The sequence below is a fragment of the Pelophylax lessonae genome (genome assembly GCF_965119305.1).
Source record: "Pelophylax lessonae genome assembly, chromosome: 1".
Lineage (NCBI taxonomy): Eukaryota > Metazoa > Chordata > Amphibia > Anura > Ranidae > Pelophylax > Pelophylax lessonae.
The window spans coordinates 894,198,957-894,271,045 of NC_138768.1; the positions used below are offsets into that span (position 1 = coordinate 894,198,957).

Sequence of the window (72,089 nt, forward strand, 5' to 3'; positions counted from 1 at the left end):
TGCGGGAAGTTCGGATGTTCTGGCCGAACCGAACTTTTCAAAAGTTTGATCATCCTTATTAGTGCAGGAAGACCAGAGTCAAATGGGCTTCTTCTTTGATTTAGGTAGTATTTTGTTACGTGCATAATAACTGGCACAGGAGATAAATAGTTTAGTATACAGTCCCATAGCGGGATCATCAAAAATATTTGGCAATAAGAATTTGGGGTCCAGCTCAAGGCTCGAGTTAGCAACTTGGTTAAGATCATCCGGCACCTGAACCCAAAACATATTAATTGAAGGACAGGACCAGACCATATGTATGAAGGACGCCTCCGGTACTCCACAACGGGGGCGGGATGAAGAGACATTAGGGAATATAGCCTCCAACCTCTGCGGAGTATAGTAAGCCCTATGTAAGAATTTAAGCTGTATAAAGAGTTCCCTGGCTGATATCATAGTGGAGACATAGGTGGACAAACAATCCTCCCAATCCTCCCCAGTCAGGGCAAGAATATCCTGTTGCCATTTAAGGAATTTCTTGGTGATCTTACAGGAATGAGCCAGTGAGAGGCATGGATACAAGGAAGATAGGGGCTTAGTCGGGAATCATTTATTTTTATTGTCAGTCCTTGGAGGATCAATCACTCCTGGTGCCAGAACATTCCACAAATTCTGAGCTTTTCTATCAATGAATCTGGGATTCGGTCTCAGAACTCTATATGTAATATTCTCCAAACTTTTCTGATACATTTCTTGACGTTTTTTTGTATTGTACAATATAATCTAGGAAAATCCTGAACTCGTTATCCAACTCCCTTTCTCTTATGTGCTTTTTATGCCTGTTCTTCTATCTAATTCTTTTACTTTGTAACTTCCTGATTGATCATATCGTATTTATAGCATTTTTAAATTATTTTGGATAACACCCAAGATTACTGTAATAAGTCATTCTCAAAGGTAGACAGATAAATTGTCCTCTGGGTATATTACATAACCAGGACATGTGATGACAGCTGTCTAGTGAGATATAGATGTTGCAAAACGGTGGATTCCAAGTTTGTTTTGGTGACAAACTTACCCTTATCTATAGAGATTTCCAAATAAAAAAAAAACACACATTATATTTGTGGTCCATTTTCCATGTCAAAATGATTTTCTTATCATTATTATCCAGTTTTCTCATAAATTCTAACAAACGAACTTCATATCTTTTCCAAATCATAAAATGATAACCTATAAAACTCTTCTAACAGATAAGCTGTACAGGCGTAGTATTCCCAATTACCATATCTGCGTCAGAGTGTGCCATAAAAATATTGCTTACACTGGAAGCCAAATGGGCTCCTATAGCCGAAAACCATGACCTGCTGAGAATATTGGTGATTGAACCAAAAATAATTATGCTGTAATTAGGGTTGAGCGAACACCTAGATGTCCGTGTTCGACGGGTTCGGCCGAACTTTAAAAAAAAGTCCGGGTCCGTGTCCCGGACTTTTACCGAACTTTTCCCGGACACCGAACCCCATTGAAGTCAATGGGGACCCGAACTTTAAGGCACTAAAATGGCTCTAAAACACCAAAGGAAAGGGCTAGAGTGCTGCAAATGGCAGCAAAACGTAATTAAGAGCATGGCAAGTGCTCTGCAAACAAATGTGGATAGGGAAATAACTTAAAACAACAAAAAAAAAACAGAAAAATAAAACAATGTTCTTCTTCATCTCTGAAGGACGAGGCCCATATGGAGTAGGAGGGAGGTTGAGGTGGTGGTGGATGTGGCGGTGACATAGGCGTGCGCACAGGGTGTGCTGGGTGTGCCTGGGCACACCCTAATCACCTAGGGCACATAGCATTGCCAGTGAGGAGATGGGAAAGATCTCCCTGGGACCTGCTCTGCTCTATTTCTCCTTGCCTACAGGTACATGGCCCCGATACATTACTCTCCCTGCTGGCAAACACATGCATGTGTATTTCAACTTTGGGGTGCACACCTTAATGCAATAGGCTGCGCACACCTATGGGCGGTGTAGGTGGAAGCGGCGGTGGAGGAGGACCAGGGCCGGATTAACAGCATCATGGGCTTGGTGCTGAGGATTTTGAAGGGCCTTAAGGGCCGTGCCTTGCCATGCACCCAGAGGAGGAAGGGTGCAGCCATGCATGCCTAATTCAACATGGGATGCTGTCTCTGAAGCCCATAAACACATCCATGCATCGCCAACTGTCCCTCCTTGTCCGGCCTTCACGCTGTGTGGGGAGGTTCTGAGGGTGCTGCCTGGGGAAGCGAGCATAGAAGCCAGACTTCTGTGTTTACAAGTGACAGAAGAGCGGTAACAGTGAATATGGCCAACCCGGGGCCTATATAAAAGGTAGGGGCCTGGAGCTGCAGCTCCAATAGCCCCTACATTAATCTGGCCCTGAGGAGGAGGACGAGGTAGCCAACACTGCTTCTTTTCAAAAATTTTAAATGAGGGTACACCCCAAAAGAGTGAGAAAGAGCAAAAATGGAACAATGGGTGGGTAAGGTCGGTATCCATTGCTATTCTGCATAAGGTACGGAAAAGTCCCGTGGGATCCATGCCTGGTTCATTTTAATGAACGTGAGCTTGTCCACATTGTCTCTGGACAGGCGGCTGCGCTTGTCTGTTATAACGCCCCCAGCCGTGCTAAATACCCGTTCAGATAATACACTGGCTGCAGGGCACGCCAGCACCTCCAAGGCGTAAAGGGCAAGCTCAGGCCATGTGCCCAATTTGGAGACCCAGAAGTTGAAGGGGGCAGACCCGTCATTCACTACATGTAGGCGTGTGCACACATACTGCTCCACCATGTTGGTAAAATGCTGCCTCCTGCTAAGACGTTCCATCTGAGCTGCTGGTGCTGCTGTTTGTTGTGGCGTGCTGACAAAGCTTTTCCACATTTCGGCCATGCTAACCCTGCCTTCTGAGGTGCTGGCGGTGCCCTGGTTGCGTTGGCGACCTCCTCCTCCTCCTCCTCTGCCTTGTGCTTCCACTGTGGCCCCGCTGTCAGATGGGAATGCCAGCAGCATGGCGTCTACCAGCGTGCGCTTGTACTCGCGCATCTTGCGATCGCGCTCCAGTGAGTGAATTAAGGACGGTACGTTGTCCTTGTAACGGGGATCCAGCAGCGTGGCCACCCAGTAATCAGCACAAGTTAGAATGTGGGCAACTCGGCGGTCGTTGTGGAGACACTGCAGCATGTAATCGCTCATGTGTGCCAGGCTGCCCAGAGGCAACGAAAGGCTGTCCTCTGTGGGAGGTGTATCGTCCGTGTCCTCTGTATCCCCCCAGCCACGCACCAGTGATGGCCATGAGCTGGCCTGGGTGCCACCCTGCTGTGAACATGGTTCCATCTCCTCCTCCAGCTCCTCCTCCTCCTCATCCTCCTCATCCTCCAGAACTGTGCCCCTGCTGGACAATTGCGTCCCTGGCGTTTGCGTGTGCAGGAACCCACCCTCGGAGCCCCTTGCGAATGACTGCCCTGAAAGCCTTGGAAATGTTACCTCTTCATCCTCCTCCTCCTCCTCATCCTGTGCCACATCCTCTTCCATCATCGCCCGAATTGTTTTTTCAAGGAGGCATAGAAGTGGGATAGTTAAGCTGAGAACGGCGTCATTGCCACTGGCCATGTTGGTGGAGTACTCAAAACAGCGCAACAAGGCACACAGGTCTCGCATGGAGGCCCAGTTAAATTAAATAGCGGAATAGAAAATATGATCCAAAAAAAGTGTATGTATATCACACGTACACAACCACACTGGGCCCCAATTACTATTGTTTGTACCCCTAAAAGGCTAGATGAGGAGTAGGGGGAGTATGGAACAGGCAGCACCCTCAAACCTTCAGAAGTATGAGATGAACCCCAACAACTTGGAAAGGTGGATCTCTCTCACACGTACCGACACAGACTATCCCGCAATTCAATTGATCCTCAAAGGTTTTTATTGAATAGCGGAATAGGAAATATGATCAAAAAAAGTGTATGTATCTCGCACGTACACAACCACACTAGGCCCCAATTACTATTGTTTGTACCCCTAAAAGGCTAGATGAGGAGTAGGGGGGGTATGGAACAGGCAGCACCCTCAAACCTTCAGAAGTATGAGATGAACCCCAACAACTTGGAAAGGTGGATCTCTCTCACACGTACCAACACAGACTATCCCCCAATTTAACTGATCCCCAAAGGTTTTTGATTAAATAGCGGAATAGAAAATATGATCCCAAAAAAGTGTATGTATATCACACGTACACAACCACACTGGGCCCCAATTACTATTGTTTGTACCCCTAAAAGGCTAGATGAGGAGTAGGGGGAGTATGGAACAGGCAGCACCCTCAAACCTTCAGAAGTATGAGATGAACCCCAACAACTTGGAAAGGTGGATCTCTCTCACACGTACCAACACAGACTATCCCCCAATTTAACTGATCCCCAAAGGTTTTTGATTAAATAGCGGAATAGAAAATATGATCCCAAAAAAGTGTATGTATATCACACGTACACAACCACACTAGGCCCCAATTACTATTGTTTGTACCCCTAAAAGGCTAGATGAGGAGTAGGGGGAGTATGGAACAGGCAGCACCCTCAAACCTTCAGAAGTATGAGATTGTGTTCACTGTACCCCACAAAGATTGAGTTCACTGCACCCCACAATGATTGTGTTCACTGCACCCCACAAAGATTGTGTTCACTGCACCTCACAAAGATTGTGTTCACTGTACCCCCCAAAGATTGTGTTCACTGCACCCCACAAAGATTCTGTTCACTGTACCCCACAAAGATTGTGTTCACTGCACCCCAAAAAGATTGTGTTCACTGCACCCCAAAAAGGATGTTGTTCACTGCACCCCAAAAAGGATGTTGTTCACTCCACCCCAAAAAGATTGTGTTCACTGCACCCCACAAAGATTGTGTTCACTGCACCCCAAAAAGATTGTGTTCACTGCACCCCAAAAATGATTTTGTTCACTGCACCCCAAAAAGGATTTTGTTCACTGCACCCCAAAAAGGATGTTGTTCACTCCACCCCAAAAAGATTGTGTTCACTGCACCCCAAAAAGATTGTGTTCACTGCACCCCACAAAGGATTTTGTTCACTGCACCCCAAAAAGATTGTGTTCACTGCACCCCAAAAAGGATGTTGTTCACTGCACCCCAAAAAGGATTTTGTTCACTGCACCCCAAAAAGATTGTGTTCACTGCACCCCACAAAGGATTTTGTTCACTGCACCCCACAAAGATTGTGTTCACTGCACACCAAAAAGGATTGTGTTCACTGCACCCCAAAAAGATTTTGTTCACTGCACCCCAAAAAGATTGTGTTCACTGCAGCCCAAAAAGATTGTGTTCACTGCAGCCCAAAAAGATTGTGTTCACTGCAGCCCAAAAAGATTGTGTTCACTGCAGCTCACACACAGAAAAATGGATGTGGATCACTGACACCTGCCTATCTCCAATCCCACACCACACAGCAATATCGATTGTAGTTTGTAGAACACAGTTTCCCTAAAATTCAGCAGACTCTGTCCCTAACAGGATTGAGAAGAGATCGTAGATCAGGATTGAGTGCAGACCCCACCCCCCACACAGCAATATCGATTGTAGTTTGTAGAAGACACTGACCCTATAATTCAGCAGACTCTATCCCTAAAATGCCTACAACTCGCCCTGCCTAAACACTCCGACCTGTCCCTCAATTCTATCCGGACACAAATGGTTTTTTCCTGCCTATCTTTCCCTAATCAGCAGCCAGCACGTTGATGTGTGCTCTGTCCCTGAATCTAAGCAGCATAATGACGCCGCTGCGGCTGCCTCGAACTTATAAAGACTTGGTCACATGCTTCAGACGGCCAATCACAGCTACTGAGACATTTGCAGGCATGGCTGGGATGGCTTAAGGCACACCAGTTAAACGATTGTTGATTGGCTGTTGAAAGCCCGCCATGAAAAGAGCGCCAAAGCATGCAAAACCCGGAAATAAAACGACCGAACACGGATTTTTACCCGAACATACAGTAAAGTGTCCGTGTCCGTGTTCGGGTACAAAAAATCCAATTATTCGGTACGAACACGAATAATACAGTCCGTGTTCGCTCAACACTAGCTGTAATCCAAACTCCAAGCTCTCCACTAAGAGCTTCCTCAGTCTCCGAGGCAAGTCTGATGATCTCAGTGCCAAAGATGATCTGTTTATGGTATAAAAGGAAGGGGAGTGGGACTTTAAATGAGATTGCAAGAAAAATGCATCTCCATCCCTGTATTCGGAGGACAAGAGGAAGGTTTGGGACTTTAAATGAGGTATGTGACCAAGGATGACCATAATGACAAAAAGAGTATAAAAAGTACATCCATAAATAAACAATACACCTAAGATAAAATCAAAATGTGGACTGTTTTAATGTTATGCAAAAGATGGTAAAAAATATTATAAAGACAGTGAAAAATGACCAACACATGTTAGAAAATATACAATAATAAACACAAATGTGAAGACAGAAATTGTTGTAAATCATGATACAAATACATAATTCGTAGAGATTGCATCCATATACGCTCTACGCGTTTCATGTTGAATACACTTCTTTGAGAGCTGGTTCAATCGGTAACCTACAGAAAAGATATATATGAAAGTAACAATGCATATACAAGTATAAATGCCCAAAATATGTCAACCACAATTCATGAATTGGTTGCAAAACAGTCCAAGCTGTTGCCTCATGAAACACGTGACGGGGGTCCTCTAGAACCGTTTGACCCGGGAGGTGAGGAAGCCATGCCGGGCGCACATGAAGTAGAAGAATGAAATACAGTGTGGGAACCATGTCCACTGGCGGGGTAACAGTCCACTCAGTTGCCCGTTCAATGTTGTTTCTAAAATTATATAGGGAGGGGTTTGTATATTAATGTAGAAAAATAAAAAATGTATGAAAGGTTTCTGGGTATTTGTGAGTGAGAAGAGCCGGAGAGTCCACTCACTTCCGGGGTGTTAGTCTATTGTCGATGCTTCCCCCTCGTTGCCTGGCAACCGCATACCGCGTCATCCTCGGCCAGTGTCTATCTTCCATTTAAATAGATGACGTGCAGCTTCCTCCCATACCGTTGACCAAGTCCCGCCCGAGGGATGTAATGCGTGCGGAAGGGAGGGAGGAGAGTCTGACGTCACCCACAGTCCAACTAGGAAGTGCTACAGCGGCGCTTGGACGCCGATCGTATTGTGTTTTTTATGCTGTGAATCAAGTAAGAGGCTTTTATCTACTTAATAAATGTGAAAGTTTGGATGGTATCACACCCATTTTTCATTCCATTTGGGGGGATTGGAGATCATCTGAGTTTACAAGAGGAGACGGAGTGCAGTGCAGAGAGAGGCGGTCTGAGTCCTTACCTTCAGGGCCGGATTAAGAGCATCATGGGCTTGGTGCTGAGGATTTTGAAGGGCCTTAAGGGCCATGCCTTGGCATGCACCCAGAGGAGGAAGGATGCAGCCATGCATGCCTAATTCCACATGGGATGCTGTCTCTGAAGCCCATAAACACATCCATGCATCGGCAACTGTCCCTCCTTGTCAGGCCTTCGCGCTGTGTGGGGAGGTTCTGAGGGTGCTGCCTGGGGAAGCGAGCATAGAAGCCAGACTTCTGTGTTTACAAGTGACAGAAGAGCGGTAACAGTGAATATGGCCAACCTGGGGCCTATATAAAGGTAGCGGCCTGGAGCTGCAGCTCCAATAGCCCCTACGTTAATCTGGCCCTGCTTACCTTCATAGTGACAGCCCATACCCCTGGAGGTTGCCTGGTTGATTATATGCTGTTATTTACAGTTCTCAGGTGAGAGGCTGGCACATCAGGTGGAGGATCGAAGCACTGTGTGTGGGCACCATTATCCTAGGTCAGGGGTGTCCAAACTATGGCCCTCCAGTTGTTCAGGAACTACAATTCCCATCATGCCTAGTTATGTCTGTGAATGTCAGAGATTTATAATGCCTCATGGGAATTGTAGTTCCTGAACAACTGGAGGGCCATAGTTTGGACACCACTGTCCTAGGTGTTATCAGGATTTCTGCACTGAGCACTTTAATACATGAGCTTTTCATGGACGTTCTTCTTCTGTATGGAATTTTATTGAATATCTTGTAGCGCTGCACCAATTATTATTACTATCTCCAGTGAGACAGGGTTCCGAATATTAGAAGCAGGTTGTGTCCATTGTTGAGAACAAAGCACAGCTTGGCAGCTGAGTGGGTAGGATTGAGGCCAAAACTGTAACGACAGTACTATAGAGCATCACATGACCAGAGATGAGACTATGGTAGGCATTGCCCAAAAAGGTAGGCAGTGAGAAGAAATAAAAAAGCAAAACAGAAAAGGCTTAAAAAGGTTTGAAACAAACCAAGTGCAGCTCAAAAGCTGAGAACCAGTAGGGGGAAATGGGTATGGTAAGAGGTGAGCGGTAATACTAGGAAAAAGGGGTCCACACACAGCTGTCGGGAAGAAGTATTAGTGCAGGAAAACGCTAAAGACCAGAGTCAAATGGGCTTCTTCTTTGATGTAAGTAGTATTTCTCTACGTGCATAATAACTGGCACAGGAGATAAATAGTTTAGTATACTGTCCCATAGCGGGATCATCAAAAATATTTGGCAATAAGAATTTGGGGTCCAGCTCGAGGCTCGAGTTAGCAACTTGGTTAAGATCATCCAGCACCTGAACCCAAAACATATTAATTGAAGGACAGGACCAGACCATATGTATGAAGGATGCCTCCGGTACTCCACAACAGGGGCGGGATGAAGAGACATTAGGGAATAAAGCCTCTAACCTCTGCGGAGTATAGTAAGCCCTATGTAAGAATTTAAGCTGTATAAAGAGTTCCCTGGCTGATATCATAGTGGAGACATAGGTGGACAAACAATCCTCCCAATCCTCCCCAGTCAGGGCAAGAATATCCTGTTGCCATTTAAGGAATTTCTTGGTTATCCTACATGAATGAGCCAATGAGAGGCATGGATACAAGGAAGATAGGGGCTTAGTCGGGAATCATTTATTTTTATTGTCAGTCTTTGGAGGATCAATCACTCCTGGTGCCAGAACATTCCACAAATTCTGAGCTTTTATATCAATGAACCTGGGATTCGGTCTCAGAACTCTATATGTAATATTCTCCAAACTTTTCTGATACATTTCTTGACGTTTTTTTGTATTGTACAATATAATCTAGGAAAATCCTGAACTCGTTATCCAACCCCCTTTCTCTTATGTGCTTTTTATGCCTGTTCTTCTATCTAATTCTTTTACTTTGTAACTTCCTGATTGATCATATCGTATTTATAACCTTTTTAAACTATTTTGGATAACACCCAAGATTACTGTAATAAGTCATTCTCAAAGGTAGACAGATAAATTGTCCTCTGGGTATATTACGTAACCAGGACATGTGATGACAGCTGTCTAGTAAGATATAGATGTTGCAAAACGGTGGATTTCAAGTTTGTTTTGGTGACAAACTTACCCTTATCTATAGAGATATCCAAATAAAAAAAAAAAACACATTATATTTGTGGTCCATTTTCCATGTCAAATTGATTTTCTTATCATTATTATCCAGTTTTCTCATAAATTCTAACAAACGAACTTCATATCTTTTCCAAATCATAAAAAGATAACCTATAAAATTCTTCTAACAGATAAGCTGTAGAGGCGTATTCCCAATTACCATATCTGCATCAGAGTGTGCCATAAAAATATTGCTTACACTGGAAGCCAAATGGGCTCCTATAGCCGAAAACCATGACCTGCTGAAAATATTGGTGATTAGGGTTGAGCGAACATGGATTGTAATATTCGGGTCTGTACCGAATAATTGGATTTTTGCTACCTGGACACGGACCAGAATACTTTACTGTATATTCGGGTTTAAAAACCGTGTTCCGTAATTTTATTTCCTGTTTTGTATGTAATGGCGCGGTTTTAATGGCGCGGTTTCAACAGCCAATCAACAAGTGTTTAACTGGTGTGCCATAGAAGCCACACATAACGGTGCTGGCTGCTGCTGATTAGGGACAGAGACAGGAAAAAAAAACATTGTGGCTGAAAAGAATGTAGGGACAGGTCGGAGTGTAGGCAGGGAAAGATAGAAAAGCATTTTAGGGACAGGCTGGAGAGAGTAGGCAGGGACAGATAGGAGACACAGGACAGAAAAATCGTCCGTTAGCGATCTACATCGATTTTGCTGTGTGGGGGGTGGTGCAGTGAACGATATTTTTGCCCTCACTTGAGCCCACTGAGGAGGAGGAGGAGGAGGGAGAAAAAAATATATTTTTATCAGTCTGTTGTGTGCAGCGTTCAGCTATATTTTACTACAGAGTGCTGTTCTAATCTGCTATTTAAAAATTACAATTTTTTTTTTTCCCCTTCATAGCCTGCTGCTGACCGTGACATAAACATAAGACACTGCTGTGTTCACATGTGCTATTTAAAAATCACCAATTAAAGTGAAAAATAATTATTCATTTTTTTCATTCATACGTTACTGTGACATACAGCCTTTACACACAGTGCTGTTCTAATCTGCTATTTAAAAATTACAAATTAAAAGGGGAGTCTGTGTTTGTACGTGTGAGATACACCGTTTTATATACTTTTTTTCTATTCAGCTATTCAATATACACCCTTTTGTGGTGAAAAAAATTAAATTGCGGCATAGTCTGTATCGGTACGTGTGAGATACACCTTTTAAATTTGTTTGGCGCATCTCATTCCACCGCCGAGGATTGCAGGGCGCTTCAGTTTGCCTCCTGTTCCGAAGTCCTCCTACTCCTCTTCCTCATCCTCCCTTTAGGTTACAAAAAAGTGTAATCGGGGCCTAGTCTGTGTTTGTACGTGTGAGATACACCGTTTTGTATACTTTTTTCTATTCCGCTATTCAATATACACCGTTTTGGGGTGAAAAAAATTAAATTGCGGCATACTTTGCATATTTGACTGTGAGATACACCCGTTGTATTTGTATACTGTTTTTCTATTCCGCTATTTAATAAACACCCTTTTGGGGTAAAAAAAATTAAATTGCGGCATAGTTTGCATATTTGACTGTGAGATACACCCGTGGGATACTGTTGTTGTTTTGTTCCGCTATTCAATAAATAGCTTTCTAGGGCAAGATCATAAATTACAGAAATATGAGGAGACCGTCAAATAGGGGCCGTGGCCTGGGTCGTGGTGCTGCTGGTAGAGCTCCTGTTGCAAGGAGAGGACGTGGTCGATCTGTGCCAGCTACACGCACAAGTGAAACACCTTCCTCAAGTGTTAGTAGGCGACAGAACCTGCAGCAGTATTTGGTAGGGCATCATGCGCCTCTACAAGTGTTGAGGCAAGAACAAGTACAGGCGATAGTAGATTGGGTTGCTGACAGTGCCTCCAGTTCCTTCACATTGTCTCCCACCCAGTCTACTGCAGAAAGGTCACAGTTGGCACCTGCAGCCGATGTCCAACCGTCTTTCACCTCACCCCCTTGGAAATCAGGCAAGCAGTCTGAGCCCCAAGTCATGCAGCAGTCTCTTCTTCTTTTTGATGACTCTGTCAGCAGGGTTTCCCAGGGCCATCCACCTAGCCCTGCCCCAGAAGTGGAAGAGATTGAGTGCAGCGATGCCCAACCACTTATTTCTCAAGATGAGTACATGGAAGGACCATCGCAGCATGTCTCCGATGATGACGAAATGCAGCTGCCAACTGCTGCGGCACTCAGAATTGTGGAGACCGACAAGGAGGGCAGGGGTGAAGACTGGGTGGAAGATGATGTGGAGGACGATGAGGTCCTCGACCCCACATGGAATGAAGGTCATGCAGGTGACCTGAGTAGTTTGGAGGAAGAGGCGGTGGGCGCACAGAGCCACCAGCACAGCAGAAGAGGGAACAGGGTGCAGAAGTGGAGCGGCCGTGCCCTAGACACTACGCCTGCTACTGCCCAATGCAGCAAGGGACCGAGCGCACCAAAGTCAGGTCAAAGGAGTTCTCTAGCATGGAAGTTCTTCAGACAATGTGCTGATGACAGGACACGAGTGGTTTGCACGCTGTGCAATCAGAGCCTGTAGCGAGGCATAAACCTTCTCAACCTGAGCACAACCTGCATGATCAGGCATCTAAGTGCAAAGCACGAGCTGCAGTGGAGTAGACACCTTCAAAACCAAGAAAGGTCTCTGGCTCCTCCTGCTTCCTCTTCTGCTGCAGTCTCGGCCTCTTCATCCACCTCTGTAGTGATACCGGCACCTGCCACCCCGCAAACAGAGGATCTGTCAGCAACACCACCACCTGGGTCACCGACCATCTCCACAATGTCCTGTGGAAGCGTTCAGCTTCCCATCTCCCAAACACTTCAGAGGAAGAGGAAGTACCCCCCTACCCACCCGCGATCCCTGGCCCTTAATGCCAGCATTTCAAAATTCTTGGCCTTTGAAATGCTGTCATTCCGTCTGGTGGAGACGCACAGTTTTAAAAGCCTTATGTCGGTGGCTGTCCCACAGTATGTCGTGCCAAGCCGCCACTACTTTTCCAGGCAAGCCATCCCATCCCTGCACAACCAATTGGGGGAAAAAAATCAGATGTGCACTGCGCAACGCCATCTGTGGCAAGGTCCACCTAACTACCGATATGTGGACTAGTAAGCACGGTCAGGGGCGTTATATCTCCCTAATGGCACACTGGGTTAATGCAGTGGAGGCTGGGCCTGAGGCGGAGAGCAATTTGGCGCATGTCCTTCCACCACTGAGGATTGCAGGGCGCTTCAGTTTGCCTCCTGTTCCTAACTCCTCCTACTCCGCTTCCTCATCCTCTACCGCCTCCTCATCCGGTCAGCGTAACACCTTCACCACCAACTTCAGCACAGCCAGGGGTAAACGACAGCAGGCAGTTTTAAAACTTGCCTGTTTGGGGGAAAAACCACACACCGCGCAGGAGTTGTGGAGGAGCATGGAACAGCAGACAAATGAGTGGTTGCTGCCAGCGAGCCTCAAGCTCGGCCTGGTGGTGTGCGATAACGGGCGAAATCTCATAGCAGCTCTGGGCCTAGCCGGTTTGACGCACATCCCTTGCCTGGGGCATGTGCTGAATTTGGTGGTGCAGAGGTTCCTTAAAAATTACCCCAATATGTCAGAGCTGCTACAGAAAGTGCGGGCCGTCTGTGCGCACTTTCGGCGTTCTCTGCTGCTGCTCGCCTGTCAGTGCTGCAGCGTAACTTCGGCCTTCCCGCTCACCGCCTCATATGTGACGTGCCCACAAGGTGGAACTCCACCTTGCACATGCTGGAAAGACTGTGCGAGCAGCAGCAGGCCATAGTGGAGTTTCAGCTGCAGCATGCACGTGTGAGTCGCTCTGCGGAACGGCACCACTTCACCACCAATAACTGGGCCTCCATGCGAGACCTGTGTGCCTTGTTGCACTGTTTTGAGTACTCCACCAACATGGCCAGTGCCGATGACGCCGTTGTCAGCTTAACTACCCCACTTCTATGCCTCCTTCAAAAAATGATTTGGGCGATGATGGAAGAGGATGTGGCACAGGAGGAGGAGGAGGAGGAGGAGGAAGAGGGATCATTTCCAAGGCTTTCAGGGCAGTCATTCACAAGTGGCTCCGAGCGTGGGTTCCTGTACCCACAAACGCCAGGTACACAATTGTCCAGCAGGGGCACAGTTCTGTAGGATGAGGAGGAGGAGATGGAGGAGGAGATGGAACCATGTTCACAGCAGGGTGGTACCCAGGCCAGCTCATGGCCATCACTGGTGCGTGGCTGGGGGGATACAGAGGACACAGACGATACACCTCCCACAGAGGACAGCCTTTCGTTGCCTCTGGGCAGGCTGGCACACATGAGCGATTACATGCTGCAGTGTCTCCACCACGACAGCCGAGTTGCCCACATTCTAACTTGTGCTGATTACTGGGTGGCCACGCTGCTGGATCCCCGTTACAAGGACAACGTACCGTCCTTAATTCACTCACTGGAGCGTGATCGCAAGATGCGCGAGTACAAGCGCACACTGGTAGACGCGATGCTGCTGGCATTCCCACCTGACAGCGGGGCCACAGTGGAAGCACAAGGCCAAGTCAGAGGAGGAAGAGGTCGTCAACACAACCAGGGCACCGCCAGCACCTCAGAAGGCAGGGTTAGCATGGCCGAAATGTGGAAAAGCTTTGTCAGCACGCCACAACAAACAGCAGCACCAGCAGCTCATATGGAGGCAGGAGGCAGCATTTCACCAACATGGTGGAGCAGTATGTGTGCACACGCCTACATGTAGTGAATGACAGGTCTGCCCCCTTCAACTTCTGGGTCTCCAAATTGGGCTCATGGCCTGAGCTTGCCCTTTACGCCCTGGAGGTGCTGGCGTGCCCTGCAGCCAGTGTATTATCTGAACGGGTATTTAGCACGGCTGGGGGCGTTATCACAGACAAGCGCAGCCGCCTGTCCAGAGACAATGTGGACAAGCTCACATTCATTAAAATTAACCAGGCATGGATCCCACAGAACTTGTCCGTACCTTGTGCAGAATAGAGATGGATACCGACCTTACCCAGCCATTGTTATATTTTTGATCTTTCTCACTCTTTTGGGGTGTACCCTCATTTAAAATGACTAAAAAAAAGCAGTGTTGGCTACCTCGTCCTCCTCCACTGCCGCTTCCACCTACACCGCCACATCCACCGCCACCTCAACCTCCCTCCTACTCCATATGGGCCTCGTTCTTCACAGATGAAGAAAATTGTTTTATTTTCCTGTTTTTTTCTTGTTTTAAGTTATTTCCCTATCCACATTTGTTTGCAGAGCACTTGCCATGCTCTTAACTACGTTTTGCTGCCATTTGCAGCACTCTAGCCCTTTCCATTGGTTTTTTTAGAGCCATTTTAGTGCCTGAAAGTTCGGGTCCCCATTGACTTCAATGGGGTTCGGTGTCCGGGTCAAGTTCGGAAAAAGTCCTGGTCACGGACCCGGACTTTTTTTTCAAGTTTGGCCGGACCCACCGAACACGGACATCCAGGTGTCCGCTCAACTCTATTGGTGATTGAACCAAAAATAATTATGCTGTAATCCAAACTCCAAGCTCTCCACTAAGAGCTTCCTCTGTCTCCTAGGCAAGTTTGATGATCTCAGTGCCAAAGATGATCTGTTTATGGTATAAAAGGAAGGGGAGTGGGACTTTAAATGAGATTGCAAGTAAAATGCATCTCCATCCCTGTATTCGGAGGCAAGAGGAAGGTTTGGGACTTTAAATGAGGTATGTGACCAAGAATGACCATAATGACAAAAAGAGTATATAAAGTACGCCCATAAATAAACAATACACCTAAGATAAAATCAAAATGTGGACTGTTTTAATGTTATGCAAAAGATGGTAAAAAATATTATAAAGACAGTGAAAAATGACCAACACATGTTAGAAGATATACAATAATAAACACAAATGTGAAGACAGAAATTGTTGTAAAACATGATACAAATACATAATTCGTAGAGATTGCATCCATATACGCTCTACGCGTTTCGTGTTGAATACACTTCTTCGAGAGCTGGTTCAATCGGTAATCTACAGAAAAGATATATATGAAAGTAACAAAGCATATACAAGTATAAATGCCCAAAATGGGCAATGTCAACCACAATTCATGAATTGCTTACAAAACAGTCCAAGCTGTTGCCTCATGAAACACGTGACTGGGGTCCTCTAGAACCGTCTGACCCGGGAGCTGAGGAAGCCATGCCGGGCACACATGAAGTAGAAGAATGAAAATATAGTGCGGGAACCATGTCCGCTGGCGGGGTAACAGTCCACTCAGTTGCCCGTCCAATGTTGTTTCTAAAATTATATAGGGTAGGGTTTGTATATTAATGTAGAAAAATAAAAAATGTTTGATATAATATAGTAACCAGGTGACGGGTATTGAGAGACTGTGGTAAAATCCCAAAGCCAGGAAGAGAACAAAGGAACAAGACAGTGAGTACTGTATGGTCAGTGCGTGCATGAAATTAATGATGAAGGATAACACTTGGAGAGTGAATGAAGGTGAACAATACTGGGTAAAAATGCCAAGGGGTATGTAGAAAAGTAAAGGAAAAAAAGATGCCCAAATCGGTAAAAGTGGAAAAAAAAGAAAAATATAAAAAATATATATAAATATATATATAAAGTATGTGGCCTGCAAGGAAAGCAAGCCACTAGATCAAAAAGTGAAATACATGAAATGTGTCAGGAATTAGATGAGGAGGATAAAGTGACTGAAAGTCATAAGGTAGTATACAAGTGTAGGTAGATGGAACTGGAGAACCATGTGGCCAAAAGAATGCAGAGTGCCAGTAACCGAGTGGGGAAAGAGAGGAATTACCTTCAGAGGTGCACCGGGATGACTCCCAGCGTCACGCAGCCGTTCTGGAGGGAGGGCGTGCAACTCCTGCCGGCTGGAGCCAAACAGGCATTTGGTGCCAAATCCTCCCTCGTGTGCGAACGCAGATGGCTAAACAACGTGCTGGTGAGACCGCCCCACCATAGTGGTGTCATATCCAGCACGGAAGGGGTGTGGCGCCGATGGGACGGGGCCGGCCCACCCCCACCTCCGCATCAGAGGACGAGGGAGGAAGGGGAGGGCGGCAGGAGCGCATCGCAGCTCCCGGGGTGAAGGGAGAGCAGCCCAACCCTCACATAAGTCCATAAAGGCAAAACAATGTTGAAACACATATGCTAGCAACAACAACACTGCCAAAAAGGTTGATATTGAACAATAAAAAATATAAAATTATATAAACATATTGCTGACCCAAAAAGTAGATAGGGCCAGCCCCCTGGATGTCACGAGACATCAAGCCAGTCAGAGGGTATGGTCAAAAATGGTCAACCACCTCCATCCCTGATTATGGTATAAAACAGAGGTCTTCAAACTATGGCCCTCCAGTTGTTCAGGAGCTACAATTCTCATCAGTTTTTCAATGCCTTATGGGATGTGTAGTTCCACAACAGCTGGAGGGCCAAAGTTTGAGGATCCCTGGTATAAAAGGAAGGGGAGTGGGACTTTAAATGAGATTGCAAGAAAAATGCATCTCCATCCCTGTATTCGGAAGACAAGAGGAAGGTTTGGGACTTTAAATGAGGTATGTGAAGATGATCTGTTTATGAACTCCTGGTAGCTCCAGGGGGAAAAGTGAACACAATGGCTATGGTATTGAATGTCTCTGCTTGCTCAAACTCAGAGGGGTCAAATGCCAACCTGATAAGCTGATACAAATCCTAAGGCAACTTCTTGGCTTCAAAAACCCAAATTTCCAATTTTCTGACTTCTGCATGGGTAAACGCTTTAGTTGTCTCTTGCAGAAGTCCCAGTACAGCAGAGTCACCTGTGCTTCGGAATTCAGAAGGACCTAGGTGTAGATACCTTCCACTTGGGACTGACACGATGGAAGAAGGGCCTATCAGCTTGTCTGGAATCATCCCTGAAAAAGCTGGGCCCATTGCCACATCTTTTGAGGTAATATATCTAGTGTATCCATCTATCATCATCTCCATCCACTGCCATTTGCTTCCCTATTGTATCTAGTGGGCCCAACTGTCATCACCTCCATCCACTGTCATCTCCTTCCCTATTGTATCTAGCAGAGGCATAACTAGAACCTTCAGGGCCCCAGTGCCTTTCCCTTCAAGCCTGGGGCTCTTCCCACTGATCCTGGGGCCCTTTACTCTCGTTGTGGGGCCCTTTATTATGGTCCTGCAGTGGGACCCTTTCACAAGTTCTGCAGTAGGCCCCCTTCCTGCCATCTTGGGGACTCCCCACAGTGGTGGAATGCCAGGGCCCTGTCGCAAGTGTGACCTTTGCGATCCTGGAAGTTCACCCACTGGTGTCAGTAGTTTTTATTTTTTGGTATTTTAATTGTATTTTTTATTATTTTATTTCATTTTTTTTACAATGTCACTGACTATGACTCTATGAATTCAGAAAAGGAAAGAGCTGGTAAATTACATATTTATCGACCCCTTCCTGGTTCTATATTGTAACACATCCCCTCAGCAGCCGGCAGAAGAGGGAAGGGAGCACAGTGGGTGGGGGGGGGAAGCACAGTAGGGGGGCCCAGGGGAGCACACAGGAGCCCAGAGACAGCAGAACAGAAGTGAACTGAATAGGAGGAGTGGCGGGGGCAGCATACAGAGGAACCAATCTCCTCCATTTTCCTCCTGCAGCTACAGGAGGAAAACGGAGGACAGTGATTTCTCTACATGCTGCTCCACTGCCCCTCCTATCCAGGTGTACAGGGGAGCTGCACAGGCCCCCTGGGTATTGGGGCCTGGTTGCAATTGCAACCCCTGCAACACTTGTAGTTACGCCCCTGATATCTAGTGTGTGACGAATGCCCATTTGGTGGGACGTTCATCACGGGTTACTGGAGGAGTGTGGAGGCCAGCCTCCTGCCCATGGACTACAGCCCTGGCTTGTAGGGGAGCGCGGCTCTGTGTGGGGGTGTATGCTGGGGGTGGGGGTGTACCCAAATGTCATCACCTTCATCCACTGCCATCTCCTTCCCTATTATATCTAGTGTACCTAACTGTCATCACCTCCATCCACTGCCATCTCCTTCCCTATTGTATCTAGTGTACCCAACTGTCATCACCTCCATCCACTGTCATCTCCTTCCATATTGTATCTAGTGTACCCAACTGTCATCACCTCCATTCACTGTCATCTCCTTCCCTATTATATCTAGTGTACCCAACTGTCATCACCTCCATCCACTGTCATCTCCTTCCATATTGTATCTAGTGTACCCAACTGTCATCACCTCCATTCACTGTCATCTCCTTCCCTATTATATCTAGTGCACCCAACTGTCATCACCTCCATCCACTGCCATCTCCTTCCCTATTGTATCTAGTGTACCCAACTGTCATCACCTCCATCCTCTGCCATCTCCTTCCCTATTATATCTAGTGCACCCAACTGTCATCACCTCCATCCTCTGCCATCTCCTTCCCTATTATATCTAGTGCACCCAACTGTCATCACCTCCATCCACTGCCATCTCCTTCCCTATTGTATCTAGTGTACCCAACTGTCATCACCTCCATCCTCTGCCATCTCCTTCCCTATTGTATCTAGTGTACCTAACTATCATCACCTCCATCCACTGCCATCTCCTTCCCTATTGTATCTAGTGTACCCAACTGTCATCACCTCCATCCTCTGCCATCTCCTTCCCTATTATATCTAGTGTACCTAACTGTCATCACCTCCATCCACTGCCATCTCCTTCCCTATTGTATCTAGTGTACCCAACTGTCATCACCTCCATCCTCTGCCATCTCCTTCCCTATTGTATCTAGTGTACCCAACTGTCATCACCTCCATCTACTGCCATCTCCTTCCCTATTATATCTAGTGTACCCAACTGTCATCACCTCCATCCTTTGCCATCTCCTTCCCTATTGTATCTAGTGTACTCAACTGTCATCACCTCCATCTACTGCCATCTCTTTCCCTATTATATCTAGTGTACCTAACTGTCATCACCTCCATCTACTGCATCTCCTTCCATATTGCATCTAGTGTACCTAACTGTCATCACCTCCTTTCACTGTTACTTCATTCTCTATTGTATCTAGTGTATCAAATTGTCATCACCTCCATCCACTGCCATCTCCTTCCCTATTGTATCTAGTGTACCCAACTGTTATCACCTCCATCCACTGCCATCTCCATCCCTATTGTATCTAGTGTATCCAACTGTCATCACCTCCATCCACTGCCATCTCCTTCCCTATTGTATCTAGAGTACCCAACTGTCATCACCTCCATCCACTGCCATCTCCTTCCCTATTGTATCTAGTGTACCCAACTGTCATCACCTCCATCCAATGCCATCTCCTTCCCTATATTATCTAGTGTACCCAACTGTCATCACCTCCATCCACTGCCATCTCCTTCCCTATTGTATCTAGTGTACCCAACTGTCATCACCTCCAACCACTTCCATCTCCTTCCCTATTGTATCTTGTGTACCCAACTGTCATCACCTCCAACGACTGCCATCTCCTTCCCTATTGTATCTAGAGTACCCAACTGTCATCACAAGGGATGGGTGAATGGTTTGGTCCAAGCATGGGTTTGGGCCGAATATTGGCTGTTCGACGAACACCTTGATTATCGGGCATTCAACCGTTTGTTTGGCCCGCGGAACGCCCACAGTGCACTGCTCCTCTGCACAGTGAATTGGAAGCCCTGATTGGCTGAAGCAATGAAAGCTTTGCTCAATCAGGGCACATAGAACTGTCAGAGCCATGATTTTATGCTGTCATAATGTCTCTATCCAATCATGACTCATTCCTCTTAGTCCCACCCCACACTATTAAAGTATTCTTTCAATAGTGGCCATTTTTAGTGTGATATCGGTGTGGAGAGAGATAGAACAGGGCTCTGTTCAGTGGTACTATAGTGTGCTATAGGAATTCTATTGTCAGGGTAGAATATCAGTTTAGTGTGAATCCAGTGATAGTTCAGTCAGTGTGAGTGTAGTGACCCTTCATTTTTACTTTAGTGTCAGATTGTTTTGCAGGTGTACTGCAAATATAGTGCAGCGCGTTACTGCACATATAACGCAGTATTTATTTTCGTACATCACGGGACACAGAGCCATAAATGCTAACATATGGGTTATATAGCCACCTACAGGTGAAGGACACTGGCAACCAATCAGAAAGGATGCCCCCCAACATAACTCCTTCCACACAGGAAGTACCTCCATTTTTTTCGCCGGTGTCTGAAGGTGATGGTCACTGTGGAGAGTCTCTCCACATTTCTCTTCAAAGAAGAAAGAATATATGCTACATACCCCAATCAAAGATCTCTGAATCTAAGGGGTTAGCTATCAGAGCCATCTAAAACAGTCAATGGACTAAAAAGATGGTACCTGAGTCTCGGGAAGCAGATACAAGGTTTTGCCTGTAATGCTGTCCTTTTTAGGCGTTGGACCCTGAATCCGGACCCTTGGAATACCAAACCCCAGAGGCACTTTGTGCAGGGTGCTCTACAGGTCCAAGGCCGTAAAACAAGGGGGTCCAGTCCTTGAAGGTCACCAAGACAAAGCTCACCGTGATGGGTGAAGGTTGGATTCCTGTACAAAACAGAATCCTGCGGCAGGACTGGTGAGTCCAATTTAAAATATTTACACATACAGCAAACCTTGAAGGTAAGAGTCGGTTCACACTGGGGTGGCAAGACTCTGTACTACTTCGGGGGCGACTTGTGCATTCCCATGCACCACGACTTCGGAGCGACTTGCATGGACTTCACATAATGGAAGTCTATGCAAGTCGCTCAGAGGTCGCCGAAGTAGTACAGGACCCTTTTTCTAAGTCGGAGCGACTTGTGTCGCTCCTATTAGAACGGGTCCTGTAGCAGTCAATGGACCGCGAGGGAGCGCGATTTGTCAGGCTGACAAGTCGCCTGACAAGTCGCGCTAGTGTGAATCGAGTCTAAAAGTTGCTGGCTTAATTGCAAATTGTAAATATTTTATGCACTGTTCCCTTTAAAAAGATACCAGAGACCGAGTGCCATGTGGGTCTCAGCATGAGACTATGAATGGTAAGCCTAGGCAAAATACATCCTGTTAAGCATTATTTCTTTGCTTAATTTTTTCTGATACACTGCGTTCACCCTGTGCTGATCACCTGATAGGTATCAGCTGTGACAAAACAATGAGTGCATGAGACTGTGGATGTTCAGCTATGCAAAATACATCTTGTTGAAAGCTCTGGCTTTTCCCCAGGGATTAAATGTGTCATTTATATCAATTGTGATTATATGAGCTTGTGCAATTGTGGAATGATGCAAAGTTTGTGTAAAACATTATGTCTTTGTCTATTGTTATCACACTGTTTTCTAGCCCTGGGCTGATCCTGAAAGGTATCAGCTGTGACAAACAAAATTCAGCCTAAGCTGCTCTCACCCCTTGTGGTTGCTGTTTTCACCTTGGCACATAAGCGCCTGCATGTTCGTCTCCTGCCTTGATAGCATGTCTGTGGCCCATTCGCACGCATGAGAATCTTCGCTTTTAAAACAGACGTATGCCGCATGGAGGGCGCATTTGAACAAAATTGGCGTGCACGTGGATGCCACGTACCATACGCTATACAGCATAAATGGGCACGATTTAGAAGGAACTGCTTCCAACATGCTAGGCTCTGTCAGAGGCTGAAGCGGACACAGAGCAGCAGCAGTTGGGTTGCATGAGTCAATATGGGTGTATGGTACTGGCACAAACAGGTCCTGTATCTTGGGATAATCAGTGCTGTGTTGCGATAAGCTGTATAAGCTTGGCACAAGCCTTGAGTACACTTAAGTTAGTACCTCAAGTTTGTCTTGCTATAAAGCAATGTCTGCCCGAAAAAGGGATGGGGGGGGGGGGGGCACAGTTGGAAGAGGCACTATGATGCCACCCTCAGGCCTTGAAGGTCCTAGCCATGCTTCCACTGTCTATTCCTTCTGAAGAGCCAGAGGCGACTAGCCAATCTGAGCCATTGCATTGTAGCTACTCCAAGTACTTCTGCCGCAACCTATGTCACTAAGGATGATTTGGCATCGGCATTAGCCAGCCTTGAGGGGAGGATTGCTGGCATGATTGCAGCATCACAAGGAGGGAGGAAACGTGATAGATCCCCCTTACCTGAGCCACCCCCTCAATCACTTCGGGATTGGGCAGAGGATGTGGAAGAAGTAGCTGATGGTGACCCTATGGAAGGTCAAGCTGAGGTTTCCACTTCTGGGGAGTCAGGATCAGAGGAGTATTTATCAGCCTCTCAAGCCCAGAGATTGTTAATTCAGTCTCTTACTGAAATGTTCCGGTCTGGATTCCAATTTCCTCCCTTAGAGATGGCTAAAGTCTCTTTTTCCTCTCTAGGCTCATTGTGCCATCCTCATAATCCTCGGACATTTCCCATACATCCGCTTTTGAAGCAAGAAATGTATAATGATTGGGATCATCCTGATAGGATTTTTGTTCCTCCTAAAAGGTTTTCACTATTGTATCCTATGGAGGAAAAATGTACTAAGAAATGGAATATACCCACTGTGGATGCTGCCATTTCTTCGGTAACAAGAGTTTAATCTGCCCTGTGGATAATAACCAGGTTTTTAAAGATCCTGCAGAATATTTATTGAAAGCCTCCTTTTGTGGTTGCAGGTTCTGCGCTACAGCCAGCAGCATCGGCCATAGGAGTGTGACAGTCTTTAAAAGACCGGATAAAGCGAGTGTCCAAGACAGTTCCTTCTCAAGGAGAGTCTGTGGAAGATCTGTCAGATCTACCTTGCACTTTATGTTTCGCAGTGAATGCTCTTAGGGACTCCATAAGGCAAATATCACGAAATGCTCTGACGACAGTGCATATGCGCAGAATCCTTTGGTTAAAGAGCTGGTCTGCGGAATTACCATGTAAAAATTGACTGGCTAGCTTCCGGGAGAATGCCTTTTTGTGATGATCTGGATAAGTATATCCAAAAGATCTTGGGGGGGAAAGAGTACGTTGTTACCTGTGAAAAGGAGGAGCAAGCGTCCTTCTTTTAAGATCCCCAGCACTCATACTACCAGTGCTTCTAATTCCAGATGATGGCGATGGCCTCAATCATCTGGGTCCGGAACCAAGCTTTGAGGGCACGGTCAGAAAAAGCCCTAGGCCCAGAGATCAGCCAAATCTTTCTCTAAGCCTACTCTGTGAAGGGGCACCCCCACTCACTTGGGCGGGGGGAAGGTTGCTGCAGTTCTCAAAGGTTTGGTTGGAATCGATCGAAGACAACTGGGTTATTGCCACCATTTCGCATGGCTACAAACTGGGATTTCAGGTGTTCCTGTATCCTCAGTTTATCAGGTCAAGCATACTGACAAAACCCCTAAAAAGAAGGTCTCTCTTTCTGGCATTGGACCAGCTGAGGGCTCAAAGAGTGATAATGGAGGTTCCGGAGAACGAACGGTTCAGGGGTTTTTACTCAAACCTGTTCATAATCCCCAAACCAAGCGGGGATGTGAGACCTATTCTAGATCTCAAAACTCTAAACCAGTTTCTGAATGTTCATACTTTCTGTATGGAGTCAGTTCATTCAGTCATGTCCTTCCTGCAAGGAGAGGAATTTCTAGAATCCATAGACATCGAGGATGGATATCTTCACGTGCTTATATTCCAGGCTCAAAGGTTTCTACGCTTTGCAATAGGAAACCATCATTTTCAGTTTGTGGGCCTGCCCTTCAGGTTAGCCACAGCTCTAAGAGTGTTCACAAGGATCCTAGTAGAGATGGCCTTGCGGTTTGCCCGGCGGTCGGTTTGCAGCGAACTTTGCTCGTTCGCGATTCGCCGAAAATGCGAACATATGGGGATGTTCGCAGCCGCCATATTAGTTTACATTGTGAAGAACTTTGACCCATGACACATCCATCAGGTGGTACAGGACAGCCAATTGAGACATTTAAGCACATGGACATACCCCCTACCTTATAAATAGACCTGACCTGGCTGCCATTTTACATTCTGTCTTTTGTCAGTGTAGGGAGAGGTTGCTGTGTGGAGCAGGGACAGACTTGTAGTGACTCAAATTGCTAGGTAATAGGTCCACAAAAGTCCTATTAAGGACTGGTATAGGTGTACCATTCTTTGGTGTGCACTATATAGGGGTGTAATACACTTAGAATATACTTTCTAATATAGAAAGCATATTATAGTGGATTTGTATTGTGCAGCATTGTGACTGGTGTGGTGAGCATTTCTGCAGTGATACTACAACTACAAAGAGTGACAAAAGCACTTTTAAAAAAGTATTATAACTGGTGTGATATACCAGTGGCCCCCCTAAATGACAGCTCCTCCAGCTGAGGAGCGCTTCTGGAGGAAGCCACTGTCCAGGGGAATTGGTCTTGGGTAGAGAGACGTCTCCCTATCAACATTATGAAAATCCCAGCAGTCAGTCAGGCCTTGAAATACTGGACACCCTCCAGTATTCTCTCCCTGTACAGGGGGCAATCCGACAATACCACGGCTGTGGCATATATCAACTATCAAAAGAGTCAGTCAGCCCAGAAAGAGGTGGATATCATCCTCTCCTGGGCAGAGAAGTTTGTGCCACGCCTGACAGCAGTTTTTATTCCAGGAATAGAGAACTGGCAGGCAGATTTTTTGAGCCGTCAACAGATGTTTCCAGGGGTATGATCCTTACATCCCGAGATTTTTCAATCAATCTGCCTATGCTGGGGGTCCCTGACGTAGATCTGTTGGCATCCAAGTTCAACAACAAGTTGAAGAGATTTCTGTCTAGGACCAGGGATCCACTCGCAGTTGGAGTGGATGCTTTGGTGACTCCTTAGGAGTATTCCCTGATTTATGCCTTTCTTACGGTGCAGCTGATACCCCGTCTGTTGCACAGGATCCAGCTAGAGGGGAAACCAGTAATTCTTGTAGCTCCAGCATGGCCGAGGAGGGTTTGGTATGCACAAATCCGGAGGTTAGCAGTGACGAGGCCTTGGGCTCTTCCTCTGCGCCCAGACCTACTCTCTCAAGGTCCGATATTCCACCCTGCTGTACAGTCTCTAAATGTGATGGCTTGGCTATTGAAGCCTTAATCTTGAAGGAACAGGGTGTATCTGGCCCTACAGTTCATACGCTGATAAACGATAGGAAACATATACAATATATCATCGGGAGAATTTTAGCTTTCCTTCAAGCAGGGGTAGATATGAAATTAGCCTTGAGCACTATTAAAGGGTAAATTTCAGCCTTATGGGTTTTCTTCCAGGAACTGATCGCTTTCCATTCGTTAGTTCAGACCTTCGCCTGGGAAATGTTACATTTGCTTCCACCTGTGAAGCCACCATTGTGTCCTTGAGACTTAAATTTGGTGTTGGCAGTTTTACAAAAACAGCCTTTTGAACCTCTGGGGCAGGTTCCCCTGGTTCTTTTGACTAGAAAACTGGTCTTTTTGATTGCGATAAATTCAGCTAGAAGGATATTGAAACTAGCAGCTCTTTCTTGTAAAGAGCCATTCTCGATTTTTCATCAAGATAGGGTGATTCTACGTCCACACCCAGGTTTTTTTGCCCAAGGTAGTGGCCGTCTTTCATTTGAATCAGGATATTATACTACCTTCATTTTTTCCAGATCCTCACTCAGAGGAGGAAAAGTTATTGCATTCTCTTGGTTTTAATGCGTGCACTTAAGTTTTACTTAGAGAAATCAGCTTGGATTTGTAAGACCGGGAGCTTGTTTGTGCTGCCAAAAGGGCCCAGGAAGGGGTTGGCAGCATCTAAGTCTACGATTTCTCATTGGATTTGCCAGGTTATTACCCAAGCTTATGGTTTAGTAGGGAAGGTTCCACTTACTAGAGGAGTAGATGCCTCTTGGGCACATCGCCATCAAGCCCCTATGGCTCAGATTTGCAAGGCCGTGACCAGGTCATTGGTGCATATGTTCACTCATTTCTATCGAGTGGATATTTGGACCCAGGAGGAATCTGCATTTGGCCGCAGTGTTCTGCAGGCAGCAATGTAATCCTTTTTGTGGTCGGATGGCGGTATTTTTTGGTGTCCCCCTACCCTCAGATGCTTTGGGACATCCCATATGATTGATGGCTCTGTGTCCCGTAATGTATGAAAAGATTGGAAATTGATTTTTTAATACAGAAAATCAATTTCTTGAAGTAAAATCAATTTCTTGAAGTACATCATGGGACACATAGGTCCCTCCCCTCTTCTATGGGGTCTTTATTGCTTGCTACAAGACTGAGGTACTTCCTGTGTGGGGGGGGGGTTATATAGAGGGGCATCCTTTCTGATTGGTTTCCAGTGTCCTTTACCTGTAGATGGCTATATAACCCATATGTTATGAATTATGGCTCTGCATCCTTGACCAAGGGGAAAAGTTGTTACAAGGGGAAAGTCTCAGAACTCGTCCCGTCCCTACAGAGAGAGCAGAAGATGCAAACTCTTGAGGACACCTTAAACAGGAGTTTATGTAATGCCTTTCCCAACTCTGGTAGGTTACAGTGTCGTTGAAAAGGTAGTTTCGAGGCTTCTGTTGGTCAAGAGAGGAGCGGTGGAAAAGGGGGCTGCCTAAGTGATGCATTTCACAGTTTTTTTATTCCATGGCACCCAGGGCTGTTAGCTTCAACATCCCCCGAGCAGCGTCCTCATCATATGGTGGACGCTTATCTAGGGGCAAAAACAGAGATGGAGAGCTTTCTAGTTGATGGTCCACTGGGTTACTGGGTCAGGGGAATAGACCACTGACCAGAACTTGCCCAATATGCAATTGAGCTGCTGGGCTGCCCTGCATCCAGCGTGCCAGAGGTTTTGTTACTGAAAATAGAGCCCGTCTGTCCACAGACTCAGTGGATCGGCTGACATTTATCAAAATGAATCAGTCCTGGATTAGCAGAAGCTATGAAACCCCTGATTCCGATGTCGCTGATTAAGTGTTTTTAGGATGTGAAATCTCTGCAAGACTTCTAGGCTGCCTAGCTCGGTGGGTGTTTTCATCTGGAAGAAATGTTTTGGTGTAGGTTTCATGGGCACAATTAACACCCAAAGACCAATTTTTCCACACCTGTTTGAGGTGCATATCATTAAAATTTTTGACAGCAAGGCCAATTCTTGCTTTCATCAAGAATACCTCTATAGGGTTGCAGTGTGAAGGCACCTGTTACTTCTATCCAAAGTCTGCGGAAGAAACATCAGAATTTATCCAAAAAATCTGTAATCCTGTTCCCAGTGGACTACATTGTGGCCTCATCATACAGACCCCCCCCCCCCCCCAAGCCATTGCTATTAAAATAGCTTGCAGGGAAAATTTCATTTTTTTGGCTTTATAAATGTCATTTTTGCTGCAGCAGGTTCTATACACACTACAGACGTGCCACTTTACAGGCAGACTAAGGGACCCCCCCCCCTTGGTACTACATTTAAAGGAAATTTTCCTTCTTTATGCTTTCACTTTAAGCATCAGTAAATCACTGCTCATTAAAAAATGAAGTTTTTTCAATTTTTTTTCATTGACACATGTCCCCCAGGGCAGTACCCAGACCCCCATAACCACTGTATGCCCAATTACTTGCATATAAGCCTTCAAAATGGGCACTTTTGATTTGTCCAGTTTCTGTCCTATAGACTTCAATGGGGTTTGTTATTCGGTTCTGAACTTTTGCGTTGTTCTGAAGTTCTGGTGCAAACCGAACAGGGGGTCATTCGACCCATCCCAAGTCATCACCTCCATCCACTGCCATCTTCTTCCCTATTGTATCTAGTGTAACCAACTGTTATCACCTCCATCCACTGCCATCTTCTTCCCTATTGTATCTAGTGTAACCAACTGTTATCACCTGCATCCATTGCCATCTCCTTCCCTATTGTATCTAGTGCATCCAACTGTTATCACCTCCATCCATTGCCATCTCCTTCCCTATTGTATCTAGTGTATCCAACTGTCATCACCACCTTCACTATTTGTATATAGGGTTTTTGCCCACTACTGTGGTTATAAACCTGCTCAGGTAGGGCCATCTCTCTTTCTATGTCATATTTAGTATTTGTTTATTGTCAGGATTTGCAATTCTTAGGATTTAATATTCAGTGCACACTGCCATGGACAATGTTTTAGATAAAATAATAGTTATAGATTTATGTTCTGTGAGAACTCCAGCAGCAGATACATTTTTTGTCAGTTAATCCTCAGCTGAGAAATCTAGGATAACAAGTCAGACTTGTAATAATTGATGAATTGGGTGTATAATCAATGTGTACACGGTGTTCTATTACTAGTCATCACTGGAGGATCTGCCCTAGGTCAGGCTGGGAGGACACCCTAGGTGGTGTATAAATATCTCCAAAGGATGGATGGAGAAAATTATCATCTCCGGAGAGAACTTCAGACTGAGGGACCATTTCTTCACATCTCTCCATTCTTCCTTCAAAGGTTCTGGTGTTGGGTCCACAGACTGAATTTTACAATGAAGCTTTGTGTCGCCGCTCTTCTCCTTCTGCTGGGTCTGGTGAATGCCACTGACGTTCCCTGCACACTGGACAAGGCAATCAAAAATTCAGGTAGGTGATGGTCTTCTCTGAGCCTTCCATAAACATATACAACCTCCCTGTCCTCTCTATGGTCCATGGATCTCCTTGTGTAAATTCTTCCAGTTATTGCCGGTCAACTCCACCATGCTGGGCCTCTCTTCATTATACTGTAATGTACTCCTCATTATAATGTACTCTTCTCCTCAGTACAAGCTTTTTGCTCTTCTCTGTAAAGCCTTCTAATCACGGACTTTCAACTCATTCTGTTCTTCCCTTCCTTAAGACTCACACCACTTACCATGAAAATTATGTTGTATCCCAAAACTTTACTACCCATTAGGAATGATCGAATGGTTCGGGTCGACCATCGGTTCGACCCGAACATTGGGTGTTTGAAATTTGGCCAAATTCCGAACTTTTTGCGGTAAAAGATCGGAATTCGGTCAGCAGAACTGCCCAAAATGCAATGGGACAGGAACTGGGCTTTAAAAGCCCGTGATTGGCCCAGAAACGTCAGTAAAAGCCAATGAGGGGGCAGGAGTCTGCTAGGAACGTGATTGGAGTGACTATGGGGACCAGAAGCCAATCAGGAGTGAATACGCGCCCCCAGTATAGAACATAGCCCCGCCTAACCTCTAGCACTGTAATACAGAGGCGTTGGAAGAGAGTGGAAGCATTTGTGTTTCTCCTGCTGTGTTAAACAACATTGCTGCATAGCCGATTGCTTGTAAAGCTCCAGATCAGCAGAAGTGCAGTCAGCTTACAGAAAGATTGTCAGTGTAGTTAGTTTGAGTTAGAAAAGGAAAAAAAAATTAAAGGGACAGTGTCAGTTAGAAATTATCTTCTGCTGTATGGAGCTGTTCTTTTAGTGTGAGGAAAGGGATATGCATTGTAGTTAGGGTACTATATACCACTATAGTTAGATTCAATAATCTAGTTTTTGTAGGGATAGTTTTAAGTGTCAGTGTTCTGTCTAGTGAGCACGTTGCACTGCTGATATAGCTACAGCAGGTATACGTGCTTGCTAGTCAGCTATTGTGCAAAATACATTTCAGCGATACACACATCTGCTGTATTTAGCGTCAACTTTGTGTCGCATAGCAGTGTGCGTTTTGCAGGTGAATTTCACCGCGCAGAGTTGCCAAAGCCCCAGTGACAACTTAACGGCTGTTCTTGTTGTAAGCTTAAGTCCACTGCAAAAGGCTTTGCTACTCTGTGTCACACACATCTGCTGTATTTAGCGACAACTTTGTGTCGCATAGCAGTGTGCGTCTTGCACTGATCATTTTATTGTCACATATATATTGGTTTAATTTATAATGAACACAATACCACCATAAGCACCTTAATATATATTATGTATATCAGTTTATCTATATACTTTTATATATTTATTGATTATTTTTATTGAATATTGTACATTATTAGACATATTTGAGCACTTTAATATTTATTGGTACACGGAATGAATTTTACAGTTTTTTAGAAGATATATATCACATATCATAAGTTTATCCAATCCATGCTTTGATACAACACATTGAAGATTTATTTATTTATGTATTAGCACATTTTTTACTGATTTATATTCATTACACATTTTTTAACATAATTTGTATTATCACTGTTCATCACATAGACATCCCTTGAAGCGCGGTACTTAATTTCTATCTTTTTTAACTGTGTGGTTAACAGTAAATGAGTACAAGCTGCATTAAGGGTATTCACACCTACATCTCTTAGGACAGCACAAGATTCACACCCATACATATATAATTACTCTGTTTTGCTACTGCACTCCCCCCCCAGTCACTATAGTCCTCCTCCCGGTCCTTAAGGTTTTCCTTCCGGTCCCTGAGGTATTCCTCCCGGTCGCTAAGGTATCTCTCCCAGCCGCTAAAGTACTTTTCCCCGGTTGCTAAGGTATTTTTTCCCAGTTGCTAAGGTGTTTTTCCCCGGTTGCTAAGGTGTTTTTCCTCGGTTACTAAGGTTTTTCCCCAGTTGCTAAGGTATTTTTTTGGTGACTAAGGTATTTCTCCCGGTTCCTAAGGTATTTCACCCGGTTTCTAAGGTAATTTTCACAGTTGCTAAGGTGTTTTTACCCCGGTTGCTAAGGTAATTTTTCCCCAGTTGCTAGGGTATTTTTCCCCGGTTGCTAAGATATTATTATTTTTTTGGTTACTAAGGTATTCCTTCCGGTTGCTAAGGTATTTCACCCGGTTGCTAAGGTAATCCTCCCAGTTGCTAAGGTATTTTTCCCAGTTGCTAATGTAATTTTTTCCCGGTTGCTAAGGTACTACTCCCAGTACCAAGGTACTTGCAGGTACTAAGGTACTCTCAGATTGACTGCTTGTCTGCCCTGGTCTGTCCTTGCCTGATGGAAGATCCTGCAACCTCCCCCTATCAGTCTCTCTACACCCTGTTTGTGTGATCCCCCTCTCCCCTCCCCTCACTCACGGTTCTGCTGTCTCCTCTCCTGTCAGTCAGTCCCCGCACCTCCGGTACTGTTCCCGCCGCCTGGTGTCTGTCACGCCCCCCCCCCCTCAGCGTCAGTAGTCCCCCTTCAGTCGCTGGTCTCCCTCAGTGGTTTCCCGAGCATCTGCTCCCCTGCACAGCACTCAATCACTCTCCTCTCTCTCTTCTGCCGAAGAAGTGGCAACCGAAAGCACAACACCCAGTTAAAGGCAGTCGTTTTTATTTTTTGGTAATTTAATTGTATTATTTTTTTATCATTTTATTTTATTTTTTACAATGCCACTGACTATGACTCTGTCCATTCAGAAAAAGAAGGAGCTGGTAAATTACATATTTACTGACCCCTTCCTTTTTCTCTATTGTGACACATCCCCTGCAGCAGTCGGGGGGGGACCAGGGGAGCACACAGGGGCCCAGAGACAGCAGAACACACATGAACTGGATAGGAGAGGCGGCGGGGGCAGCATACAGAGGAACCAATCTCCTCCATTTTCCTCCTGCAGCTACAGGAGGAAAAAGGAGGACAGTGATTTCTCTATATGCTGTCTCCGCCGCCCCTCCTATCCAGGTGTACAGGGGAGCCTCACAGGCCCCCAGGAGCATGGGGCCCGGGTGCAATTGCAACCCCTGTAGTTATGCCCCGGACCCTGTCCAATCTGAGGATGCCTTTTATTAACTGAATAACGGAAAGCATGGCATTGTGATAATGGTGGCAGTAGCAGGTGAGTGACCCCTGGTGGTGAGTGTGTAGAGGGGACCTGGAAGATGACAGCGATTGCTTTACAGCCCCACACCTATGGAATATACCTATACACATGTTCCAGGCTGGACCAATAGTAATTATGTCATACAGATCACACCCAGAGTTCTGCTTTAATTGTTTTTATTATTCTTTTTTGTGGCGCCTAAAATGTAGAAAACCAAAAATACAAATCATACAAATCATACAAATCCTATAAATCATACAAATCATACAAATCATATAAATTATACAAATTATACAGATTATTCAAATCATACAAATCATACAAATTATACAAATCATACAAATCATACAAATTATACAAATCATTCAAATCATATAAATCATATAAATCATACAAATCATACAAATCATACAAATTATACAAATCATTCAAATTATACAAATCATACAAATTATACAAATTATACAAATCATTCAAATTATACAAATCATACAAATTATACAAATTATACAAATCATTCAAATTATTCAAATCATACAAATCATATAAATTATACAAATCATACAAATCATACAAATTATACAAATTATACAAATCATACAAATCATACAAATTATTCAAATCATACAAATCATACAAATTATACAAATTATACAAATCATACAAATCATACAAATTATTCAAATCATACAAATCATACAAATCATACAAATCATACAAATCATACAAATCATACAAATCATACAAATTATACAAATTATACAAATCATACAAATCATACAAATTATACAAATTATACAAATCATACAAATCATACAAATTATTCAAATCATACAAATCATACAAATCATACAAATCATACAAATCATACAAATCATACAAATCATACAAATTATACAAATTATACAAATCATACAAATCATACAAATTATACAAATCATTCAAATTATACAAATCATACAAATTATACAAATTATACAAATCATTCAAATTATACAAATTATACAAATCATTCAAATTATACAAATCATTCAAATTATTCAAATCATACAAATCATATAAATTATACAAATCATACAAATTATACAAATTATACAAATTATTCAAATCATACAAATCATACAAATCATACAAATTATTCAAATCATACAAATTATACAAATCATACAAATTATTCAAATCATACAAATCATACAAATTATTCAAATTATACAAATCATACAAATCATACAAATCATACAAATTATACAAATCATACAAATCATACAAATTATACAAATCATATAAATCATACATTGTATAAATTGTTTTATTGTTCTGTCATTTCAGTGACTCAGTACTCCAAGTGTCCCACTCTGGATTGTAAATTTGTGTCTTCACCGGGGAGTGAGGTCTCCTGTCCTTCCGGTAAGATCCTGTGACAGCAAAACAGACTACAATGAACTACTCCAACCTAACTACCCCAACCTAACTACTCCAACCTAACTACCCCAACCTAACTGCCCCAACCTAACTACTCCAACCTAACTACTCCAACCTAACTACTCCAACCTAACTACCCCATCCTAACTACCCCAACCTAACTACTCCAACCTAACTACTCCAACCTAACTACCCCAACCTAACTGCCCCAACCTAACTACTCCAACCTAACTACTCCAACCTAACTACTCCAACCTAACTACCCCATCCTAACTACCCCAACCTAACTACTCCAACCTAACTACCCCAACCTAACTGCCCCAACCTAACTACTCCAACCTAACTACCCCAACCAAACTACCCCAACCTAACTACTCCAACCTAACTACCCCAACCTAACTACCCCAACCTAACTACCCCAACCTAACTACCCCAACCAAACAACTCCAATCTAACTACCCCAACCAAACTATCCCCAATCTAACTACTCCAACCTAACTACCCCAACCTAACTACTCCAACCTAACTACCACAACCTAACTGCCCCAACCTAACTACTCCAACCTAACTACTCCAACCTAACTACCCCATCCTAACTACCCCAACCTAACTACTCCATCCTAACTACCCCAACCTAACTGCCCCAACCTAACTACTCCAACCTAACTACCCGAACCTAACTACTCCAACCTAACTACCCCCCTTTTCTACAAGTGGTTATGAATTGTTTTCTGGAGACGGGTTTTCATTTCTTTGTCTCTTAGCGGTGTATTTATAAAGCATTCATTGTTTGAAACATTGGTGCAAACTAATCTAATTACTGTAATTTTTCTAATAGGCAACACCTGTATCATCAGCTCCAACTAGTGGCTAAAATGTGGAATATTTTCTCATTGATGTATTTCATGAAACTATGCCACATTTTGGCCACTAGATGGAGCTGATGATATATAGAGGCTAATCTATTGGAAACCATACAGTGACATTTAGTTCCGCTTACACAATTTGTCCTGACATTCGTAGAGGGAGTGTTTTATTCATAGACCTCTTACAGCCAATCTAAACCTGTGCATCAATCCAAGATTTCCTCATCCACAGGGTGACAACTCTGCTGTGTGATTTACCGGCACAATGAACAGCTTTGTCACCCTTTTACAGAAAGCTGAAAAATATGAGCTGGGCCATCACATAATAAAATGTTCTGGGAGGACTCCGAAGGGGGACTCAAAACACGAAAACTGCCAAGTTATTGCCACTGATGGCCTCCAGAATAAATGTCACTTCAAGTCTGCCCTGGGGATCACTTCATGTACATTACACCAATGGAAATCAGTGTTATGAGCACTAGATGTGTGAAAGCTGTCTGTCTGAGGTAGCACCCAAAGGCTATGTTCCCCTCAAATTTGGCACCCTGGGGCTATGTCTGCCTCAGAGTTGTGACCCCCAGGCTATGTCTCTCTCAGGGCTATGTCCCCTCAGAGGTGGCACCCCAAGGCAATGTCTCCCTCAGAGGTGTCACCACTGGGCTATGTCCCACTCAGAGGTAGTACCCCGAGGCTATGTCCCACAGAGAGGTGGCACCCCAGGGCAGTGGCGTAGCGTGGGGGGTGCAGGGGGGGCCGGCCGCACCGGGCGCAATATTTAGGGGGGCGCAATCCCACGCCCGTGTGTCACTCCTGCCTGTTCTCTTAATTTTATTACAGTGTCCCCAGACAGCCATGTTCCGCTGCGCCCTGTTATTGGGCGAATAGGGTCACGTGCAGCAGGGGGGGGGGGGGCGGGGCTGGCTTGTCTGTGATCAGATGTCAGATGCGCACGGGAGTCCCGCCTCGGCACCTCCAGCATCTTCTCCTCTCCTCGCCTCCGGGTGGCACATCATGTGGCGCGCATGGGAGTCCCGCCTCCGGACTGTGAACTTCCACCACACAATCTTCTCCTCCTCCTCTGCTGGATCTCAGGTACATCCTTTTACAGTCTAGCAGTGTGTCAGAGGCAGCCGCAGCAGCCAGAAAGATAGACAGAGTGAGTTAGGGTCAGAGTTAAGGTGAGTTAGGACAGAGCAGTTAGGGTCACGCTGTGTAGTGATCAGTATAGGAATACTGTAGGTAGGACAGTGTAGTGTAGTTGTCAGTGTACTGGACAATGTAGTGGATAGTGTAGTATAGTGTATTGGGTAGTGTAGTGGGTAGTATAATGTAGTGGTCAGTGTAGTGCAGTGGGTAGTGTAGTGTAGAGGACAGTATAGTGTAGTGGGTAGTGTAGTGGACAGGGTAGTGTAGTGTAGTGGACAGTATAGTGTAGTGGGTAGTGTAGTGTAGTGGGTAGTGTAGTGGACAGTATAGCGTAGTGGATAGTGTAGTGGGTAGTGTAGTGTAGTGTAGTGCAGTGGGTAGTGTAGTGTAGTGGGTAGTGTAGAGGACAGTATAGTGTAGTGGGTAGGGTAGTGTAGTGGGTAGTGTAGTGTAGTGGACAGTATAGTGTAGTGGGTAGTGTAGTGGGTAGTGTAGTGTAGAGGACAGTATAGTGTAGTGGGTAGTGTAGTGGACAGGGTAGTGTAGTGTAGTGGGTAGTGTAGTGTAGTGGACAGTATAGCGTAGTGGGTAGTGTAGTGTAGTGTAGTGCAGTGGACAGTGTAGTGCAGTGGGTAGTGTAGTGTAGTGGGTAGTGTAGTGTAGAGGACAGTATAGTGTAGTGGGTAGTGTAGTGTAGTGTAGTGGGTAGTGTAGTGGGTAGTGTAGTGTAGTGGACAGTATAGTGTAGTGGGTAGTGTAGTGTAGTGTAGTGGGTAGTGTAGTGGGTAGTGTAGTGTAGAGGACAGTATAGTGTAGTGGGTAGGGTAGTGTAGTGTAGTGGGTAGTGTAGTGGGTAGTGTAGTGTAGTGGACAGTATAGTGTAGTGGGTAGTGTAGTGTAGTGGGTAGTGTAGTGGGTAGTGTAGTGTAGAGGACAGTATAGTGTAGTGGGTAGTGTAGTGGACAGGGTAGTGTAGTGTAGTGGGTAGTGTAGTGTAGTGGACAGTGTAGCGTAGTGGGTAGTGTAGTGTAGTGTAGTGTAGTGGGTAGTGTAGTGTAGTGGGTAGTGTAGTGTAGTGTAGTGGACAGTGTAGTGCAGTGGGTAGTGTAGTGTAGTGGGTAGTGTAGTGTAGAGGACAGTATAGTGTAGTGGGTAGGGTAGTGTAGTGGGTAGTGTAGTGTAGTGGACAGTATAGTGTAGTGGGTAGTGTAGTGTAGTGGGTAGTGTAGTGTAGTGTAGTGGGTAGTGTAGTGTAGAGGACAGTATAGTGTAGTGGGTAGTGTAGTGGACAGGGTAGTGTAGTGGGTAGTGTAGTGTAGTGGACAGTATAGTGTAGTGGGTAGTGTAGTGTAGTGGACAGGGTAGTGTAGTGTAGTGGGTAGTGTAGTGTAGTGGACAGTGTAGTGTAGTGTAGTGGGTAGTGTAGTGGACAGTATAGCGTAGTGGGTAGTGTAGTGTAGTGTAGTGCAGTGGGTAGTGTAGTGTAGTGGGTAGTGTAGTGTAGAGGACAGTATAGTGTAGTGGGTAGGGTAGTGTAGTGTAGTGGGTAGTGTAGTGGGTAGTGTAGTGTAGTGGACAGTATAGTGTAGTGGGTAGTGTAGTGGGTAGTGTAGTGTAGAGGACAGTATAGTGTAGTGGGTAGTGTAGTGGACAGGGTAGTGTAGTGTAGTGTAGTGGGTAGTGTAGTGTAGTGGACAGTATAGCGTAGTGTAGTGTAGTGGGTAGTGTAGTGTAGTGCAGTGGGTAGTGTAGTGTAGTGTAGTGTAGTGCAATGGACAGTGTAGTGCAGTGGGTAGTGTAGTGTAGTGGGTAGTGTAGTGTAGAGGACAGTATAGTGTAGTGGGTAGGGTAGTGTAGTGTAGTGGGTAGTGTAGTGTAGTGGACAGTATAGTGTAGTGGGTAGTGTAGTGTAGTGGGTAGTGTAGTGTAGTGGGTAGTGTAGTGTAGTGGACAGTGTAGCGTAGTGGGTAGTGCAGTGGGTAGTGTAGTGTAGTGGGTAGTGTAGTGTAGTGTAGTGGACAGTGTAGTGCAGTGGGTAGTGTAGTGTAGTGGGTAGTGTAGTGTAGAGGACAGTATAGTGTAGTGGGTAGTGTAGTGTAGAGGACAGTATAGTGTAGTGGGTAGGGTAGTGTAGTGGGTAGTGTAGTGTAGTGGACAGTATAGTGTAGTGGGTAGTGTAGTGTAGTGGGTAGTGTAGTGTAGTGTAGTGGGTAGTGTAGTGTAGAGGACAGTATAGTGTAGTGGGTAGTGTAGTGGACAGGGTAGTGTAGTGGGTAGTGTAGTGTAGTGGACAGTATAGTGTAGTGGGTAGTGTAGTGTAGTGGACAGGGTAGTGTAGTGTAGTGGGTAGTGTAGTGTAGTGGACAGTGTAGTGTAGTGGGTAGTGTAGTGTAGTGGACAGTATAGTGCAGTGGGTAGTGTAGTGTAGTGGACAGTGTAGTGTAGTGTAGTGGGTAGTGTAGTGTAGTGGACAGTGTAGTGTAGTGGGTAGTGTAGTGTAGTGGACAGTATAGTGCAGTGGGTAGTGTAGTGGACAGTGTAGTGTAGTGTAGTGGGTAGTGTAGAGAAGTGGACAGTATAGTGTAGTGGGTAGTGTAGTGTAGTGGACAGTATAGTGCAGTGGGTAGTGTAGTGGACAGTGTAGTGTAGTGGACAGTATAGTGTAGTGTAGTGGACAGTATAGTGTAGTGGGTAGTGTAGTGGACAGTATAGTGTAGTGGGTAGTGTAGTGGACAGTGTAGTGTAGAGGGGAAAGGGGAGTGTAGTGGTCAGTTTAGTGTAGTGGACAGTATAGTGTAGTGATCAGTGTAGTGTAGTGGACAGTATAGTGTAGTGGACAGTGTTATGTAGTGGTCAGTATAGTGTAGTGGTCAGTGTAGTGTAGTGGGCAGTGTAGTGTAGTGGACAGTGTAGTGGTCAGTGTAGTGACCACTACACTACACTACACTGACCACTACACTACACTGACCACTACACTGACCATTGCACTACACTGACCATTGCACTACACTGAGCATTGCACTACACTGAGCATTACACTACACTGACCACTGCACTACACTGACCACTGCACTACACTGACCACTACACTACACTGACCAGCCTGGACAGTGTAGTGTAGTGGACAGGTAGGTCAGTTTAGTGGTCAGTTTAGGTATCAGGTAGGTTCCTGTTGTGGTCAGTTTAGGAATCAGGTAGGTCAGTGCAGTGGTCAGTGTAGTGGACAGTGTAGAGGTCAGTCCAGTTGCCAGTATAGGAATCCGGTAGGTTAGTGAAGTGGACAGGTAGGTCAGTGTAGGAATCAGGTAGGTTAGTGTAGTGGTCAGTGTAGGAATCAGGCTGGTCAGTACTATTGTAGGAAGAGACTCAGGGAGTACTAAAAGTCTGCAGGTTAGGGGGCGCAAATTGCTTGCCTTGCCCCGGGCGCTGACAACCCACGCTACGCCACTGCCCCAGGGTTATGTCCCCCTCAGAGGTGGAACCCCAGGGTTATGTCCCCCTCAGAGGTAGCACCTCAGGTCTATGTCCCCCTCAGAGTTGTCACTTAGAGGCTATGTCCCCCTCAGAGGTGTCACTCCTGAGGCTATGCCCCCTCCAAGGTGTCAACCCAATGCTATGTCCCTCTCAGAGGTGTCACTCTGGGGCTATGTCCACCTCAGAGGTGGCACCCTCAGGCTATATCTCTCTCAGAGGTGGCACCTTGAGGCTATGTGCCCCTCAGAGGTTGCGCCCTTAGGCAATGTGCCACATAGAGGTGGCACCCCAAGGCTATGTTCCACTCAGAGTCATCACCCCAAGACTATGTACCCCTCAATGGTGACACCTGGGGGCTACGTCATCACCCCAGGGCTATGTCCCCTCAGAGGTGGCTCCCCAAGGCAATGTCTCCCTCAGAGGTGTCACAACTGGGCTATGTCCCACTCAGAGGTAGTACCCCGAGGCTATGTCCCACAGAGTGGTGGCACCCCAGGGTTATGTCCCCCTCAGAGGTGGAACCCCAGGGTTATGTCCCCCTCAGAGGTAGCACCTCAGGGCTATGTCCCCCTCAGAGGAGGCATTCTGGGGCTTTGACCCCCTCAGAGGTAGCACCCGGTGCTATGTCTCCCTCAGAGATTGTACCCTGGGGCTATGTGTCCCTCAGAGGTGGCACCCGGAGGCTATGTCTCGCTCAGAGGTGGCACCCGGGGGCAATGTCTCGCTCAGAGGTGGCACCCCGGGGGCTATGTCTCCCTCAGAGGTGGCACCCTGGGGGCTATGTCTCCCTCAGAGATGGCACCCCAGGGGCTACATCCCCCTCAGAGGTGGCACCCCAGGGCTATGTCCCCTCAGAGGTGGCACCCCAATGCAATGTCTCCCTCAGAGGTGTCACCACGGGGCTATGTCCCCCTCAGAGGTAGTATCCCGAGGCTATGTGCCACAGAGAGGTGGCACCCAGAGTTATGTCCCCCTCAGAGGTGAAACCCCAGGGTTATGTCCTCCTCAGAGGTAGCACCTCAGGGCTATGTCCCCCTCTGGGATAGCACCCTAGGGCAATGTCCCATTCAGAGGTGGCACCCTGGGGCTATGTCCCTCTCAGAGGAGGCATTTTGGGGCTTTGACCCCCTCAGAGGTGGCACCCAGTGCTATGTCTCCCTCAGAGGTGGCACCCCAAGGCTATGTCCCCCTCAGAGGTGGAACCCTGAGGCTATGTCTCCCTTAGAGATTGTACCCTGGGGCTATGTCTCCCTCAGAGGTGGCACCCGGAGGCTATGTCTCCCTCAGAGGTGGTACCCGGGGGCTATGTCTCCCTCAGATGTGGCACCTGGGGGCTATGTCTCCCTCAGAGGTGGCACCCGGGGTCTATGTCTTGCTCAGAGGTGGCACCCCGGGGGCTATGTCTCGCTCAGAGGTGGCACCCCAGGGGCTATGTCTCCCTCAGAGGTGGCACCCCGGGGGCTATGTCCCACTCAGAGTTGTCAGAGACTATGTGCCCCTTAGAGGTGTCACCCCCAAGGCTATATCCCCCTTCAAGGTGTCACCCCCATTGCTATGTCCCTCTCAGAAGTGTCACCATGGGGCAATGTGCCCCTCAGAGGTTGCACCCCAAGACTATGTCTCTAGAAGTGATTGGTTACATTGTGTTCTCTCCATAGAAGTGATTGGTTACATTGTGTTCTCTCCATAGAAGTGATTGGATACATTGTGTCCTCTTCAAAGAAGTGACTGGATACATTGTGTTCTCTCCATAGAAGTGATTGGATACATTGTTTTCTCTCCATAAAAGTGATTGGATACATTGTGTTCTCTCCATAGAAGTGATTGGATACATTGTTTTCTCTCCATAAAAGTGATTGGATACATTGTGTTCTCTCCATAGAAGTGATTGGATACATTGTGTTCTCTCCATAGAAGTGATTGGATACATTGTGTTCTCTCCATAGAAGTGATTGGATACATTGTGTTCCCTCCATAGAAGTGATTGGATACATTGTGTTCTCTCCATAGAAGTGATTGGATACATTGTGTTCTCTCCATAGAAGTGATTGGATACATTGTGTTCTCTCCATAGAAGTGATTGGATACATTGTGTTCTCCCCATAGAAGTGATTGGTTACATTGTGTTCTCTCCATAGAAGTGATTGGATACATTGTGTTCTCTCCATAGAAGTGATTGGATACATTGTGTTCTCTCCATAGAAGTGATTGGATACATTGTGTTCCCTCCATAGAAGTGATTGGATACATTGTGTTCTCTCCATAGAAGTGATTGGATACATTGTGTTCTCCCCATAGAAGTTATTGGATACATTGTTTTCTCTCTATAAAAGTGATTGAATACATTGTGTTCCCTCCATAGAAGTGATTGGATACATTGTGTTCTCTCCATAGAAGTGATTGGATACTTTGTGTTCTCTCCATAAAAGTGATTGGATACATTGTGTTCTCTCCATAGAAGTGATTGAATACATTGTGTTCTCTCCATAGAAGTGATTGGATACTTTGTGTTCTCTCCATAAAAGTGATTGGATACATTGTGTTCTCTCCATAGAAGTGATTGGATACATTGTGTTCCCTCCATAGAAGTGATTGGATACATTGTGTTCTCTCCATAGAAGTGATTGGATACATTGTGTTCTCCCCATAGAAGTGATTGGATACATTGTGTTCTCTCCATAGAAGTGATTGGATACATTGTGTTCCCTCCATAGAAGTGATTGGATACATTGTGTTCTCTCCATAGAAGTGATTGGATACATTGTGTTCTCCCCATAGAAGTGATTGGATACATTGTGTTCTCTCCATAGAAGTGATTGGATACTTTGTGTTCTCTCCATAGAAGTGATTGGATACATTGTGTTCTCCCCATAGAAGTTATTGGATACATTGTGTTCCCTCCATAGAAGTGATTGGATACATTGTGTTCTCTCCATAGAAGTGATTGGATACATTGTGTTCCCTCCATAGAAGTGATTGGATACATTGTTTTCTCTCCATATAAGTTGTTGGATACATTGTGTTTCCTCCATAGAAGTGATTGGATACATTGTTTTCTCTCCATAGAAGTGATTGGATACATTGTGTTCCCTCCATAGAAGTGATTGGATACATTGTGTTCTCTCCATAGAAGTGATTGGATACATTGTGTTCTCTCCATAGAAGTGATTGGATACATTGTGTTCTCCCCATAGAAGTGACTGGATACATTGTTTTCTCTCCATATAAGTTGTTGGATACATTGTGTTTCCTCCATAGAAGTGATTGGATACATTGTTTTCTCTCCATAGAAGTGATTGGATACATTGTGTTCTCCCCATAGAAGTTATTGGATACATTGTGTTCTCTCCATAGAAGTGATTGGATACATTGTGTTCTCTCCATAGAAGTGATTGGATACATTGTGTTTCCTCCATAGAAGTGACTGGATACATTGTGTTCTCTCCATAGAAGTGATTGGATACATTGTGTTCTCTCCATAGAAGTGATTGGATACATTGTGTTCTCTCCATAGAAGTGATTGGATACATTGTGTTCTCCCCATAGAAGTTATTGGATACATTGTGTTCCCTCCATAGAAGTGATTGGATACATTGTGTTCTCTCCATAGAAGTGATTGGATACATTGTGTTCCCTCCATAGAAGTGATTGGATACATTGTTTTCTCTCCATATAAGTTGTTGGATACATTGTGTTTCCTCCATAGAAGTGATTGGATACATTGTTTTCTCTCCATAGAAGTGATTGGATACATTGTGTTCTCCCCATAGAAGTTATTGGATACATTGTGTTCTCTCCATAGAAGTGATTGGATACATTGTGTTCTCTCCATAGAAGTGATTGGATACATTGTGTTCTCTCCATAGAAGTGATTGGATACATTGTGTTCCCTCCATAGAAGTGATTGGATACATTGTTTTCTCTCCATATAAGTTGTTGGATACATTGTGTTTCCTCCATAGAAGTGATTGGATACATTGTTTTCTCTCCATAGAAGTGATTGGATACATTGTGTTCTCCCCATAGAAGTTATTGGATACATTGTTTTCTCTCCATAGAAGTGATTGGATACATTGTGTTCTCTCCATAGAAGTGATTGGATACATTGTGTTCTCTCCATAGAAGTGATTGGATACATTGTGTTCTCCCCATAGAAGTTATTGGATACATTGTGTTCTCTCCATAGAAGTGATTGGATACATTGTGTTCTCTCCATAGAAGTGATTGGATACATTGTGTTCTCCCCATAGAAGTGACTGGATACATTGTTTTCTCTCCATATAAGTTGTTGGATACATTGTGTTTCCTCCATAGAAGTGATTGGATACATTGTTTTCTCTCCATAGAAGTGATTGGATACATTGTGTTCTCCCCATAGAAGTTATTGGATACATTGTGTTCTCTCCATAGAAGTGATTGGATACATTGTGTTCTCTCCATAGAAGTTATTGGATACATTGTGTTTCCTCCATAGAAGTGACTGGATACATTGTGTTCTCTCCATAGAAGTGATTGGATACATTGTTTTCTCTCCATAGAAGTGATTGGATACATTGTGTTCTCCCCATAGAAGTTATTGGATACATTGTGTTCTCTCCATAGAAGTGATTGGATACATTGTGTTCTCTCCATAGAAGTGATTGGATACATTGTGTTTCCTCCATAGAAGTGACTGGATACATTGTGTTCTCTCCATAGAAGTGATTGGATACATTGTGTTCTCTCCATAGAAGTGATTGGATACATTGTGTTCTCCCCATAGAAGTGATTGGATACATTGTTTTCTCTCCATAGAAGTGATTGGATACATTGTGTTCTCCCCATAGAAGTTATTGGATACATTGTGTTCTCTCCATAGAAGTGATTGGATACATTGTGTTCTCTCCATAGAAGTGATTGGATACATTGTGTTTCCTCCATAGAAGTGACTGGATACATTGTGTTCTCTCCATAGAAGTGATTGGATACATTGTGTTCTCTCCATAGAAGTGATTGGATACATTGTGTTCCCTCCATAGAAGTGATTGGTTACATTGTGTTCTCCCCATAGAAGTGATTGGATACATTGTGTTCTCTCCATAGAAGTTATTGGATGCATTGTGTTCTCTCCATAGAAGTTTTTGGTTACATTGTTTTCTATCTCCTCAGGTTATGTGCCTACCGGCTGTTCCTGTGGGATGGCCTGTGGATCCTGGGACATCAGGGGTTCATCTAAATGCCACTGCCAGTGCGCCAACATCGACTGGACTGCTGCGGTCTGCTGCAGGAATAAATGCTAGTAATGTGCGCACCACGCCGCCCTCTTACCAGGCATCAAATATGATTTACAATTAGAGATTACCTGAAATAAACGTGTTCCGTCACATGAGAGGCTCCGGTGTTTTTTTTGCTCTACATCCCAGTTCTGATACATGAAATACGACACTGTCAAAGATACCTGGTGGAAATGTCTGCAGATAGTGTCTTGTGTTACACCACCAGATCTCCACCTTTATTCTCACCACAGACACTCTCACCATCTTCCTGATCTGAAGTTTCAGTTGGTGTGCAGGGGACGGTGACGGACTCTCTGACACCCCACTGGGTATCTCCTCCATGAAGCTGTTTCCCAGGCTCTGGAATACGAGGCCAGTGACTACAGTGGTAGCTATCCCAAGGAACTAGACAACACCAGTTTTTGGAGAGAACCAGAAGAACTCCATTATTAGAGAAACACACTGAATGTATGTAGAGCCAATCACATTATCACAGACAATGCCCACCTCAGACAGGAGAGCCAATCACATCATCACAGACAATTCCCACCTCAGACAGCCGAGCCAATCATGTTATCACAGACAATGCCCACCTCAGACAGGAGAGCCAATCACATTATCACAGATAATGCCCACCTCAGACAGGAGAGCCAATCACATTATCACAGATAATGCCCACCTCAGACAGGAGAGCCAATCACATTATCACAGATAATGCCCACCTCAGACAGCAGAGCCAATCACATTATCACAGACAATGCCAACCTCAGACAGCAGAGCCAATCACATAATCACAGACAATGCCCACCTCAGACAACAGAGCCAATCACATTATCACAGACAATGCCCACCTCAGACAGGAGAGCCAATCACATTATCACAGACAATGCCCACCTCAGACAGCTGATCCAATCACATTATCACAGACAATGCCCACCTCAGACAGTAGAGCCAATCACATTATCACAGACAATGCCCACCTCAGACAGAAGAGCCAATCACATAATCACAGATAATGCCCACCTCAGACAGCAGAGCCAATCCCATTATCACAGATAGTGCCCACCTCAGACAGCAGAGCCAATCACATAATCACAGACAATGCCCACCTCAGACAGCAGAGCCAATCACATAATCACAGACAATGCCCACCTCAGACAGGACAGCCAATCACATTATCACAGATAATGCCCACCTCAGACAGCAGAGCCAATCACATAATCACAGATAATGCCCACCTCAGACAGGACAGCCAATCACATTATCACAGATAATGCCCACCTCAGACAGGAGAGCCAATCACATAATCACAGACAATGCCCACCTCAGACAGGAGAGCCAATCACATAATCACAGATAATGCCCATCTCAGACAGCAGAGCCAATCACATAATCACAGATAATGCTCACCTCAGACAGGAGAGCCAATCACGTTATCACAGACAATTCCCACCTCAGACAGCAGAGCCAATCACATAATCACAGACAATGGCCACCTCAGACAGGAGAGCCAATCACATAATCACAGACAATGGCCATCTCAGACAGCAGAGCCAATCACATAATCACAGACAATGGCCACCTCAGACAGGAGAGCCAATCACATAATCACAGACAATGCCCACCTCAGACAGGAGAGCCAATCACATAATCACAGACAATGGCCATCTCAGACAGCAGAGCCAATCACATAATCACAGACAATGGCCACCTCAGACAGGAGAGCCAATCACATTATCACAGACAATGCCCACCTCAGACAGAAAAGCCAATCACATTATCACAGACAATGGCCATCTCAGACAGTAGACCCAATCACATAATTACAGACAATGGCCATCTCAGACAGGAGAGACAATCACATTATCAGACACAATGCCCACCTCAGACAGGAGAGCTACTCACATAATTACAGACAATGCCCACCTCAGAGGATTTGGGAAACTCAGGTTAAACTCTGTGTTTTTGATAATGTGGTGCGGCACATCCCATCCTCCGCTTTCATAGGAAGGGACAGGATCGTTGTCTTTTATCCTGGGCAGCCTAAAGTGTGCCATCGCTGCGGTGACAAGGGTCACTTCTCCTCCTCCTGCCCAGTCCAGAAGCGTTCTCTATGCCAGAGTACCGAACACCAGGCAAGAGCGTGTAGCACAATCAGGTGCAATTTATGCAATGAACTAGGACACCCCTATAGTCAGTACCCAGAGGCATTACACAATCAGGCTGAGATTCTAGAGGAATTTTTCAAAATAAACATGGAGGTAGGGGGTTCTGTCCAAGTGTCATCTGAGGTTCCTCCTGCAGACCCGGTCCCAGCAATGACCTCAGCCTCTGTGTCTCTAATACCTGTTCTGAATCCTTTATTAGTGCCCAAGTCTGTGCTACCCTCTGTATCCGAGTCAACCATGTTAGTGTCACCCAATGTGTCTGTCCCAGTGTCCAAGTCGGTGGTATCCGTAAAGTCTTTGATACTTCCATTGTCTGTGTCACCTTCTGTGTCTAGTCAAAAATCCATCATTATGTATACCCCTCCAATTGTGTCAAAGTTGGTTTGCCGTGTATGTATTGTCCCCCTAGCTAGGTCCAAACTGACCAAGGAAGCTCATGGAGCTGAGTTAGTGAGAGGTAATGGTACTGTACCAGTCCCTGCTTCCTGGCAGGCTAAAGTTCCTGCTTAAGACCATGGATTATTAGGAAGGAGGAAGAATGGCAAGAGAAAAGAGAATGATAGCAAGGCTGAGGATCCAGTTCCTTTGAGTGATATGCCAACCTCTTCAGGGGACAGAAGAGGGCTGGAAGGTGGTTGAGAGGTCTAGGAAAAAGGTGAAGAACAGGGTGGTTTCTGTCCTCAGCATCGTCAGATGCCTTGGATTCCTCTCTGGATATGGACACCATATCCCTGGCGAATAAGTTTGGGACTGATAATGAAGCAGATTTATCTGAGGCATTATCTCAGATGGAGGAGGATGATAGGAATGTGGAGGAGCCCCATGAGAGGCCGGGGTCTCCAGGAGATAAAGGAGAGAATCAGGCTAAGAAATGCCCATCTCAATCATCCTGATGGCAGTTCCCGCCCCAATAAATGTGATAACCATTAAAGTTTGCTAGTTTAAAGTACTCGTAGTGTGTCCTTATCTTATTATCTCAGGAAAACTGATGCTGATTAGCGATGAGAAGAACACCCCCCGGTTTGGTTCGCACCAGAACACACCGAACAAACGAACCCCATTGAAGTATATGGGACTCGAACCTCGAAAATTAAACAGCCTCATTTTGAAGGCTTAACTGCAAGTTATTGCCCCAAAAAAGTGTATGGGGGTCAGGGTCCTGACCTGGGGAACAATGAGCAATGAAAAAAAAAGTTTTTAAAAGCGATCGTTTTTAAAGGAGTACCGATTTACTGATTTTAATGAGGCTTAAAGTAAAACTACGAAAATGAAAAATTCCTTCAAATATCGTGCCTGGGGGGCCCCCTGAATGTGCCTGTAAAGTAGCACATCTGTACGATGTATGTAGCCTGCTGCAGCTATACTGACATTTCTAAAGCAAAAAATGCCATATACAAATATACATACAAATTTCAAATCACATGTACTTGTCATACAGGTACAGAAAAAATGGGCCTTGCTTGTTGATGGTACCTGAACACCGTAAACCCTTGCAGTTATTCTTGCTGGGTGCATGAACAGGCCCTGCTTCTAAAAAATCCATACAAATATGAAATCACATGTACTTGTCATACAAGTGCCAAAAGTTTGGCCTTTGTGGAAGGTGGTGCCTGAACACCGTAACCAAGGCCTCGCAGTTACTCTTAATTGGTGCAGGAATGGGACCTGCTGGTTAGAATTCAATGCAAATTTGAAATCGCATGTGCTACACAAGTACCAAAAATTGGGCCTTTGGTGTTGGTGATGCCTGAACACTGTAACCCCTCACAGTTAGCAGGGCACAGGGACAGGGCCTACTGTTAAAAATGACATACGACATGTAAATTGTATGCACCTGTCATACAAGTGCAGAAAAATTAGGCCTTGGGGGTTGGTAGTGACCTAAATCAAAAACATTGTTGGAAGCTAGCAGAATCAAGGTAGAGGAATAGGATAGGCAGCATATGCAGGCTTCAAGGGATGGCAGACCCCTAGCAAATTCAATCTGTTACATCAGCATCAGGGGCCTGATAGCTCTTGTTGATCCAGGACTGGTTCATTTTGATGAAAGTCAGCTGATCAACAGAGTCTGTGGACAGACGCACTCTTTTGTCCGTCACAAAACCACCAGCAGCACTGAACGTCTGTTCGGAAAGCACGCTGGAAGCAGGACAGGCCAGTAGCTCCATTGCATATTGAGCATGTTCTGGCCAGTGGTCCATCCTCAAGACCCAGTAAGCCAGTGGATGCTCAGTTGGAAAGGTCTCCAAGTCTGCTCTTGCGCCTATATAATCATGCACCATATGATGGAGACGCTGGCAATGGTTGCTTAAATCTAACAGCCCTGGGTGCAGCTTAGGACAGAAGAACTGTTTAGAAAATCATCTGGAGAATGTTGACCTCCCAGTGTCTGGAAAGGCGGCACACAATTTTTTTTCCAAGGCCTCCTCAAGATATTTCATCCTCTGCTCCCTCTGCGAAGGCAGGATGAGCTCTGCAGCTTTACCCTTGTAACATGGATCAAGAAGGGTTGCCAACCAGTAATTATCCCTCTCCTTGATAGCACAAATCCTCAGGTCCTTTCGCAGGCTTTGCAGAATCAGGGAGCCGATGCAACGTAAGTTGGAGGAGGCATGAGCTTTTGAGTTCTCTGGGTCACTAAGGATGACATTGTCAGCAGGAGCAACCTCTCCCCAACCACGTAAAAGTCCTGGGGTTTCTGGGGAATCAAAACCATCCCTTGAAGACTGCTGTATCCTATCCTCTTCCTCTACATCCATGCTGCCGAAATCCTCCTCCTCCTCTTCCTCCTGTGTGTTTTGTGGCCCTGCAGGAATGATATCTGCATAAAGGGGGACTTGTGAGGAAAGGAAGTCCTCCTCTTCCTGCCGCTGTTCTGCCTCAAGTGCCCTGTCCATGATTCCACGCAGTGTGTGCTCAAGCAGGTAGACTAGCAGGATAGTGTCACTGATGCATGCATCATCCCGGCTCACCATCCGAGTGGCCTCCTCAAATGGTGACAGGACTGTGCATGCATCCTTAATCAAAAGCCACTGGCGTGGCGAAAAAAAAGCCAAGCTCCCCTGACCCTGTCCTTGTGCCATACTCAAAAAGGTACTCATTGATGGCCCTCTGCTGCGTGTGCAGCCACTGCAGCATTGCCAACGTTGAGATCCACCTGGTGGGCATGTCACAAATGAGGCGGTTGGTGGGCAGGTTGAATTCCCATTGAATGTCAGATAAGCAAGCACTGGCATTGAACGAATGGCGGAAATGGTCACAGACTTTCCTGGCCTGCCTCAGGAGATCTTGGAAGCCTGGGTATCTGCTCAAGAAACGCTGCACCGAGGCGGGGCCTGGACGGCAATGGTGTAGGACACACATGAGCTGAGCTCTGCTCCTGCTATATCCTGTTCTACTATCCTGGGTGCCTCAAACTGCTTATACATCGGCATTAATTGTTGGGGAGACCGCCGCCACTCCGAGGGATATGTCCCCGCCGAAAAAGACCGCGGTGGCTGTACAAGAGCTCAATAAATTCCACCTTCTGGATCGGGATACAGAGGCCCAAGATGGTGCTGTTCCGTCGGAAACTCCTGCTGCAGACACCACCCGTGTCCTGGAGGCCATAGCTACCTGTCAAAACATACTCACAACTAAGATTGAGGAGGTAAAAACAGATGTATTACTTATCCAGCAAGACATGGCTAAATTGAGAGACAGGGTGACTGAGACGGAGACCAGAATTAGCAGAGCTGAGGATGTTTTACACCCTGTCAGATCCCTTCTTGGTAGAGGCCGAAATGCTGAGAGGGCTTCCCTTGCAGCTCGGTGCGAATCACCCCTGGAAGTGGGACAGGAGGTGACGCGTCCCAAGGAGCACTGGATGCTTGTGGAGTGCAGGTAGAGGTTCACAAGGGTATCCGGAACAACTCTCAGGAACTCCAGGGAATCAAGCAATGTGCAGGTAAAAGCCAGGCCGAGGGTCATACACAGGTATCAGTCCAAACAGGCGCCAAGACAAGGGGATTTGAGCAGAAGCAAGTCCGTTGAGCAAGCCGGGATCGGTACACTAGAAGTCAGGCAGAGGGCAAAAGAGCAGGGATGGTCACACAAGCCGAGGGTCAAACACTGGAGCAGGATCGAAGGGTCAGATGAAGCCGAGGGTCAAAGCCAGGAGAGAGAGCAGACAGGTCAGGAACAAGCCGGGTCAAACTGGAATCCAGGAAGTAACAATACACAGGAAACAGGAAGAGCTGAAGACAATCCAGCAATCAGATGGGCTGAGCAGAGTCCTTTTATAGGCCAGTGAATTAGTCTATGGCCTGAGTCCATTGCAGCCATGGGAAGTACTGGCAAAGTTGCCAGTTGCAGCACAGCCATTTCACTTACAATGAGTCTATGGCCTGAGTCCATTGCGGCCATTGGAAGTACTGGCGGAGTTGCCAGTTGCAGCATGGCCGTTTCTCTGACAGTGCCCCCCCTCCAAGGGGCAGCCTCCGGATGCCCAACCGGGCCAATCTTTCCGGGAATCTCCTGGGGAATTCCTGTACCAGCCTGGGGGCATGCAGGTTACTAGCGGGTTCCCAGGAATTGTCTTCAGGGGGGTAACCTTTCCATTTAATAAGATACTGTATGAGCTCACCCCTTCTTCGACAATCCAGAATGGTTTCCACTTCATATTCAGGTTCACCCTCCACTGAAACTGGAGGTGGAGGCAATTCTTCCCTCCCTGGGAAGGGGCTAGAAATTGCAGGCTTAAGCAGGGAAACATGGAATACAGGGTGGACCTTGTATGAATTAGGTAAAGTTAGTTCGAAAGCCACAGGGTTTATCATCCTTTTGATTCTAAAAGGCCCAATAAACCTTGGTCCCAATTTTTTAGAAGGACAATATAGTCGTAGATTGTTAGAGGAGAGCCACACCTTATCCCCGACCTTATACATAGGATTTTCCTTTTTCTTGCGGTCATAAAATTTCTTGTACTCCTGTTGGGCTTTGGATATGGAGTCCTGTAGGACCCGGTAGTTATCCCTGATAGCCATTATCTTGCACTGCAGGAACTGATGTTTCTGAGAAAGCACTGGGCAAAAAAGAAGGATGGAACCCGTAATTCACCCAGAACGGGTCTGGTTGGTTGCAGAATGCAGGGCGTTATTATACGCAAATTCTGCGCACGGAAGTAAAGAGACCCAGTTATCCTGGGAGCAAGTGCATAAGCAACGTAGGTATTGTTCAAGGGTCTGGTTGGTCCTTTCCGTTTGACCATTACTCTGCGGGTGGTAGGCTGATGATAGGCATATCTCAATGGACAAGGATTTGCAAAGCTCTTTCCAGAATTTGGAGGTGAACTGGACGCCTCTGTCCGATACTATACTGTCCGGGAGACCGTGTAGCCTGACCACTTCTTTAATAAACATGTTAGCTGTTTCCACGGCAGAAGGTGTGCCAATCATAGGCAAAAAGTGCGCCATCTTCGAGAAACGGTCCACCACCACCAGGACAGTAGTGAAACCTTCTGAAGGTGGTAATTCCACTATAAAATCCATGGATAGTTGCTTCCAGGGCTGTTCCGGGATGGGCAATGGCCTTAACAGGCCCCAGGACTTGGTCTTAGCCCCCTTGTTATGCTGACACGTAATACAAGAACCCACATAGGATTTACAGTCCTGAACTAAATTGGGCCACCAAAAGTGGCGCTGAATGAGTTCACATGTCTTCCTGACCCCAAAGTGCCCGGCAAGCTTGTGATCATGCAAAGTCTTTAGGACCTGTAGTCTGATTTGTGAAGGAACAAAAATCCTTTTTTGGAACCACAAGAATTCCCCGCGTTTTTCCAAGGAAGAGGTCCCAGGCTCGAGACATTGAACTGAGGCTTGCTTAATTGCTGATTGCAGATCCGTTTGAATAAGCAAAAAATTTTGAGCCGAGAGGATGGTGTTAGGTTCAGCTGTGTTTGGGGTATCTGGAAACATTCTGGACAAGGCGTCTGCTTTCCCGTTCTTGGACCCTGGCCTGTAAGTCAAATGAAAGTTAAACCGGGAAAAGAACAAGGCCCATCGAGCTTGACGGGGTCTCAGGCGTCTTGCTGCCCTGAGATATTCCAGGTTTTTGTGGTCTGTGAATATCAAAATGGGATGAGTAGCCCCTTCAAGCAAGTATCTCCACTCTTCCAAGGCACATTTGATGGCCAAGAGTTCCCGATCCCCTACGTCATAGTTTCTCTCCGGAGGTGTCATCTTCCGGGAAAAGAAAGCCACAGGGTGCAGAAGGGTCTTTGGTCCCTGTCTTTGAGATAAGATTGCTCCAGTGGCTATTTCTGAAGCATCCACTTCAAGCACATAAGGTAGGGTTGGATCAGGATGCTGGAGAATAGGTGCTGAGGTGAACAACGTCTTCAGTTTGTCAAAGGCCGTTTGAGCTTCCTGTGACCAATGGAAACGGACATGTTGGCGGGTCAATTGGGTAATGGGGGAGATAATCATAGAGAACCCCTTCACGAACCTCCGATAGAAGTTAGCAAACCCCACGAAGCGTTGAACTCCTTTCTTATCACAGGGGGCTGGCCAATTGAGAATTGACTGCACTTTCTGTGGATCCATGGAAATGCCGCTTGTTGAGATAATGAGACCCAGGAACTGAATGGAGTCCTTCTCGAATTCGCATTTCTCTGGTTTCACATAAAGTCCGTGGTTCCTTAAAGTAAATAGTACCTTTTTAACATGGGTCCGGTGGAGTTCCAGAGTGGAGGAAAAAAATTAGTATGTCATCTAGGTAGACAATCAGAAAGAGATCCAGGAATTCCCGAAAAATGTCATTAACTAGATGTTGGAAGGTAGCAGGGGCGTTACAGACCCCGAAAGGCATGACCAGGTATTCAAAATGGCCAAACCGCGTTCTGAACGCCGTCTTCCACTCATCTCCTTTCCTAATGCGAACAAGGTTGTAAGCTCCACGGAGATCCAATTTGGTAAAGATCTGAGCTGCCCGGAAACGTTGAAACAGTTCTGGGATAAGAGGTAGAGGATACCGGTTTTTAATAGTAATTTTATTAAGCTCCCGGTAATCTACACAAGGTCTTAGTGTGCCATCCTTTTTTTCGACAAAGAATATCCCGGCCCCTGCTGGTTAGGAGGAGGGGCAGATAAAACCCTTTTCCAAATTTTCGTTAATATAAATCCGGAGGGTTTCTAGCTCCTTCTCAGATAACGGGAATATCCTTCCGAAAGGAATCTCGGCTCCGGGCAGAAGTTCTACAGGGCAATCATAAGGCCTGTGAGGAGGCAGAGCTTCGGCCTTTTTTTTATCAAATACGTCCATGAATTCCTCATAAACTGCGGGGACATTTTAAGGGAGATCATGTACTGGTTGGACGGCCAGGCAAGCAGCAGAAGTATCAGATCCGGGTGGGAAACAATGGTTCAGGCAGTAATTAGACGTGAAGGAGATCCTTCTCTTAACCCAGTCAATCTGTGGGTTGTGGGCCTGTAGCCAGGGAAGTCCTAAAATAATGGGAAACATTGGAGAGGAAAGGACGTCGAATCGGAGGAATTCCTGGTGAAGGGAATCTGTCGTGGTGAAGATGGGGCACGTTTCTTCAGTAACAGGCCCGGAACTGGGCAAAGAACCATCAGCCAGAAGAATATGGAGTCGCTGTTCCTTAGCTTGCATGGGGACACCCAGTCTTTGAGCTAAAGAACGGTCCAGAAAGCAACTACATGCCCCGGAATCCACGATCGCCAGAAGCCGAATCTTCTTTTCTGCTACCTGTAGGGAGACAGGGAGAATAAGATGAGTAGGGGATGACCCGGCGACTTGACAGTAGTGATGTCGCGAACCTAAAATTCGCCGTTCGCGAACGGCGAACGCGAACATCGGCAAATGTTCGCGAACCGGCGAACCGGGCGAACCGCCATAGACTTCAATAGGCAGGCGAATTTTAAAACACACAGGGACTCTTTCTGGCCACAATAGTGATGGAAAAGTTGTTTCAAGGTGACTAACACCTGGACTGTGGCATGCCGGAGAGGGATCACGCAAAAAAAAGTTCTTAAAAATTATAATTTTTTGATAGAGAGCCAATTATTGGAAAAATTAAAAAAAAAATAAAAATAAAAAAATTCTTTGGATTTAGCATCTGGGGGGTCTAAAAAGTGTACCTGTGAAGTTTCAGGTCTGTAGCATGTCCAGAACCCCTAAAAAACAGCATTTGTCTTATATTTTCAGGAATATGGCTTCTCTGCGGCTGGCTTTTTCTCTTGCAGGCATTTATCGGGCATTTTTTTAGGCAGGCATGTCATTTTTTGTATTTAGTGTCTGGGGGGTCTAAAAAGTGTACCTGTCAAGTTTCAGCTCTGTAGCATGTCCAGAACCCCTAAAAAACAGCATTTTTCTTATATTTTCAGGAATATGGCTTCTCTGCGGCTGGCTTTTTCTCTTGCAGGCATTTAGCGGGCATTTTTTTAGGCAGGCATGTAATTTTTTGTATTCAGTGTCTGGGGGGTCTAAAAAGTGTACCTGTCAAGTTTCAGCTCTGTAGCATGTCCAGAACCCCTAAAAAACAGCATTTTTATTATATTTTCAGTAATACGGCTTCTCTGCGGCTGGCTTTTTCTCTTGCAGGCATTTATCGGGCATTTTTTTAGGCAGGCATGTCATTTTTTGTATTCAGTGTCTGGGGGGTCTAAAAAGTGTACCTGTCAAGTTTCAGCTCTGTAGCATGTCCAGAACCCCTAAAAAACAGCATTTTTATTATATTTTCAGGAATACGGCTTCTCTGCGGCTGGCTTTTTCTCTTGCAGGCATTTATCGGGCATTTTTTTAGGCAGGCATGTCATTTTTTGTATTTAGTGTCTGGGGGGTCTAAAAAGTGTACCTGTCAAGTTTCAGCTCTGTAGCATGTCCAGAACACCTAAAAAACAGCATTTTTCTTATATTTTCAGGAATACGGCTTCTCTGCGGCTGGCTTTTTCTCTTGCAGGCATTTAGCGGGCATTTTTTTAGGCAGGCATGTCATTTTTTGTATTTAGTGTCTGGGGGGTCTAAAAAGTGTACCTGTCAAGTTTCAGCTCTGTAGCATGTCCAGAACCCCTAAAAAACAGCATTTTTCTTATATTTTCAGGAATACGGCTTCTCTGCGGCTGGCTTTTTCTCTTGCAGGCATTTAGCGGGCATTTTTTTAGGCAGGCATGTCATTTTTTGTATTTAGTGTCTGGGGGGTCTAAAAAGTGTACCTGTCAAGTTTCAGCTCTGTAGCATGTCCAGAACCCCTAAAAAACAGCATTTTTCTTATATTTTCAGGAATATGGCTTCTCTGCGGCTGGCTTTTTTTCTTGCAGGCATTTAGCGGGCATTTTTTTAGGCAGGCGTGTCATTTTTTGTATTCAGTGTCTGGGGGGTCTAAAAAGTGTACCTGTCAAGTTTCAGCTCTGTAGCATGTCCAGAACCCCTAAAAAACAGCATTATTCTTATATTTTCAGGAATATGGCTTCTCTGCGGCTGGCTTTTTTTCTTGCAGGCATTTAGCGGGCATTTTTTTAGGCAGGCATGTCATTTTTTGTATTCAGTGTCTGGGAGGTCTAAAAAGTGTACCTGTCAAGTTTCAGCTCTGTAGCATGTCCAGAACCCCTAAAAAACAGCATTTTTCTTATATTTTCAGGAATACGGCTTCTCTGCGGCTGGCTTTTTCTCTTGCAGGCATATATATCAGTGGTGGGTGGGCAGTGGCACAGTACACTCTCTGTGGACCTGACAGCAGTCACTGGCACCCAGGCAACTGCAATTTTAAAAAATATATATTTTATTTTACTTTGCAAGCTGCTGTGCCACCTTATATATCAGTGGTGGGTGGGCACACAGTGGCACTGCAGTGGGCACAGTATACTCTGTGGACCTGACAGTAACTGGCAGCCCAGGCAACTGCAATAATAAAAAATATTTTTTTTTTCAATTTATTGCAACAAGATGCTGTGCCACCGTATATATATCAGTGGTGGGCAGTGCACTGCAGTGGGTACAGTGCACTCTGTGGACCTGACACAGCACTCACTGCAATTATGACAGAGGAAAAAAAAATATTTTTTAAAATGCCAGGTACTGTGCCTGTGCCACCCCGAAATGAGTGTGGTGTGCACACAGTACAGTCTGTGGTAGGTCTGTGGCCTCTCACACACAGCGGGCAGGCAACTGCAGTGTACAATAGATATATATAGATATATATATATAAAGAAAAAACTCTATTACCTTACCAGCCCTTAAAAGGGCTTTTGGGGACACTATATATATATATATATATATATATGTATATATATAAATAAAAAAAATCCTCAATTACCAGCCCTTAAAAGGGCTTTTGGGGACACTAGATAGATATAGATATATATATATATATATAAGAAGAAACAACTCAATTACCAGCCCTTAAAAGGGCTTTTGGGGACGCTAGGTATATATATATATATATATAAAAAAAAAAAAAAAACACAAATACCAGCCCTTAGAAGGGCTTTTTGGGGTGCTGATATTACAGCAGTAGTGGACCAAGAACACTGCAAGACCAGGAACACTGACTAACTGTCCCTAGCTTAACAGCAGCAGCAGCAGCAGCAGCTCTCTCCCTACTCTCACTACACACACTGCTTCAGAATGATCTAAGATGGATGCTGCCCTTGCTTATTTATAGGAGGTGGGAGGGTGTGGGAGGGAGGTATGCTGATTGGCTGGAAATGTGTCTGCTGACTGTAAAGTTCAGGGTCAAAGTTTGCCTCAATGATGTCTTATGGGGGGCGGACCGAACATCGCATATGTTCGCCGGCAGCGGCGAACGCGAACATGCTAAGTTCGCCGGGAACTGTTCGCCGGCGAACAGTTCTATACATCTCTACTTGACAGTTCAGCAGAGGTCGTGAATAGGACTTACTGGGTCTCACAGGACAATTGCGTAGGAAGTGGCCAGATTCCCCACAATAAAGGCAGAGGTTCGCTTGACGGCGACGTTGTCTTTCCTCGGGGGTCAAGGCAGAACGGATTAGACCAATCTGCATGGGTTCTCCTTCTGATCCCCCGGAGACAGAAGGCCCAGGATGGGGTGAAGCAGCAAGGGGGACTTTCGGGAGTACCCAGGTAGGTTGGGCCCCTTGAAGGCGCTCTGAGCATCTCTCCCACAGGCGCCTTTCCAGTTGGATTGCCAGTGAGATTAGACCTTCCAAAGACGTAGGGGTAGTCAATGGTATAGTCCTCTACAGGACGTTTATTTTGTTGTAAGGCATGTAGGGCTGATTCAGCTGTAACAGTCCGTTGGGGGTCCTCATATAACTGGGCCATGGCCTGGAAGAAGGAGTCTACAGAGTTCAATGAGGGGCTCTTTTGCTCAAGGAGGTTATGGGCCCAGGTCTGGGGTTCTTCTGACAACAGAGAAATTATAAATCCTACTTTGACAGTCTCTGAAGAGAAGGTTCTTAAAGGATCTGAACCTCCGTTCCCCACGGAAGCGTTCAGGTGTAGGTACCCTGGGTTCAGGTGGGAAAACCATGGCTGCCTGAGCAGGGCTGGCTGGTCCTTGCTGAGTGGAGGTGTGCCCGGAGCTGGCAGGAGGTTGATTGGGGTCGGAAGGAGAGGGTGCGCCAGCTAGGTTCAACACTCGACCCTCTAATTGAAAATAACCGTCCTGCAGTCTCTGGACTGCCTGTGTTAAAGAGGAGACTTGCTGACAAAGAGTCTCGAGCTGGGAAGCACCTCTGTCGGCCTCTGACATGGCTGGATTGTACTGTCAGATCCCTTCTTGGTAGAGGCCGAAATGCTGAGAGGGCTTCCCTTGCAGCTCGGTGCGAATCACCCCTGGAAGTGGGACAGGAGGTGACGCGTCCCAAGGAGCACTGGATGCTTGTGGAGTGCAGGTAGAGGTTCACAAGGGTATCCGGAACAACTCTCAGGAACTCCAGGGAATCAAGCAATGTGCAGGTAAAAGCCAGGCCGAGGGTCATACACAGGTATCAGTCCAAACAGGCGCCAAGACAAGGGGATTTGAGCAGAAGCAAGTCCGTTGAGCAAGCCGGGATCGGTACACTAGAAGTCAGGCAGAGGGCAAAAGAGCAGGCCGAGGGTCAAACACTGGAGCAGGATCGGATGGTCAGATGAAGCCGAGGGTCAAAGCCAGGAGAGAGAGCAGACAGGTCAGGAACAAGCCGGGTCAAACTGGAATCCAGGAAGTAACAATACACAGGAAATAGGAAGAGCTGAAGACAATCCAGCAATCAGATGGGCTGAGCAGAGTCCTTTTATAGGCCAGTGAATTAATCTATGGCCTGAGTCCATTGCAGCCATGGGAAGTACTGGCAAAGTTGCCAGTTGCAGCACAGCCATTTCACTTACAATGAGTCTATGGCCTGAGTCCATTGCGGCCATTGGAAGTACTGGCAGAGTTGCCAGTTGCAGCATGGCCGTTTCTCTGACACACCCTCTTTAACATACTGCAGACTCTATGCATCGTCAGCTCCAGCAATTAGCACAGAAGCAAGACGACTTGGAAAATAGGACACGTAATCTGCGTTTTATCGGGTTGCCTGAAGGTACGGAGGGCTCGGATGCTGCCACATTTTTGGAGAACTTATTGATAAAGCACTTTAGCAGGGAAGCCTTTTCCGTCATGTTTGCAGTGGAGAGGGCTCCCCTCCACGCACTCTTATCGCTAAACTTCTTAATTTTCGTGACCGCGATGCTGTATTACGGTTAACCCGAGAACGGGGCAATATTTCCTTTCAAAATGGCCGCATCGCGACGTTCCCGGACTTCCCTGCGGAAGTACCAAAGCTTTGTTCTCGCTTTACAGATATTAAACGTCGCCTACGCGTGCAACATTTGAAGTATGCTATGCTGTTTCCAGCTCGGCTGCGGGTAATCTGTGACGATAAAGCTATCTTTTTTGTAGATCCTTCTTCGGCCTCGGAGTGGTTGGATCAACGGGAAGCTTACCGCAATCATCCTGCCTGATTACTGTTTTTTATTGCTGAAGTATGCTAGATTTATTGCTAATCTCTCTGCGTGTCAAAATTGTACTTGACTTTGTTATAAGGCAAATCCCCCTTTTTTTTTTTTTTTTTTTTTGTGCGTTTTTTTTATTTTATTTTATTTTTTCGTTTTTTGGTCAGTGAACCCATGTGAAATATTGGTCATGGAGAATGGAATCCATACTTTTTTTTTAATTTTGTTAAAGGGCTCCTACTCCTGATGGTATCCTTCTTTAAGTTTTGATTTATTAGGCACAGGAATAGGACCCTTGTTGCAGGAGTGACGCTTTTATGGCTCTATTACCATCAATTACATGTGTAATTTTATGTGTTCTACAACCAATCCGGTGCAATCCAGTGTTAGGGTGACCACATTTTCAAACTACCATTCAGGGACAACCTCCCAGCATGCACAGGTCGGTGACATCACAAGGGGACGGTGCTATGTGACGTCGCTGGGGTGGCCCCGCCCCTTACCTATTTAAGCATTTGTTTTATGTATGTTAGCCCAACATTGCAGCTGCAGGTGGCCACTTAGATTCAAAGAGTGTCATTGTTCTTTCAACGTTTTACTAACATACATTGAACAAATTCTCTTAATATCTAAGGCACTAGAGTTGTAAATAAAACCCCGTACTTTATACTACATAAGGAATACAAATGACCTAAGGGATCTGGGGTAAAAACTGGACATACATTGACCTACCTGTCCACTACACTGAATCTTACACTGACCTACCTGATTCCTACACTGACCTACCTGACCACTACACTAACCTACATGATTCCTACACTGAAATACCTGACCCCTACACTAACCTACCTAATTCCTACACGGACCACTACACTGACCTACCTGGCCACTACACTGACCTACCTGGCCACTACACTGACCTACCTGATTCCTACGCTGACCCACCTGACCACTACACTAACCTACCTGATTCCTATACTGACCATTACACTGACCTACTTGAATCCTATCCCCTCCACTGGGGGGCTGTCACAACCTCAGCTCCGAGGGGCTCATTCTGGAACCTGTAGTCCTTCACTTTTGGGGGGGTCACTTCCCCCAAAAATGAAGGACTACAATTTCCAACATGAACACCTTAGATCTAAGGATGTGACTTCCTCCAAAACTGAAGAACTAGAAGTCCCAGCATAAACCCCTGAGATCTAAGGATGTGAGGTGGGTGAGAGAGAGGGGGTGGGTAAGAGGAAGTAGAGGTGGGTGAGAGAGAGGGGGTTGGGTGACAGAGAGGGGGGTGGATTAGAGAGGGGGGGTGAGAGAGGGAGTGGAAGAGAGAGAGGTGGGTGGGTGGGAGGAACCCCCTAACCCTGCCTGCAGTCCCTCCTGTGCCCCCTTGCCCCAGCCCTTGTCTGTGGGTAGGTGTTTGTGTGATGCACCTACCTCCCGCCCATCCTCGTCCTCTGGTCCTCGGTCAGCTTGTCTTCCTTCTTGTTGATGATAGTGACAGCTGGGAGTGAAGGTTGGAGAAAAAGTGCAGGCTCTGACTTGGAGGCGCTGGGGATGCTGCGCCCACTGCTGCTCAGGTTAGGGTGGTGGTGAGGTCTTCTTGTACAGCCCGCCCTCTAACATGGTACAGCCCAGCCATCCTCCCTCATCCCAGCGGACTGTCGGACATGGTACAGTCCAGCATATGCACTATGAATGCTCGCGCACTTCCTCTTCCTTTCTGCTGGTTCGGTGGGGGAGCGGAGCGGCAGTGCGGCAGCAGCGGCACGTGTTCTCACGGTCGGCGGACGGCGGCTCACGGGCTCAGATCATTCCGGGACACTGCATTGTCCCGGAATGAGGGTGACCGGGACCCGGGACAGACTCTCCAAATGCGGGACTGTCCCGGGCGATCCGGGACACGTGGTCACCCTATCCAGTGTATGGTCGCCCCCTATTGCCAAATGATAATCGTGAGGAGCTGGGTTTTTTTGCTCAGGCAATAGCCCCATTCGTGTTTTGTTTTATATGCCTGCTCTTCATGGGGTTGGGGTATTATGCTCCCACACAGTTGATGTTGCGGAGAGCGGGGTGGGGGGAGGGGAGAGTGGGGTCAGTTGTTTTTTATGTTTTCTCACAGTTTAATTCACTTATTATGCACTTGATGTGGTTGCTTAATGGATACAATGATCGTTTTTTTACTACATGCTTTTTCTAAATATAATGAGATGTGTACACCTGCCTTGGGAGTTCCCCGCACATATATGCTGTTTTTCTTTTTTATCTTTATGCTGTGATGGCTAATGTGAAGTTTCTTACGTGGAACGTGAGAGGCCTCCGGGACAAAGTGAAACGTTCCACCATCTTTAGTTGCCTTAAAACATAAAGGTGCACGTTTAGTAACTAGTGTTAATTCTTGCATTATCCCCGTTCTGCTAACACTCTCGAACACCGACGATTTTAACACCGGCTCTGAGCCTGTTTAGTAAACCGTGTTGTGTTGACTCCAGGTCAGTGATAAGAGGTGTTAGCATTGTGTCAGAGAGTGAAACTAATGTGGGGAAGCTTTATCTAGCTGCACAGCAGCCATCCTGTGTAGGAAAACCTATGTTCCACAGTAAAGGATCATTGATTACTTCTCAGAGCTGTTGAAAAATAAAAAAATAAAAAAAGTAAAAGCACATACACACCCTGACTAATATTATAAAGTATATATAATTGTGTTTTTATTCTACTATTCCCCCACCATCCTCTACCCTGAAGGATCATAGGTTAATCCTTATTAGTGAATTATGGGGTTAAAATAAAATTAAAATAAACACATTTATAAAAAGCATACACACACCTTTATTAACCAGTTGCCGACCGCCGCACGACTATATACTGCGGCGGTCAGCCCCGGCCAGGCAGAGTGACGTATCGGTACGTCACTTGCCTGTCACTTCCTTGTGAGCCAATAGCGGGCGAGCGCACACCCGCGGAGGTGCGCGCCTGCCGCGGCTCGTTCACAGGGAAGTTAGTGCGTGTGACCGGCGGACCCGATGTCCACCGGTCACTCACCGATCGTCGGTAGAGCGGGAGAAAGTCAGGCGGCTGATGTAAACAAGCCGCCTGTCATTCTCCCCTGTGTAGAAACAGTGATCAGACGGTTCTACTATGTAGGACCGTTGATCACTGTTCCTACACTAGTTGCCACAGCCAATCACAGTAGAAAGCACGTCCCTAGGGACACACTTAACCCCTCCCTCCCCAATAAAGTTAACCACTTCCCTGCCAGTGTCATTTTTCAGTAACAGTGCATATGTATAGCACTGATTACTGTAGTAATGTCACTGGTACCCCCAAAAGTGTCAAAAATGTCAGTCAAGGGTCCGATCTGTCTGCCGCAATGTCGCAGTACCGCAAAAAAAATCGCAGATCGCCGCCATTACGCGTTAAAAAAAAAACACCAAAAATGACAGAAATCTTTCCCTTAGTTAGTAAACGCAATAACTTTTGCGCAAACCAATCAAAATACGCTTTTTGCAATTTTTTTTTTTACCAAAAATATGTAGCAGAAAACAAATTGGCCAAAAATGTTAAAAAATTTTGATTTTTACATTTTTTTTGGGGAATTTCATATAAAAAAATGTGAAAAATATTGTTATTTTTGCAAAATTTACGCTTTTTTTTTTGTTTATAGCGCAAAAAGTAAAAATCGCACAGGTGATCAAATACCACCAAAAGAAAGCTCTGTTTGTGGGAAAACAAGGACATCAAATTTGTTTAGGTACAGCGTCGCACGACCGCGCAATTGTCCGTTAAAGTCACGCAGTGCCGAATCGCAAAGAAACCCCTGGTCGGAATGGGGGTAAAATCTTTTGTGGCATAAGTGGTTAAAATAATAGAGGATATGTGCATTCCTTTTCTTCTTTTGTTCCCCTGCTGTCTTTCTCATCCCTAGCTAAATGCACTCCAGGCACCTCCCACCCACAGCCATCTTGCCCTTGGGACAGTAGTCAGGATCTTTGATATACCCTTTAAAATAGAATAAAAACTTATATACATGCTTCTATTTATAAAAAAAGACAAAGACTCAGAAGACTTGGCTTAAAATTGGCTGCGGCCGTTTATTACTGGTTAAGCTTCAATAAATAATCAATAAATTTTATTAAAAAATCCAGACAACCCAGCCATTACAGCTCAGGCTGCATCAATAAATAAAACCATTTTTTTCCCAAAACAAACTCCCATACTCAATAACATACTTGTCCCCCCTTGCATAGTTGCAAGAGTGACCTTCCACATAACAAACAGCCGCGACATAAGGGGAGGGGGGGTTGGGAAACTCCAATGTTGAGTGCTGTGAGGTGAATGAGCCCCTCAGGTAATGCCAGCTCCTTATCTAACCTATTGGAATGTTCTAGAAATTCCTGAGGTACCTTCCCACTTTCCTCACTAACTGACCTATCACCTGACAGACTGCCTAAACTCCACCCTTAACTACAATATCTCCAGGCAGGTTCCCTGAGGTAAATTCTCCCTGCTATCTTCCCGCCTAAAACCTGACTGGAAATATTCTGACCTGCCACTTATCACATGAGAAAAAAGGGGGCATATAAAATGCCCCTTTTTCTTTCATTCTACTGTAACGGGGTTTTGAGGGCGCCCCCTAGTGTCTTTGGGGTCCCTAACCCTAGTTAACTCACTATGCCTGACAGGCGGATCCTGAGCCTCCGCTGTCTGGGAGCTGGGGTACATGTCTGCGGCAGTGCCTCCACCCAGTGGGGCATCCGGGGTAGGGATGTGGGGTCCCACTGGGAACATACTTGGTGCAATGAGACTGACACAGCCTAACTGGAACTGACTTTATATAGTAAGTAGCAAATGAACCAACATACATGGGAAAATACAATAGAGTAACACGGATAACAATGCAATGTGGATTTTCCTCACCCACCCACTAGCACACCTGCGTCCCACCCCCTTATCTTCACCCTAATGGCCGTTGGTGCACATAGGAGAGTTGGGGCCCTTATAAGTCTTGCTCCGCAGGGTCACTGAAGCAGCCTGAGCTGTGCAATGTCCACTCTGGACCTCAGAGTCTTTACTGTGAGTGAGGAGACAGGTGCCCTGTGGTGATACAGGGAGAGGCTTGGCTTACCCTCACAATGCAATTAACCAGATCAGTCCGCGGCAGTCTCCTCTCACTGGATTCACCAGACGTCTGGACTCAGTGCTTATCTTTGCCAGGGGTCCCTCTCTCAGCTGGTGGGGTCTTGGGTGAAGTAAGTTCTCTCAGCAGGGTTCTATCTCTGCTGCAGTCTTTCACAGCTAGTCACATGTCCTTTCTCTGGCTGAGCATGTGGTAACTTCTAGAAGTCTTCCATGACCTCCTTCCTCAGAGCTGTGCAGGAAGTCCTCCCAGGACATTAATAGGTGAAAATCCTGAGCAGAAGGATAAGAAGTCATCCAGAGCTGGTGTCTATCTCCCTCAGTCTTTTCTCACACACCACTTCCTGGTCACACTGTGATGATGCCACAATCATGTGACTGAAAAGGCCAAGTCCTGTGTTTAATGCTCAATGTTTTATTAACTGCATACTGAGTCCATCTGCCATCTACTGGGCATTTCAGATAATACAGCCTGTGTAACTCTATTAGGGTTACACTACACAGAGAGAAGAGATATTACAAAACCAGCCTAATTTTAACCTCTAAAATTGCAAAATAATTTGCACCCAGGAGAGGAGCAGGGTGGTCTATTATCAGCAGGAACAACCAGTACTGCACAGGTCACAAATTCTATGGAAGATCCACAGGAAGGCACCTCAGCATTCAGAGGGAAAGGAAAGAAAAGAAAAGCAAAGTTTACAAGAAGCACTAAATTCTCGATGGAGGAAAAAAAATGATGAACAACAGTTCAGAAAGTGGGACTTTAAATGAGGCTCTGCCCAATGGGGCTAGGCACCTCCATCCCTATTCGGCGGGGATGTTCTAGCCCTCTGGACCTCTACTTCAGGATGTTTTAAATTTTACCATCTGTATTGATCTACCATTATATATATCCATGATGCACTTGCTCTTGATAAAGTGGAATTGCCCACGAAACGCGTCGAGCATATTATCGATGCATCTACTATACCCTCTATATGGACTTTACAATTGCTTACATAGACTATGTTTTTATTTTAGGTACATTGTTTACTATCTTTAATGTGCCTTTATTATCATGTCCTGTATTGTATTATGGTTTTACGCATTATATGTACGTACCGTGCAATCAATGCAATGTTATACAATTTACATGTATTATTAAACCTATGTGTTTTTTTCTACCAATGATTTTACATTTTTTATTACCCACCACTTGCTCACACACTTCATTTAAAGTCCCATTTTCCCCCCCTTTTTTACCGCTCCCCCTATGTATTACCCTCTTCAGGCAATGGGTTATATTCTACTAATGTACAATGATTACTGGCATATTATTATGTATCTACTATATCATGTATCTACTTTATTATCTTTATATAAGCCCACTGCCCTACGTACCCGTTTTCATTATCTTCTTTTACCATATCCCCCCATTCGATGGAGGAAAATATTATTCTAGTTGAAAAAGTTGTGGAGAAGTGGGAAAGATTATTTGGCAATCTATCTGGCAATTTAGCTTTCTCTGCTAAAGCTACCATTTGGGAGGAGGTGGTACACGCTGTAAATTCAGTTGGAGTGGCAGAGCGCAATATAGATGCATGTAAAAGACGCATCACTGATATAAAGCAGCAAGTAAAGAGTAAGCTGGCCGAACTTGCCAAAAATAGAAAAGCAACAGGAGGTGGTCCACCTCTTGAGATCGAGTTCTTGGAATATGAAGAAAAGATGAGGGACTACATAGGATTGGATGTTGTTGAAGGTGTGGCCGGAGATAATGATACTGATATAAATCGTAAGTCATTTTTTTTTTTTTTTATATTAAAACCTTCAAATAAACAATCAAATTACAGACTAATCCATTCTTCTAATTCCTTCTTTTTCAGCATTAATTGAACGGGTGCCTGCTGCTACATACTCAAGACCACAGACACCAGCAAACCTTGAGCAGGGGTCTTCCACTCCTCCTTCTCGACCGTTGACACCAGCAAATTTGGAAAGAAGGCATCTTTGTGAAGAAACAATGTTATTGTTTGACGATGAAGGTAATAGAAACATAGAATGTGTGGGCAGATAAGAACCATTTGGCCCATCTAGTCTGCCCAATATATCTGAATCCTATGAATAGTCCCTGGCCCTATCTTATATGAAGGATAGCCTTATGCCTATCCCATGCATGCTTAAACTCCTTCACTGTATTTGCAGCTACCACTTCTGCAGGAAGGGTATTCCATGCATCCACTACTCTCTCAGTAAAGTAATACTTCCTCATATTACTTTTAAACCTTTGCCCCTCTAATTTAAAACGGTGTCCTCTTGTGGTAGTTTTTCTTCTTTTAAATATGCTCTCCTCCTTTACCGAGTTGATTCCCTTTATGTATTTAAAAGTTTCTATCATATCCCCTCTGTCTCTTCTTTCTTCCAAGCTATACATGTTAAGGTCCTTTAACCTTTCCTGGTAAGTTTTTTCCTGCAATCCATGTACTAGTTTAGTAGCTCTTCTCTGAACTCTCTCTAGAGTATCTATATCCTTCTGGAGATATGGCCTCCAGTACTGCGCACAATACTCCAAGTGAGGTCTCACCAGTGTTCTGTACAGCGGCATAAGCACTTCTAAATGCTAAATGCTAAATGGTTATACCTTTCCCATTACATCACAAGGGCAATGTATGCTTTAGAGCTGCTTCACACATATGCAATGACAGACATCGCATGTGATTCGGAGCGCACTGCTCTGAAAATCACATGCGATGTCAGTGCGATGCAAATTCAGCCATACAGATTGTATGACTGTATTCACATTGCATTCGGACCAAACTCGCACAGGACCCAGTGGGGGTCAAGCCAGCTATGGCTAGACATGACCAATAAGCCAGAACAAATCAATGAGAGGTTGACAGGTGTAACAGCTGCTTGCACACAATAACACATGGTTACTAGTGATGTCGCGAACATAAAAGTTAATGTTCGCGAACGGCGAACGCGAACTTCCGCAAATGTTCGCGAACCGGGCGAACCACCATAGACTTCAATAGGCAGGCGAATTTTAAAACACACAGGGACTCTTTATGGCCACAATAGTGATGGAAAAGTTGTTTCAAGGGGACTAACACCTGGACTGTGGCATGCCGGAGGGGGATCCATGGCAAAACTCCCATGGAAAATTACGTAGTTGACGCAGAGTCGGGTTTTATTCCATAAAGGGCATAAATCACCTAACATTCCTAAATTGTTTGGAATAACGTGCTTTAACCACTTTCCCACCGGAGGATTTTGCAGCTTAAAGACCAGACCACTTTTTTCAACTTGGCACTTCGTGACTTTAACTGATAATTGCTCGGTCATGCAATGCTGTACCTAAACTAAATTTACGTCCTTTTTTTCCCACAAACAGAGCTTTCTTATGGTGGTATTTGATCACCTCTGCGCTTTTTATTTTTTGCGATATTAATAAAAAAAGAGCTAAAATTTTGCAAAAAAATTACATTTTCAACTTTGTCTTTTAAAAAATATCCAATATACTCAATTTATGTCATTTTTTTTGCCAAAATGTATTTAGCTACATGTCTTTGACAAAAAAAAAAATCAATGAGCGTATTTTTATTGGTTTGCGCAAAAGTTATAGCGTCTACAAACTATGGTGTAAATAGTGAAATTTACGCAGCTTTAATTTCTGACTGCCAATCTCATTTCATGAAGTGCTAAAATGGCGGGGCAGTACAAAACCCCCCCAAACTACCACTTTTTGGAAAGTAGACATCCTAAGGAATGTTCTGACAGGCATGTTGAGCTCATTAAATATTTAATTTTTTTGTCACAGGTGTTTGAAAAATGACTAAAAAAAAATTTTTTTTTTTTTTTTTTTACACAAAGTTGTCATTGAAATGATATATTGCTCACACATGCCATGGGTATATGTGTAATTACACCCCAAAATATATTCTGCTGCTTCTCCTGAGTACAGGGATACCACATATGTGGGACTTTTTGGGAGCCTAGCTGTGTACGGGACCACAAAAACAAATCACCACCATCAGAATTTCAAAGGGCGTACATTTTTCATTGCATTTTCTCACTACCTCTAACGGTTTAGGAGGCCCTGAAATGTCAAGATACCACAAAACCCCCCCAAATGACCCCATTTTGGAAAGTAGACACCTCAAGCTGTTTGCTGAGAGGCATGGTGAGTCCATGGAATATTTTATATTTTGCCACAAGTTTTGGGAAAATTACAATTTTTTTTTTTAATTTTTTTTTTTTACACAACGTTGTCACTAAAAGATAAATTTCTCACACATGACATGGGTATATGTGGAATGACACCCCAAAATACATTCTGCTGCTTCTCCTGAGTATGGGGATACCCCATGTGTGAGACTTTTTTGCAGTCTAGCCGAGTACAGGACCCCGAAAACCAGTCCCCGCTTTCAGGCTTTCCAAGGGCGTAAATTGTTGATTTCACTCCTGACTACCTATCACAGTTTCGGAGGCCCTAAAATTCCAAGATAGCACAAAACCCCCCCAAATGACCCCATTTTGGAAAGTAGACACCCCAAGCTATTTGCTGAGAGGCATGGTGAGTCCATGGAATATTTTATATTTTGCCACAAGTTCCGGGAAATATATATATATATATATATATATATATATATATATATATATATATATTTTTTTTTTTTTTTTTACACAAAGTTGTCAGTTAATGATATATTGCTCACACATGCCATGGGTATATGTGAACTGACACCCCAAAATACATTCTGCTGCTTCTCCTGAGTACAGGGATACCCCATGTGTGAGACTTTTTTGCAGTCTAGCCGAGTACAGGACCCCGAAAACCAATCATCGCCTTCAGGCTTTCCAAGGGCATAAATTGTTGATTTCACTCCTGACTACCTATCACAGTTTTGGAGGCCATAAAAAGCCAAGACAGCACAACCCCCCCCCCCCCCAAATGACCCCTTTTCGGAAAGTAGACACCCTGAGCTATTTGCAGAGAGGCATGTTGAGTATTTTGCAGATCTCACTTTTTGTCACAAAGCTTTGGAAATTGAAAAAAGAGGGAAAAAAATGCATTTTCCTGTTTTTTCTTCATTTTCCAAAAAAAATGAGAGCTGCAAAATACTCACCATGCCTCTCAGCAAATAGATTAGAGTGTCTACTTTGCAAAATGGGGTCATTATGGCGGGGGGTTTTGTGCCATCTTGGCTTTTTATGGACTTCAAAAGTGTGATAGGTAGTAAGGAGTGAGATCAACAATTTACGCCTTTGGAAAGCCAGAAGGTGCAGATTGGTTTTCCGGGTCCTGTACGCGGCTAGACTGGCAAAAAGTCTCACACATGGGGTATCCCTGTACTCAGGAGAAGCAGCAGAATGTATTTTGGGGTGTCATTTCACATATACCCATGGCATGGGTGAGCATTATATCATTTACTGACAACTTTGTGTAAAAAAAAATAAAAAAATAAAAAAAATTTTTTTTCCCGAAACTTGTGGCAAAATATAAACTATTCCATGGACTCACCATGCTTCTCAGCCAGTAGCTTGGAGTGTCTACTTTGCAAAATGGGGTCATTTGGGGGGGTTTTGTGCTATCTTGAAATGTCAGGGCCTCTGAAACTGTGACAGGTAGTCAGGGGTAAAATCAGCAATTTACGCCATTAGAAAACCTGAAGATGTGGACTGGTTGTCGGGGGCGCGTACACAGCTAGGCTCCCAAAAAGTCTCACACATGGGGTATCCCTGTACTCAGGAGAAGCAAGAGAATGTATTTTGGGGTGTCATTTCACATATTCCCATGGCATGCATGAGCAATATATCATTTAGTGACAACTTTCTGTAAAAAAACAACAACAAAAAAAAAAATAATAATATTCCCGAAACTTGTGGTAAAATATAAAATACTCCATGGACTCACCATGCCTCTCAGAAAATAGCTTTGGGTGTCTACTTTTCAAAAAGGGGTCATTAGGGGGGTGTTTGAACTGTCCCGGCATTTTACGCTCAATCTTAGCCACACATCACCCACTCTTCTAACCACTTGAAAACCAAGCCTTTTCTGTGCCTTTTTGTTTACATGAAAAAATATTTTTTTTTTACTAGAAAATTACTTTGAACCCACAAACATTATATATTTTTTTAAAGCAGAGGCCCTATAGAATAAAATGGTGGATGTTGCAAATTTTTTTGTCACACGGTATTTGCGCACAGATTTTCCAAACGCAATTTTTGTGAAAAAATACATTTTTTTAATTTATTGCACAAATACACTATATAATTCCAATTTTTTTGGTAAAATTTAAAAGATGATCTTATGCCGAGTTCATAGACACCTAACATGACATGCTTTAAAAATTGCGCATGCCTGCGCAGCGGCAAAAACATACGTACATTTTTAAAAACCTTTAAAAGTCTCTACAGGTTACCACTTTAGACTTACAGAGGAGGTCTACTGCAAGAATTACTGCCCTCGATCTGGCGATTGCGGCGATACCTCACATGCATGCTGCAATTGCGGTTTACATATGACACTAGACCAACGCTTGCGTGCGCCATTGCGCGCAAGCACCGGGGGAAAGGGGGGGGCTCAATTTTTTTTTTCTTTTTTCTTTTGCTTTTTTATGTTATTTTGACACCTTTCCTTTATTTTTTTTTTTTAAATCATTTTTATTGTTATCACAGTGAATTTAAATATCCCCTATGATAGCAATCTGTGGTGACAGGTACTCTTTTTTAAAAAATTGGGGTCTTTTAGACTCTAGATCTCTCCTCTGACCTTAACGCATCTGACCACACCAAAATTGGTGTGATAAAATACTTTCCCAATTTCCCAATGGCCCTGTTTATTTCTGGCGAAACAGAAGTCATGAAATGCTCGCAGCCTCCGGTATCTTAGGCCATAGAGATGATTGGAGCCATTCTCATCTCCAATTAGCTCTATGGTTAGATAATTGAACCACCGGCTGCACTCTCGGGTTAACCGGTGGGACAGGAGAGCCAGAGAAAAACCATGGAAGGCGGCGGAAGGCGGCGGTGGGGGGGGGGAGGCCCCTCCCACTGCATGTAAAAGCAGTCTAGCGGCCAATTACCTGCTAGGATTGCTTTTACATGTAAGCCGACCGCTGGCTGTAAAAAACGATACCAAGATGATGCCTAAATCTGCAGGCATCATCCTGGTATAACCACTCAAAGTCCAGCAACGTACCAGTACATATAGGTTTTTTTTTTTTCATGCAGCCTGTGGGCTGAACGGAAAAAAAGAGAACCTATCAGAAATCAGCACAGGAATAATGCGTAGTATTACTCATCATTAACCGCCCAAACAACCACCCACTGAATTTAATGATGGGTATACACGGCGCTATCCACGTATACCAAAATAGGATTTTAACTGCAGTGCTGAAATCAGAAAATCACCACAGCTGCTATCAGCAAAGGTATCCAT

At 45.1% G+C, this 72,089-nt stretch overlaps 1 long non-coding RNA gene and 1 pseudogene across 2 annotated transcripts; both read left to right on the top strand.

Moving 5' to 3' along the window:
* The first annotated feature begins 17,428 nt into the window (after window positions 1–17,428).
* On the top strand, window positions 17,429–44,422 carry LOC309550962 (annotated as a pseudogene). Its single transcript has 4 exons — window positions 17,429–17,500; window positions 28,963–29,038; window positions 33,572–33,649; window positions 44,265–44,422. The product of its transcript is annotated as an uncharacterized misc_RNA (transcript).
* On the top strand, window positions 39,364–40,845 carry LOC309566629. Its single transcript, XR_014225889.1, has 3 exons — window positions 39,364–39,399; window positions 40,316–40,346; window positions 40,751–40,845. It is a non-coding gene; the product is annotated as an uncharacterized lncRNA (long non-coding RNA).
* Window positions 44,423–72,089: the final 27,667 nt, after the last annotated feature.